The 71,673-nt window shown below is 38.7% G+C and overlaps 4 protein-coding genes and 1 long non-coding RNA gene across 5 annotated transcripts; 2 read left to right on the top strand and 3 right to left on the bottom strand.

The window, feature by feature from the left end:
* Window positions 1-30,215: 30,215 nt before the first annotated feature.
* Window positions 30,216-32,858, bottom strand: LOC128511979 (sialic acid synthase-like). The gene is made up of 6 exons (XM_053485044.1): window positions 32,704-32,858; window positions 31,891-32,106; window positions 31,669-31,768; window positions 31,391-31,545; window positions 30,910-31,176; window positions 30,216-30,623 (listed from the first exon to the last, which is right to left on the bottom strand). Exons 1-6 carry the CDS (start codon window positions 32,833-32,835, stop codon window positions 30,441-30,443), a joined length of 1,053 nt encoding a protein of 350 aa, XP_053341019.1. The 5' UTR covers window positions 32,836-32,858; the 3' UTR covers window positions 30,216-30,440.
* On the top strand, window positions 32,778-47,071 carry LOC128511977 (N-acylneuraminate cytidylyltransferase B-like). Its single transcript, XM_053485041.1, has 9 exons — window positions 32,778-32,858; window positions 33,726-34,039; window positions 39,905-40,047; window positions 42,044-42,199; window positions 44,336-44,469; window positions 44,827-44,921; window positions 45,382-45,553; window positions 45,649-45,814; window positions 45,911-47,071. Exons 2-9 carry the CDS (start codon window positions 33,822-33,824, stop codon window positions 46,123-46,125), a joined length of 1,299 nt encoding a protein of 432 aa, XP_053341016.1. The 5' UTR covers window positions 32,778-32,858; window positions 33,726-33,821; the 3' UTR covers window positions 46,126-47,071.
* Window positions 47,072-52,732: 5,661 nt separating this feature from the next.
* LOC128511984 (diamine acetyltransferase 1-like) lies at window positions 52,733-59,354 on the bottom strand. The gene is made up of 6 exons (XM_053485049.1): window positions 59,087-59,354; window positions 58,687-58,738; window positions 57,235-57,318; window positions 55,746-55,847; window positions 54,931-54,971; window positions 52,733-54,213 (listed from the first exon to the last, which is right to left on the bottom strand). The coding sequence occupies exons 1-6, from the start codon at window positions 59,150-59,152 to the stop codon at window positions 54,043-54,045; spliced, it is 516 nt and encodes a 171-aa protein (XP_053341024.1). The 5' UTR covers window positions 59,153-59,354; the 3' UTR covers window positions 52,733-54,042.
* Window positions 59,355-66,533: 7,179 nt separating this feature from the next.
* LOC128511985 (uncharacterized) lies at window positions 66,534-67,267 on the top strand. The gene is made up of 3 exons (XR_008356228.1): window positions 66,534-66,922; window positions 67,031-67,101; window positions 67,195-67,267. It is a non-coding gene; the product is annotated as an uncharacterized LOC128511985 (long non-coding RNA).
* An 838-nt stretch (window positions 67,268-68,105) lies between these two features.
* On the bottom strand, window positions 68,106-69,634 carry LOC128511980 (putative nuclease HARBI1). Its single transcript, XM_053485045.1, has 4 exons — window positions 69,145-69,634; window positions 68,946-69,061; window positions 68,708-68,819; window positions 68,106-68,620 (listed from the first exon to the last, which is right to left on the bottom strand). Exons 1-4 carry the CDS (start codon window positions 69,575-69,577, stop codon window positions 68,238-68,240), a joined length of 1,044 nt encoding a protein of 347 aa, XP_053341020.1. The 5' UTR covers window positions 69,578-69,634; the 3' UTR covers window positions 68,106-68,237.
* Window positions 69,635-71,673: the final 2,039 nt, after the last annotated feature.

Raw genomic sequence — 71,673 nt, 5'->3', positions numbered from 1 at the left:
TGGGAAACTGAGTCAGCCAACAAAAACTACAAATAAAAAACAGTGACCTCTGGTGGTGGACCCTTACAATAACCTTTTTTTGCTATAGAAATTTCAAATGTAATAAAGCTAATAACTAATAACTACAACCCTTCCCTTTGCAATATTCAGTATAATATTAATTCAGTTGTTAATTTTTTTATTCATTTTTTTTAAAAAAGAAAAGAAAAATGAAATAAAACTGAATAAGTAAAAGGTTGTTGTTATTAAATTCAAATTTTATTTGTCACACACACAGTCATACACAGTACGATATGCAGTGAAATGCTTGTACGACCACCAGTGACCTTAAAAAGAAAATAAAAACTATATATAAGGAATAAATATTAATAAAAAGATATACGAAAGAAAATAAATTGAACTAGTAAAATAAACTGTACAAATAAGGGCATAATAAAAAATATTACAAAATATAGAAATATAGGAATATGGGGGGGGAGGAAAAAAGTATATATATAGAAATTTTAAAGTGGCAGTGGCTGTACAAATATGCATGAAAAGTGACGTAAGAAAGTGTCATGTGCAATGGTCAGATATATAAATATGTATTGCATGAATGTGTCCATGATTGTCCAGTCAATGTCAATGTTTAAAAAGATATTACTCCTGTGTGGTGGTGTGGTAGAGAGACCTTATCGCCTGCGGGAAGAAGCTCCTCCTCAGTCTCTCTGTGTTGGCCTTCAGGGAGCGGAATCACTTCCCAGACTGAAACAAAGAGTTAGCAGTGATAGAGTGGATTATAGTACAACTGGTTTTACATGTGTAATCCACATAACGAAAAAGCTATTGATTTTTTTTTTTGTAATGTTATGCACTAAAATGCCTCCCTGCCACGGATTGCCCCCCTACATAACCTCTATCAAATATTATATCAGAACATAACTTAATAGGTTTATGATTTACAAATTGCATCAAACGCATTTGATTATAAAATAAGCTATATATAAAAGACATGTTGTATAGTAAAAAAATATATAAATTATATATAAATATTCATATACATGTAAATTGCTTATTTATAATAAAAATCGTTTTGTGAATTTTTTATCATAAACTATATTTATTTAGTGTAAACATTTTTGTATTACATGACAAACCCCTGCAAAGTAAATGTGCCACAAAATAAACAATATATAAGAATTTGTATTACGTGTCTTAATTTTCATTTATTAATTTGTCACGTGCCTAGGGTTAATTATAATAGTAATAATATATTTGATAATAATAATGTAAATTTTTGATTGTGATGTCCTAATATATTTGATAGAGATTTTGTGGGGGTGCAATACGTGGCAGAGGGCATTTTAGCGCATAACACCAACTTTAAGACATGGGAAATGCAAATGCTAATGGACTTTTCTTTTTCATTTGAAATTTGGCAGTCAGTGTGCGTTCGCGAAGGCGAAATAGCAAATGGTGATGCAAAGTTTGCAATTGCATTTGAAATATGGCACACTTTGTGCGTCCACATATGGGAATCACAATTGCAAATGTAATCTGCAATTCCTTTTGAATAATGTCCGAGATATCACTTCATACATGTCCTTTGACATGACCTTTGACCTTTGAGCAATCAATCAAACTTTTGACGCTTTCACCCCTCTATTTCTCTCTAATACACAATAATCTCTTTTGAGCAGTTGATATTGAGATGTATATCTGCTTCTTTTGCTCTGTAAAGCTTCATATTGTCTCTAATCTGAGGTGCTGGTTGTTACTTGGTGTTTTCTGAGGCTGGTGAACTTCTCCTCTGCACCAGAGGTAAGATTTTGTCTTGCCTTACCTAGTAAAAAAAAAAAAAGTATACTAAGTATATTAAATCCTAGCATACTTAAATGTACTTGCAGCCAGACTAATGACTAGTATACTTGAAGTTTGCTATTTTGAAACAACTAATTTTGTACTAAGTGTAGTTAAGTTGTAATTAAATTGAACAAAAGCACAATTTGAAGTGTATTAAGTATACTTTTGTGTGCTAAAAGTGGAACAACTTAGTATACTTAGAACACTGAAAGTATATGCTTGTGTGTGTACTAACGTACATACCTGACAGTAATTCATACAATTTAAGTATATATTTAATATATTATAAGTACATTACAGCTATTTTTACTGTGTTACAAATACATGATTAATATACTATGAGTATATATTCTTGTTACAGCAGTAGCTGTTATACTTCTGGTCAATTACAAATACTAAAAAAGTACATTTTGTGGTTAATACAAATATACTTTATTGTATCATACAGTACATAAAACCTTCTATATTACAGTATTACAAATGTATTACCAGTACACTAAAGTTGTTTAGGATAATTTACAAATGCTGAATGTATTTTCTACACTATAACATGTTTTTGAAACACATTACATTAGTACAGTAATTATGAGGGAGATTTTATTCATGAGTTCAACAGATTTAATTTGCACAAGGTTACAAAAAACTGTCCTATAGTTTATTTGTATTTAACAAACACACAAACTAAAATGTAAACTGTAGTCTGAACACAGACAGACATCAGTATTAGAGTATACAGGTACAGTATTAGTTTAAACCTGGTGTGTGGACACAGACAGACATCAGTATTAGAGTATACAAGTACAGTATTAGTTTAAACCTGGTGTGTTGATTCTGTTACACAGAGACTGAAAACTGGCCAAGAGCTACGGAGCCGTTATACCACGAGCAAAGTACATGAGATTTATAAACAACACATTAGACAATACATTCTATAGTATAAAGTATGTACTTAATTACAAATTACCTAACAAAAACCGGTAAATTTACATTATGCCGATGAAAATAAAATAATAACGATACGAACTAACGCACGCGATGTTGCAGCTTCCAGCCGTTAATTCAAACTAGAAGCGGAGGACTGGGGAGCCAATCAGAGAGCGGACAGTCCGAATCTGTTCTAGTCTATGGTTGGCTGGAATAGATACAGAGATATCACACTGCTGCAGTGTGTCACTTTATTCTGTGAGCGCACAGAAGAGTGAGAGAGTGCAAACATAAATTATCTTGAACAGGAAAAAATTATTTTTAGCGCACAAAAATGAGTTTAACAACAAGAAAGAAAGAAATTTAGTGTGCAGAAGCGAGTCTAAAAGCACGAGAAAGTAGTGCACTAAATATACTGTAAGTACATTTAAATTCAACTGATAATATCCTGAGACTTTTGAATATTAAAAACTGTTTTCTAAGATATACTTTCTGTACATTTGTACAATGATTATTTCGAGCATATATATTTTTTAAATATACCAAAAATACATTGAAAAACAAGTTTAAATAAGTATACTTTGGAAATTAGACCAACCTTTCACTTAAATTATATTTTCCAATAATATATTTTTGAAAAGTGTACTATAATACAATTATTTTTAAGTATATTTAAAATTTAATTCCAAAATTTGGTAAAAGCATGATGTTAGTATACTTTTTATATATTAACTGATGGTACAATTTTTTGTTAGTATATTTGCCATGTACTATCGAGGATTTCAATATATTTGTAATACACTAAAGTGTATTTTTTTTACTGGGGTTCCTGGGATGGTCTTCATGAGAGTTTAATTTTTGTTTTTTATTGTAGATATAGTAGTTTTCCTACAAAGTACATTTTTGTATTTTAGTAAATTGTAAGTCAACAAAATGTTTTAATGTTTGAAAAGTTTCAAGTCAAGTAGGCTTTTATTGTCATTTCAACCATATACAGTTCAGTACACAGTGAAGCGAAACAACGTTCCTCCAGAACCAAGGTCAGGGCCGGACTCGGACACAATTTCAGGCCGGGAAATCTCACACCCACCCAGGCCATCCCACTGTATGCACCCAAATAAATTTAAAAACCACATACAGCCCTACTTTTTTCCTCTTATATAAGAAAAGTTCACTGCAGCATAATCAGTTTATTATGTTTTTTTCTTACAGTTGCATGTATTAGTGGGATGAGTTTTGTTACATTTTTGTGCAGTGCTACCAATATTTCTCCTAAATTCAAAATATAATTATTGTTATTTAGAGTGTATATGTATATTTAAGTAAATGCCATCACAACACATCAAAATAACCCGAGATCATGCAGTATTTGCGGAGCTATAATAACTCAAAATGCAAATAAATTGGCCGTAGGGTCTTGTCAGGTGGACAACAAGGAAATTGGTGCTCTTGACAATCTTCATGAGCAATATATTCCATGTGCTCCTTAAGTAAACAACCATATCTTTTGTTTTATTAACATGCAGAGACAGGTTGTTGCATTTCCTCTCTGTTTACTAACTCATCGTTCTTGCTGATGAGATCCACCCTAAGCATACTTGACAATGTGATTAGAGCTGTGTGTCACTACACAGTTGTGAGTCAGCAGTGTAAACAGCAGGGGACTGAGCACACAGCCCTGGGGGCTTCAGTGTCAGTGTGGTAGTGCTGGAGGTGCAATTCCCGATCTGCACTGATTGAGGCCTTCTGTTCAGAAAGTCCAGAATCAAGTTACAGAGGGATGTGTTCAGGCCCAACAAGCTCAGCTTCCCAATCAGATGATGGTATCAAATGCTGAGCTTAAGTCTATGAACGGCATTCAAACATAGGTTTCCTTGTTGTCTAGGTGTGTAAGGGCCTGATGGAGTGTTTTGAAGATGGTGTTGTCCATGACTTAATTAGCAAGGGGTCGATGTTAATGGCCTTGAAGCATGTGGGAAGTATGGCACTGCTCAGAGAGATGTTAAAGATGTTGGTAGACCTGCCAGCTTCAGTACATTCTCTGAGCACTCTGCCAGGGATGTTGTCTGGTCCAGCTGATTTATATGGGTTGACTCTGCATAGAGTTTTCCTCAAATCAGCTGTGATGAGATATAGTACTTGGGCGTTGGCAGGAGGGGTGGTCTTTCTCACTGTCACGTCAATCTGTGCTTCAAACTGTTCTACTGGCAGATCATTTTGTTGGTTTGAGGGATTTGTTTCTTGAAAAAAGAAAGAAAAAGAAAAATTAATCACATGGCTAGGGTACTAGGTTTATAACTTGGGGTGTGTTCACACTTAACATGTTTGGTTGATTAAACAACATCTGATAAAGTTGTTCTGTTAGCATGGTTCACTTTAAGAAGTGTAAACAATGCAATTTGAAATGTGGTGCATCTTCTCACTCTGCAAAATCTTGTTAAACAGACTAGTCAGAAACTCTACTGCCACCTCTCCTAAGCACTTCCATACCTCCAGGTATGTCATCAGGACCAACCTTCTTTCAACTCTTCATCCTCTTTAACATCCTCCTCACCTCTGCTCTTTGTTCCCTTTCATTTTCCTCATTCATCAACTCTTTAAAGTACTCCTTCCCATCACCCTCCTGGCATCTGTCAATAGATTCCCCTGCCTATCTTTAATCACTCTAACATGTTACACATCCTTTCCATCTCTGTTCCTGAAAAAAAAAAAAACCTGTACAGATCCACCTCTCCCTTATTACAACCTAGCATATAAGTCCTCATATGCTCTTTGTTTGGCCTTGCCACCTCTACCTTCACCTTATGGCGCCTGTCTGTACTCCTGTCTTCTCTCTTCAGTCCTCCCTGTATACACTCCTGGACTTCCTCATTACACTACCAAGTCTCTTTATCCACTTTTCCCTTTCCTGATAATACACCAAGTATCTTTCTACCTGTCTCCCTGATCACCTTATATGTATTTGTCCAGTCAACTGGCAGCACCTCCTGACCACCCAGAGTCTGTCTTAACTCTTCCTTGAAAACTAAACAAACAACATTCTTCCTTTATCAACTTCCACCACTTTGTTCTCTGCTCTGCCTTTGTCCTCTTCACCTTCCTCACTACCAGGGTAATTTTGCACACCACTATCCTGTGTTGCGTGTCTACACTCTCCCCTACCAATACTTTAAACAAAAGCACCTGAGTGCTTTTGCTTACGCTCTTATAATTTCACCCTATCCCTGCCTCTTCTGGAACCAAGCATTCACTACATTTCCATCCTCTTTGCAAAGTCCATCACCATCTGTCCTTCTGCCTTCCTCTCCTGAAGACTAAACCTGCCCATCACATTCTCACCACCTCATCACATCTCTTCCAAAATGTCTATTAAATCTGCACCAATCACCACTCTTTTATCTCTAGGCATTCTCTGCATTACTTCATCTAACTCACTCCATGATTTCCCCTTCTCTTCTAACTAACATTCTACCTGTGGGGCATAACTACTAACAATAACTACTCATATAGTCAACATCCGTGCGCACATATACTATTTACTATAACACTGTGACCACGTGTGTGTATGCGCATAAAGCATTTTTTATTGTGTGTTTGTATGTGTGTGTGTGTGTGTGTCTTATGTATTACCTCCTGAGGACTGCATGGAGTCTTCACTCAAACCTTCCACCAGTTCTAAGGCTTGAGAACATAAACATTTTCTCATCAGAACTGAGATTCTCAAAACAACTTCTATGAATATCACATCATCTGCGCACTTGTGCAGATCATAAAAAATTCTTATTCTTCTTATTCTTTTGTATTAATTGCAAATGCTTTCATACTGTACATTCATGCAATTGATTTAAGTTAAGTAGGCTTTATTGTCACTTCAACCATATACAGTTACTACACAGTGAAATGAAACAGTGAAACATTCCTCCAGGAACAAGGTGGTACAACATAAATTAACAGAAAAGCTAACTAACTCACTAAGAAGCCTATTTAGCTGGCTAGCTGAGACAAGACAGATTGACATGACAACATAAATTAACAACATAAATTAACAAAAAACTAACTTTCGTAAATTAACAAAAAACTAAACACATTTTTAGACAAAAGACACAACAGACAACATAAAGTGCACGTGCAAATGTGCAAACAAGAGTGACAAAGTGACATAATACTCTGTGGCAGCAAAATAGTTAATGCAAAAATAATCAGTAATTTAAATGAATGAATAAATAAATAATTCAGTACAACAGTCTGCTGTTTCCTAGATTATAAGTTGTTGTGTAATTTTGATTATATGAAAATGTATTATACTGCTTCTCTGTTGTTTCACTCCCAAACATTAAAGCATCAATTCATTGTGTACATCATTACATCCTGATATTCCTGTTTGTGGCTTGACAAACAGGAATATCAGGAGGTACAAAATAACTGCACTCTAAAATAACTGTAGCCATATTTTATGTTTGTTTGCTGTCTTGTATCTGTTTGGTTCGGTTTACTGGCGATTGATATTGTTGGAATACTCTTGTTCAGTTTTCTTTATATTTTATTATTAAACATCTTTAAATTCTTAACCTTTGCGCTTAAGCCTCGCCTGCAACAACCACATAATCGTGACAATTACATCAATAGGCTAAAATGTTTTTAAAAAGCAATTGCTTTTTTAAATAGATGAGAAGTTGGGCTAAGTCAACCCTGGAGAAATATAATTAATTGAGCCCACAACCAATACTACATGAGCTGACCTAGATTTTGAAATTACAAGAGTCAGCTAAAGATTTTGAACTGGGTACATTTGTCAACTAAACAGCAAAGTTAAATATTTTGTTTGGCAAGCAAATTCGTCAAAAAATCGAGTAAACTTAAAAATGCTGTGTAACTTGTTACTAAACTTTTTACCTTGAGGTGTTTTTTTTTTTTTCGAGTGCAGAGGCTGAGGAGGTGCGAGCCTGCCTTCGCATTCCCGCTGCCGGAAAGGAAAAGGCTGCTAGGAGGACTGCATAAAGGCCACCCAACCGACGGACATCCAGGAAAGACTCCCGCTATATAAGACTCGTCTTCTGCACAAGTTAAAATCTTTGTGACTTTTATCCAGTGTATGAATTATTTGTCTTTTTAGTGTTTTTAGGATTTCCACCACAATACTTGCTGTTGTCGGCAAGATTCCATGTTTGAAAAACTTCTTCTAGATGTCCGTACAGCAGAGACTTTGACGATCTTTAAATGACGACTCAGGCCGTATCTGTTTCTCCAGTACTTGCAGACTAATGCCCCCCTCCCCCCAAAAAAAAAAAATCAGTTAGGAAATAATGTGTTTTGAGAAGTAAAGGCAGTTTCTCAACGTGATTGAGATAGATTTAGACTTGGATCTATCACACGAGTAAGGGACCCGTGATTTACTCAAAAGTGCAAGATACACAAAAAAGGGGATGGACAGAGATTTGTTCTTTGGAACACATTCAAGGTTTTGCTTTTAAAACTCACAATAGTGCTGATGACATATATCTCACCAGTGCACAAGGTCCATAAAGACATGGATGAGCGAGTTTGTAGTGGAAGAGCTGGACTCCTGATTTCAGCCCAATAGAACATCTTTGGGCACGTACAAACACACACACACACACACACACTCTTCTAGGGACGCTGTTGTTGAAGTACAGAAAAGTGCTTGCAGACTAAGTTACTCGCTACACACACACACACACACAGACAGGTGCCTCTCAATACATTAGAATATCATTTGATTTATTTCAATTATTAAATTCAAAAAGTGAAAGTGATATATTATATAAATACTTTATACACAGATTGATATATTTTGAGTGTTTATTTCTTTAAATTTTAATGTTCATGGTTTACAGCAAATGAAACCCTAAAATTCACTATCTAGAATAGAATATTACGTAAGACCAATAAAAAAATTTTTTTTTAACACAGACATTTTGGACTGCTGAAAATTATAAACATGTACAGGGCTCGCTTTGCATAAATTACTGCAGCAATGCAGCGTGGCATGAAGGTTTTTTTTTTTCTGATAACTTGGTGTTATGAAAGTCCAGGTTGCTCTGATAGCGGCCTTCTTTTCTTTGGCGTTGTTAGGTCTGGTGTCTCGCATTCTTCTTTTCACAATTCTCCATAGGTTTTTTATGGTGTTTAGGACAAGTGAATTTGCTGGCCAAACAAGCACGGAGATAACATGGTCCTTTTGGCAGTGTGGGCAGGTGCCAAGTCCTGCTGAAAAATAATATCTTTGAAACTTTCTGATAAACTGCTGAGCTGACTATAGAAATAATAAAACACAATGGAACAACACCAGCAGATGACATAGTTCTCCAAACCGACTGTGCAAACTTCACATCACACTGATTTCCAAATAAAATGCAAAATGTACTTTCATCTGAGAAAATGACTTTGGCACACTAAGCCACAATCCAGTCATTTTTGTCTTTAGCCCAGATTAGACACCTCTAATATTGTGTCTGGTTCAAGTGTGACTTGACACAAGGAATGCGACAGTTGTAGCCCATGTCCTGGATGCATCTTATCTTATATCTAAAATATGTATATACAATGAGGGTGGTGTGTGAGGATACCTGAAGAGTATAGATAAGACATTCCTAAAGAAGGTTTGCATCCGTTTTTTTTCAAAAATTCTTTCAAAATTTGAGAAATTTGTGCGCTTCCACTTCCGGGTTCGTGGAGGATTCCCTGATGACTTCGCCTGGCCACCTCGTCATGTCACAGGTTATTCAATTCAATTCAATTTTTTTATATAGTGCTTTAAACAGTGGTCATTGTCTTAAAGCAGCTTCACAAAAATGAAAGAAATTTTTTTATAAAAGAAAATATTTGGAAGTGTGTATGTGTGACAAAAAATGTGTCTACATAATAATAAGATGAAAGAATGAATAATGAATGAAATGTCTCTGATGAACAAGCCAAGGGTGACGGCGACGGTAGCAAGGAAAAACTCCCTGAAATGGCAATAGGAAGAAACTTTGAGAGGAACCAGAGTCAATCAGAGAGCCCATCCTCGTTTGGGTGATAACAGATAGAGATGATATAACATCATGTGTGTTGTGCAGGTGAAAGTTCAATATAACAGAAGTTATTTAAATTAACATGACGTCCAGTTCAGCACGAGAAGTCAGTAGGTGCAGAGAGCAGACGGGGGCCTGGATCACTGGGAGCAAAGGAGCAGCATGTGTAGCTTCAATCATCATGAAGCAGAATCCAGCTGGAGCTGGTCCTTCTCTGGATGCCTTAGGATCCTCGCAGGGTTGGCCTTTGTCTACTGAAGCTGGCACAATCTCCCGATGCCTTGTGATGGATAGAAAAATACAGAGCAGATGGAGAGAATTAACGTAGTTGTAATCCAGGATAGGTGTACTGGAGTATGAGGTTATGGGATGAGTTACATGTATGCCAGATTAAAGAGATGCGTCTTAAGTCTACTTTTAAACTGGGAAACCGTGTCTGAGACATGGTTAGGTATGTGGGAGCTAAACAATTTAAAGCCTTGTATGTAAGTAATGATATTTTGTAATTCATTAACTGAACAGGTAGCCAGTTCTGGGATGATAATATTGGGGTTATATGATCATATTTTCTTGATCTAGTGAGAACTCTGGCGGCTGCATTTTGGACTAACTGAAGCTTGTTTATAAAGGATGCAGGACAACCAGCTAGTAATGCATTATAATAGTTCAGTCTGGAGGTCATGAATGCATGAACTAGCTTTTCTGCATCAGATACGGATAAGATGTTCCTAAGTTTGGCAATATTTCTAAGATGGAAAAAGGCTGTTTTTGTGATATTGGAAATATGATTTTTAAAAGACAAGTTACTGTCTAATATTACGCCCAGGTCTTTTACTGTTGAGCTGGTAGTAACAGTACATCCTTCTAAACGCAGGCTGAATTGTGAAAGCTGTTGTGTGCTGGTTTTTGGGCCGATAAGTAACATCCCTGTCATATCTGAATTTAGTAAACGAAAGTTATTAGTCATCCAATCTTTTATGTCCTGGACACACTCAGTTAATCTAGACAATTTAGGTATTTCGTCTGGTAATCCCATGTCTTCTAATGATGTTACCCAAGGGAAGCATGTATATTGAGAACAGCAGAGGTCCTAAAACTGACCCCTGTGGGACCCCATATTTCACTGGCATTACACCAGATGGTTCTCCATTCAGATCTACAAAATGGTATCGATCAGACAGGTATGATCTAAACCATTTTAATGCCTGCCCCTGAATACCTATATGATTTTGTAAGCGATCTATGAGAATATTATGATCTACAGTTTCGAATGCAGCACTAAGATCAAATTCAAATTCAAATTTGAATTTTCACATACACAAACATACACAGTACGAAATGTAGTGAAATGCATTATACGACTGCCATTGACCCTAAAAGAGAATTAAAGTTTACAAATAAGAAATAAATATGAATAAAAGAAATACGATAGAAATTAAATAAAAAAATTAAATTAAACTAGGAAAAATAGAACTAAAAATAAAAATAGAAATGTGCTAGGAAAAATAGAACTAAAAAAAAAAATAGAAATATGATGTACAAAAATAAAAATATACTGTACAAATTGAAATATACTGTACTGTGTGTGCAAATATGCATAGAACAAAGTGTCTTTGTGCAGAGGTTATTAAAGTGTCTTTGTGCACTGGTCCAGGATGTAAACGTAAACATGTAGTGTAGTTGTGAAGGTAGGTGTGCAAAGTTATTAAATGTCTTTGTGCAATGGTCCAGGATGTAAACGTACAACATGTAGTGTAGATATGAAGGAAGGTGAGCGTGTAATTGTCCATAGTGTTCATGGATGTAAAAAGATTGATAGATTTGATCAATTATGAAAAGATTGTGTTAGTTCTGCATAGTGGTGTGGTTGTGGTTGAGAGACCTTATCGCCTGCGGGAAGAAGCTCCTCCTCAGTCTCTCTGTGTTGGCCTTCAAGGAGCGGAATCGCTTCCCAGACCGCAACAGAGTAAACAGTCCATTGTTGGGGTGGCTGAGGTCCTTCACGATCTTCCTGGCCTTGGTCAAGCACCGCTTGCTGTAGATCGAGTGCAGGTCAGGGAGCTCGATGCGGATGATGCGCTCAGCTGATCGCACCACCCTCTGTAAAGCTCGTCTGTCCTGCATGGTGCTGTTCCCGAACCAGGTCGTGATATTTTCCATCAGGATGCTCTCTATGGTGCAGGAGTAGAAATTCCTGTGGCCACGCAGTCGTGGGTGTACAGAGAGTACAGCAGGGGGCTCAGAACACAACCCTGGGGGGCTCCAGTGCTGAAAGTGGGGGAGGCTGAGACATGTCCGCCCATCCTTACTGCCTGTGGTCTGCCAGTCAGAAAATTGGAGATCCACTGACACATTGATGAGCTGAGTCCCAGGTGCTTTAGCTTGGTGGTAAGTGTGGAGGGAATTATGGTATTATATGCAGAACTGTAGTCGATGAAGAGCATTTTCACATAATTCCCCCCTCTGAGTGTCCAGGTGAGTGAGAGATGTATGGAGGAGATGAGAGATTGCATCGTCCGTGGAACGGTTTGGACGATAAGCGAACTGTAGTGGGTCGAGTGTGTCTGATAGTGAAGAGATGATGAAGTCTCTGACCAGGCGTTCAAAGCACTTCATCACTACTGAGGTGAGGGCTACAGGGCGATAGTCATTGAGGGAAGCAGGATGAGGTTTCTTTGGGACAGGAACAATGATGGACTCTTTGAAGCATGTGGGGATCACCGACTGAGATAAAGAGATGTTGAATATCTCAGTGAACACAGGTGCTAGCTGGTCTGCGCAGGCTCTGAGAATGCGGCCTGAGATGCCGTCTGGTCCTGCTGCTTTCCTGGTGTTCACTCTCTTGAAGGCTCTCCTCACTTCATGCTCGGTGATGATGAACGCGCTTCCGGTGCTGGCAGTGACTTCCTGTCTGCAGCCTTTAGCGCCGCTAGCATTAGCATCGCTAGCATCTTTAGCTGCAGCCTCGAAGCGAGCATAGAAAGTGTTCAGCTCGTCTGCCAGAGACACGTCTGCGTTTATCATACCGGATGTTGGTGCTTTATAATCCGTTATTGTCCTTAATCCCTGCCACAGGCTCCTAGAGTCATTCTGTTGGAGTTGTGACTCTAGTTTTCTCCCGTAGCGCTGCTTCGCCTCTTTGACCGCTTTCCGGACGCTGTATGACGCAGCCTTGTACGGTTCCATGTCCCCCGACGCGAGTCCCGTGTTGTAGGCAGCGGTGCGAGATCTCAGAGTGTCGCGGATGGTTTTATCCACCCACGGCTTCTGGTTGGGAAACGTTTTAATAGTCTTTTTTTCTATGGTATCGTCCGCTAGTTTCCCGATGAATCCCACAACCGCTTCCGTAAACACGCTGACGTCATCATCGGAGCTGTTTCTGAACATGTCCCAGTCTGCGTCATCGAGTGCGTCCTGTAACGCGGCCACCGATTGGTCCGTCCAGTGCGCGACCTCCGTCTGAACCGGAACTTCCTGTTTCAGCCTTTGTTTGTATTTTGGCATGAGGAAGATGGCGGCATGGTCGGATTTACCAAACGGTGGACAAGATTGTGCCTTGTAGCCGTCCTTGACCGTTGTATAGCAGTGGTCCAGTGTCCTTTCGCCCCTGGTGGGGCAGGTGATGTGCTAATAAAAGTTCGGCGCTGCGCGTTTGAGGTTGGCACTGTTAAAATCCCCCGCCACAATAAGCGCAGAGTCCCGGTGTTGTGTTTGTTGTTGTGTGAGTGCCTCATGCAGCTCGCATAAGGCAGTGTCCGTGTCCGCTTGTGGTGGAATATAAACGGCGCTGATTATGACCGATGAAAACTCCAGAGGAAGGTAAAAAGGACGACACATGATGGACAGTAGTTCCAGACTTGGTGTGCAGGAGCGTGTGAGAGGAACAACGCTCGCGCTGTTGCACCAGCTGCTGTTCACCATTAAACACACGCCGCCTCCCCTTGACTTCCCTGAGTCCCGCGTCCTGTCCATGCGGTGAACCGAGAAGAACTCGGCCGGCTGGATGGCGTGGTCCGGCACCGCTGGGTTCAGCCATGTCTCGGTGAAGCAGAGGAGATTGCAGTCCCGAATGTCTCTCTGGAACTTTATCCTGGCCCTGAGGTCATCGAGCTTGTTTTCCAGTGACTGGACGTTGGCGAGCAGGATGCTAGGCAGAGGTGTGCGGTGTGCACGGGCTCTCAGCCTGTTCCTGACGCCGGCTCGTTTCCCTCGGGGCCGCCGCTTCGCGTCGCGTCCTTTGTTGTCCCTCAGGATCTCACTCGGCCAGCTCGGATCCGGAGTTAAAAACGTCGAATTGTGAGTACATTGTATACCAATAGAAACAAGAGTGTCTCTATCATAACTAATGTACCCCATGGTGGTAATTTTGCCGGTTTTAAAACGCTGTAAACTAACTTAAAGAACAAAAACAAAGAAAAGGTGGTCGGAGCAGTCGTGACGGCAGCTGACCTCACCGGCGCCATCTTGGAATTTACAAGTAAGACTAGTATTGAGATGCAGCCTTGGTCTGAAGCTAAAAACAAGTCGTTTGCAATCTTAAGTAGTGCAGTTTCTGTACTATGATAGGGCCTGAAACCTGATTGAAATTCTTCAAGGATGTTGTTTTCCTGCAAGAATGTGCATATTTGAGCTGATACTACTTTTTCTAATATTTTTTATATGAATGGAAGGTTTGAAATCAGTCTGTATTTTGGTATTTCATTCGCGTCCAAATTAGATTTTTTTTAAGAAGCGGCTTAATAACTGCCAACTTGAAAGGTTTAGGTTCGTGACCTAGATATAATGAAGAATGAATATTGTTTAGAAGTGGCTCTCCAACCGTATGCATCACTTCTTTTAAAAATCTGGTTGGGATTGGGTCTAACAGGCACGTTGTTGATTTAGCTGAGGTCATAAGTTTATACAGCTCTTCCTGTCCTATACCTGTAAAGCACTGAAAATCTAAATGTGAAGCTATAGGCTGAACTGGATCATGAGATACTATTAGAGGTTGAAGCTCCCTTATTTTCTTCCTGATACTATAGATTTTTTCATTAAAGAAGTCCATAATGTCTTCACGTCTAAACTAGAATACTCTCTGCTGGCATCTTAGGTTTTGTTAGGCGAGCCACTGTACTAAATAAGAACCTGGGATTGTTTTGGTTTCTTGCTATCAGTTGGCTAAGATGCTTGGTCCTAGCAGTTTTTAGAGCCTGTCTATAGCTGCACATACTGTCTTTATACGCAATTTTAAAAACTTCTAATTTAAGTTTTCCTCCATTTTCGCTCGAGGTTATGTGTTGCTTTCTTTAGGGCGCGAGTATCACTGTTGTACCACGGTGCAAGTGTTTTGATCTGTGATATCATCACTTTGGGGTAAGATCTCTATATTAGAGACATCTATACCATGGGATATAATTAAATCTAGCGTATGATTAAAGCGGTAAGTTGCTCCATTTATATTTTGTTTAAGCCCAAAGGAATTCACCAAATCCATAAATGCTAGTGCTAAAGTGTCGTTAGGATCATCTACATGAATGTTAAAGTCTCCTACTATCAACACTTTGTGGAAGTTCTTGTTTAACTTTGAGTTAACCAATAGGTCTGATAGCAGATGTCCAAATTCTTTAAGAAAATCGACATATGGCCCTGGGGGTCTGTACACGGTGACCAGGGTAAAATATAGCAAGGGTTTATTACGTATTTCATTGAGTGCAACATTAATGATGAGCACTTCAAATGAGTTAAACCTGGGCCTTATTTTCTGAGTAACAGTAAGTATATCATTGTAGATAGTGGCGACACCACCACTTAGCCAGTTAGATGGGGCTCATGCTTATAGAAATATCCTGAAGGAGTAGACTCATAAAAGACCAATATATTTATTTGGTTTAAGCCAGGTTTAGGTGAGGCAGAATACGTCGAGGCAATAATCTGAGATAATTTCATTAACAATAAGTGCATTAGGCACAAGGGGGTCTAAAGTGGAGAAGTCCAAACTTTAGAGGTAGATTTTGATTATTTATTTGGCCTTTTTCTGGTTTTATTTGGTATTCCCCTAAGCATTCTTTGAGCATACTGACTTTCTGTCTTTTTCACACACATGCGTGCACATCACCGCTGATGCGCGCTGTTTCTCTCAAACACACACATGCCCGCACACGCACTGCTCCTCCAGCCCCTGTTTGCTCAACCCTTTAGTCTCAAATAAAACTCCCTGAAGTAAATTAGTTTCTGCTATTGGGTTCTTTCCTTGCCTGCCTCCTCCCATGACAAATCTTCCACATACAGCAATGTGTGATTTTGTACTGCTCCTGCGTAAATGTAGGTGAGGATAGCTAAGCAGTAGGATAGATAAGCACAATTTTGAAATGCCCTTAAATTGTCTGATTATCTTTGCATCTTACTGAATTTCTACATTTACATTTAGGCATTTGGCAGACGCTCTTATCCAGAGCGACTTACAAAAAGTGCTTTAAAGTTTACATCATAGGATACATACTTACACTTGGTTAACTAGGTTAATAACTAAGTGCCATTAGTCCAACACAACTGGGAAGAGTTTTTTTTTTTTTTTTTTTTTGGGGGGGGGGGGGGGGCGTCTTGAGTCGTCGTTTAAAGATAGTCAAAGTCTCAGCTGTACGGACATCTAGAGGAAGTTCCTTCCACCACCTAGGTGCCAGAACAGAAAAGAGCCTGGATGAATGCTGCCCTCGATCCCAGAGAGATGGTGGAATGAGGCGAGCAGTGCTGGAGGATCGGAGGTAACGTGGTGCAGTGCGTGGTGTGATTAGAGCAGAGAGGTAAGTGGGTGCTGGGCCATTTTTAGCTTTGTAGGCAAGCATCAGCGTTTTGAATTTAATGCGGGCAGCCAGGAAGCCAGTGCAGGGAGCGGAGGAGTGGTGTGGTGTGGGACAACTTGGGAAGGTTAAAAACGAGACGTGCTGCTGCATTCTGGATCAGTTGCAGAGGACGATTCATGGACAGAGGAAGGCCTGCCAGGAGTGAGTTGCAGTAGTCCAGTCTTGAAATAACAAGGGACTGAACAAGCACCTGAGTAGCCTGTGAAGAAAGAAATGGGCGAATTCTTTTGATATTGTAAAGAAGAAATCTACAAGAGCGAGTAAGGTTAGCTCTTATCATGTGTGGGGAAAATGACAGATGATTGTCCACGGTTACCCCAAGATTGTGGGCAGTGGTTGAAGGAGTGATTTGGTTGTTGTCCAGGGATATCACAAGGTCTTGACATGGGGATGAGTCACAAGGGATAAACAACAGTTCTGTTTTACTGAGATTGAGCTTCAGCTGATGAGCAGCCATCCAGGTTGAGATGTCTGCCAGACATGCTGAGATCCGGGTGGAAACCTGAGTGTCAGAGGGAGGAAAGGAGAGAGTAAGTTGGGTGTCATCTGCATAACAATGGTATGAAAATCCATGCGATGATATGACCTTACCAAGAGACCGGGTATAGAGGGAGAACAGAAGAGGACCAAGTACTGAGCCCTGCGGGACACCAGTAGAGAGTCTACGTGGGGCAGATGTAGATCCCCTCCATGTTACAGTACCTCATATGACCTATCTTCTAGGTAAGAAGCAAACCATTGCCACGCTGTTCCACAAATTCCAAGGCTTGAAACAATAGATAATAGAATCTTGTGGTTCACCATGTCAAATGCAGCTGACAGGTCCAGGAGGATGAGGACAGATGATAGTTTAGCAGATCTAGCAGCATGGATCTTTTCAGTGACTGACAGAAGGGCAGTCTCTGTAGAATGTGCCACTTTGAATCCAGATTGGTTGGGATCATTAAGGTTGTTCTGTGAGAGATAAAGAGACATTTGGTTATAAACAGTTATTTCAAGAATTTTGGAAATAAAAGAGAGAAGTGATACTGGGCGAAAATTGTTAACTTCTGATGGGTCCAGGCAGGGTTTCTTGAGGATAGGAATAACCCTTGCCTTCTTAAAAGCAGCAGGAACATGACCAAATGACATGGAATGGTTGATGATGGTTGTGGTGAAGGAAGGAGGTCTTGTGAGATGGTCTGGAGCGTTGTGGAAGGGATTGGGTCTAATGAACAGGTGGTGGGGTTAGATGACGAGATGATCTGCTGAACCTCATCAGATGACAGTTTGGAGAATTCTGCTAAGGGAGGGAAGGGAAGGTCCTGAGGTTCTGCCGTAGAAGTTTGGTTGGAAGCGAAGGACTGGCGGATTGCTGCAATCTTCCCATCGTAGAATGGAGTCGGTGGGTTAAGTAGTGAGAAGAAAATGTTGTGGAGTTTGCCAGGATCATGTGCAGAGGCTTCCAGCTTTTCTGTGAAAAAGGTGGATTTGGCAGAATTCACATCATATGAGAATTTGGAGAGAAGAGTCTGTTAAGAGATGAGATCTGCATCAAGTTGCGATTTCTTCCATCTTCTCTCTGCAGTTCTTAATTCTCTCCTGTTGTTGCGCAGTACATCAGATGGCCAAGGAGCAGGACAAGATGTCTTCCTTGGTTTAGATGACAGCAGGCAAAGGAGATCTATGGATGAGGAGAGAGAGGAGATGAAAGTTTCAGTCGCAGTCTCTAGTGGTAGAGAGGAGAAGGAGTCTGGGTCTGGGAGGGATGATAGGGTGCAGGAAGACACAGAGGAAGGGGAGACAGAGTGAAGGTTTCTGCGGGTAAAAGAGACATTTTGGTTAGGTTTACATAGAATAGGAAGGGTTATGGTGAAGGATACCAGGTAATGATGATCAGATTTATGAAGAGGAATAGTAGTGATATCCGTGACTGGGGAAGGGCGGCAATAGACGAGGTCGAGAGAATTCCCTGCCTTGTGTGTGGGAAGGCAGCTGTTTAGAGTTAAAGAGAAGGAGTTAAGGAGAAGGAAAAGGAAAGAAGATTGTCAGATGGAAGGTTGAAATCTCCTAAAACAGTGAGAGGAGTGTTAGGAGAAGGATAAAGACTAAGAAGCCTGTCCATTTCATCTAGAAAGTTTCCTAGAAAGCCAGGAGGACAGTAAATAACCAAGATGTGGAGGTTAACTGGAGAGGTTACCTTAACTGCATGAAATTCAAATGATGAAAAACTGAGATGAGACAGGGGGATAGGCGAGAAAGACCATCTCTTGGACAACAGGAGACCCGTACCACCACCTCTGCCAGTTTCTCATGGAGAGTGAGAGAATACATAGGCAAAGGATAGGGCAGCCGGTGTAGCTGAGTTCTGAGGAGATATCCAGGTCTCAGTTAGTGCAAGGAAGTCAAAAGAGTAATGGGTAGCTAGGGCTGAGATAAAATCAGCTTTCTTTACAGCAGATTGGCAGTTCCAGAGCCCACCTACCACCAGTGCAGGGTAATGTGATAGTACTGGAGGGTAGATGAGGTTTCTGGGAGATCAGCCTCTGCTGTGTGAGTAAAAGCATCTTGGTCTGTGAGAACTGACAGAGATTGGTTAAAGACACATGCTAGACTGAGGTAATTGTCTATAAAACTTGTAACTTTTTGGTAACCTTTAATATATGTAGCTAAGCCCTGCCCACAATTCACACCTTAAAGGTCCTACACATTATATTTTTCATAAAATTTTAATATGATCTTTAGGGTCCTAATGAAAAGTTTGTATTATACGTTAAATAAAAATTCAAAAGAATTGTGTAAAAAAAACACTACTTTTACCTGGTAAAAACTAGCTCTGTTCTCAGCAACCTGTTTCAGTACATGCTAATTTAAAGTGGGGCGTGACACGTCGGGTATAGCGACGGAAGTGTAGTCCAGTGCTGGCAATGCTTTGGACTGCATTACCCACAAAGCATTGCCACAACGCAGTGCTTTGTGGGTAATGCAGTCCAAACTGGAAAACTATGGATTATAGAGCCCGAGCCTGTTTTCTTCAGTAGTTTTTGGTTTGATTTAAGTACGGAACCTACACGGAAGTTTGTAATATCGCCTGACAACGCAGAAATTAAAAGAATGGACATGATTGACTCGATTTGTCTTTCTTATCACTGCATGTGCATGAATTACCGGGCTGTTGCGCTGCCTCGAGCAACAACAACAAAAGCGGAGAAACTTACTGAGAGAGATACGGACGCGATGTGCTTACTGATGTGTTTACATGACTTCTTAATCTTCGACAGACATCGTTATAAACCACCTAACGTAACAAAGGTAAGCATAATATAGTTTTCCGACTACATACACAGTTTGCAACTAGACAATCACCTCAATGCATTGTTTATTATAAACAGGCGATTAGGGATTATATAGAGACGGATGTACACAGAGAAGAAGCCATAACCATGTTCTATGAGAGTATAAGTTAACTTACACTCCGCATTCATCGTGATTATTAGAAAAGGCGATCTGCAAAGAGTCATAGTAAAATAAATTACACTCACCGAGCCTGGTAAAGATGAAGCAGGAACACGAAGCGTTAGTACAGATCCGATTTTTAGGAGCAGCTTCTTAGTAAAACCTGCTTTATATTGACCCGCGTTTATAAAGCAGTCTGGTGAAAAATGATTATCGCAAACATGAACGCATTTAGGTAAATCGGCGGGGACGTTAGCTTTAAAAACTAAATTCAGCCACTGCATCCTCAGTGGCTCAGATACCTAACCCTAGGTAGGTACCCTAGGTCACTAACCCTAGGTAGTGAATGACGACTGCTGTGTTCGCTATTACACCCAACAACTGTACACAACACTCGCTTAGGCGTCATTTTGCTCCAGCGGCGAAAAAACAATGGCCGACAGCGTTTTCTCACTCGGGGCGGGTCTTTGCTAAAACACCAGTGTCAATCAACTAGTGTAGGAGCGTCCTCTGTTGGTTTGGCGTCACATCGACAGGCTTTTGCGATTGGCCTGATTTCAGAAGGGGGATGTTACTGTAATAAACGAAAAGAAAACCACTGGGCGGCTCTTTATCATCGTAGAGTGGTTGTGTACGCACTCTCCTAACACACAGTTTAGTCCAAACAGCTTAAAATAGTGCATGTAGTGCTGTATGACCCCTTTAAGGAAGCCTGAAACTACTCTTGATTAATTACCTGAAAACAAATTGCTTTAGACCTACTTCAATTACACTGCAATCAACACTACCAAACAGCAAAAACTAGGTACAGTATACAGTAAGAACCAATCGTGTTACAAAAACAGTACAAAAGTTAAAAACCTACCTTACCAGTGGAGAAGAATCCAATTTAGAAAACTAAAGCACACTTAGTGTCCTGTAGGACATTTCTATAGAATGTCCTACAGGAAAAGAGAGGGTAGTCCTCGTCCTTGCAGTTTATTACTTAAAAGGCTGATTTAATTGTTGTTCCCTTTTAAAAGCTACACTCGATGCTGCGTGAAAACGCTATGGGAACATATTTTTGTGTTGCCGATTGTGAAGCATGTGTGTATCAAACACGCCAAATTTTGGCTTATGTAACCTCTGTCAGGTGACGTCATCTGATGAAGTGCACCTGAAGGTCATAAATAGGAGTGAACCAGTAACATGCGCATGAGTCTTCCCTCCTTTCTTTCGTGCTCTCGCTGGATCGGGAAAATTTTCCGTCCACTTCTTAAGTGCGCTCCAGCGCTTTTTGTGAATGGACAGGAGAGTCATCCTCTCTCGCGCCCGCGGAATAAAAAAATTGAAACCGAGGCAAAGCTATACGAACAAACCTTCGGGAAATTTCTTCCCTGCCATGTTCAAAGAAGTTCACGAAGAAGAACTGCTAAGGCTCATTTGCTTAGGAACGGGGAGAGGCACGTAGAAATTTCTTTCGAGATTGAAGTGTTCTCCCTGGCACCCCCTGGAGGTTGCTGTTTATGTTTCGCCACCACTGGTGTTTCGGACAACACCGATCTCCAACGAGATGTTAGGTCTTCGGTCATTTCCTGCCATGTTTCAGGATGCCGAACTTCTAACACCCCAACCCCCCCATCTGGCCTGAAGTGCTAAACTTGTGCCCCTTTCGAAGAAACTGGCAGCAGCGTGAAAGCTACTGCCAGGTATATCTCCTTGGCCATTAAAGACTATAGACTGTAATCGCCCTCCGCATTCCAACGGCGTATTTTCCACTTACGTGAAACTTCGAAAAGGCGCACCTTCTGACTCTGGAATTGCAATGTTCCTGGAAAAAAAGGGCCATAGAATATGTTCCCCTACCAGACAGAGAGTCAGGCTACTATAGCCGGTATTTCTTTGCGGGCTTAACCGCGATCTAAAAAAGTACAGTTTCAAAATGTTGACTGTCAAAATAATTGTTCTCAAATCCAACTAGGGGATTGGTTTGTGACAATCGATCTGAAGGAAGCATATTTTCACATAGAAATTTTGCCACAACACAGGAAGTTCTTGAGGTTTGCTTTCGGGGGCGAAGCTTACTATTATCGGGTCCTTCTATTTGGCCTAGCTCTGTCACCCACGCATATACAAAAGTCGCAGAAGCTAGCGCTCCGACATAGGCATGCCGTCCTAGCTCATCTTGATTCTTTAGGATTGAGACTTAATGCCATAAAAGCGTTTCCTGCTCAGAACACAACAAATTTGGGTGTCATGTAGGATTCGATCGCAATGCGGGCACAGGGGTCTCCTGCACGTGTCGAATCCATTTTCAACACCCTGAAGTAAACCAAGCTAGGCCAGAAAGTGACTGTTCATCACTTTCAGAGAGTCTTATCGCAGCTGCATCCACGGTGATACCTTTGGGCCTTCTGCACATGAGATCGTTTCGGTTGTGGCTAAAAGCAAGGGGATTTTACTCAGAGGCAATCCCCGGAGGCAAATAAGGGTTACGCGCCAAGGGCTTTGTACCCTTTCTATGTGGTTCAGACCCCGGTTTCTGACTTTGGGTCCCACTCTATGTGCATTTTTGTCGTCGCGAGACGCTAACAACAGACGCTTCCCCCACGGGCTGGGGTGCGGTCTTAGATGGCTGTCCAGCCCAAGAGAGCTGGAGAGGCCATCTTCTCGCGTGGCACATCAATTGCCCTGAACTGATGGCTTTATTTTGGCCCTGAAACACCCCCCTTAGCAGCTGAGGCTACTACTGTATGTCCTAGTGCGGGTGGGCAACACCATGGTAGTCTCTTACATAATCGCCAGGGCGGACTGTGCTCGTGTCGCTTAAATAAGCTAGTGCATTAGGTTTTGCTTTGGGCACTGGAAGAGTTCCTGTTCCTCAAGGCGATTTACATTCCAGGGCATATGAAGTTGGAAGCCCTGGAACTTTAACGCACTAGAAGAACTAATGCCCTCAAGGTGGGGGTATTTGAAAGTGGTGCATGGCGAAACATGTAGACCCAGTCCACTGCTGAATTGTTTCAGTGCTGGAGTTCTGAAAGAAAAGTTGCCCTCGGGCTTATGCCCTAGTACCCTCATAATGTACATAGCCGCTATTTCGGCTTGTCATGGTTTGACTGATGGGGTCTGGTTGACACCCCTTCCAAACCACTAGAGTCAGTGCCTGTTTGGCTTCCGACCCTTAAGATGGTTTTTCTTATAGTTACTTCTTTCAAGAGAGATGCTATTGCCCTAGCCTACAAGGCGCGTGGTCACACTTCGCCTCTAGGAATCAAGGCTCATTCGTCCAGGGGGATTGCTTTTTCAGGGAACAGGGTTGGGTTACAACAAAGTAACCTGAGACGTTTATAGCGATAATGACTTACTGAATTTCTGCCATTTATGGGAAAAAAAACAGTCTGCATATGATGCGTGTTATGTATTTGTGAAACGAGAATCAATTCCTCTCTGTGCTCCTTTAAATGATCTTTGGTGCATTGTGGGTTAAAAAGAAAACCCGGATGTGTTGTTATACTGTTAAGGAAAATAAAAAGAAAAATGACTAAAGGTTGGATTGTTCACTACTCACGACTCCTCTTAATTATAATTCTTAATTATATACTACAAATCTTAACGGAATACCTAACAAAATTGGCGATGAGGATTCTTCGTTCTCACGTTAAGGTTTTTTTTTTTGGAAGTCAGTATTAACCTTTAGTTCGCTATGCGAATCCTCCTTTTTTTGCCATGCTGTCTCCGAAAAAGAGAGCTCACGCGGGCGCGCAGTGGCTCTGTAAATGGTCAGGAAACAGCTGTCTTTTTTTTTCTTTACCTGGGAAGAGAGTGACAGGGGTAAAAACGTGCTGACGTCAGGACACGAATTGAGCGCGGGAAAGAAGCGCGTATGAGCAGACGATCAGAAACAAAAGAGGGAGTGAGTAAAAAGAAATGGCTGCTTTGGTAGGCTGCATTGAAGCATATGATGAATCAGTGGAGAAGTGCTTACACTGAACGTTTTGACTATTTTGTACTGGCAAACGAGATTAAAGCTGAAGCCATTGTGCCAACATTCCTAAGTGTAATGGGAGTAAAAACATTTAATTTGTTGCGGACACAACCAGACAAACCAGGCAATAAATCATATAAGGAAATAGTGTGTTTACTTAAAGAACATTATTCCCAAAAACCACTGATAATTGCTGAGAGATTTTGGTTCGATAAAAGAAATCAGCAAGATGGTGAATCAATCTCTCAATTCGTGGCTGTGTTGAAACGGTTGTCCGAACATTGTGAGTTTGGTCAGTTACTGTGCGACACCATACGTGACAGGGAAACCAGTGCGAATGCAGGTGGACACCTACAGTATCACTGGTATCAGAGGCAACATACAAAGAAACACTACCGCATCTTATACTTTAGCCATCCAACATACTACTGAAGACTTATACAGGTAAGACGGTTCTGTTAAGGGTGTAATTGAGGTAGCAGTTGAATTAAATAGACAGAAAAAGAAACTTCCATTGTATATCATTAAAGGAAACCATCCAGCTTTTTTAGGGAGGACGTGGCTAGAAAAGATAAAGCTCAACTGGCAAGAGATCCATCAGGTCAGTGAAAACTTGGAACTCTGAGGCATGAAGTCCGGAGTACTGCGACCAGTACGTGTAAGTGAGTGGGCCACACCAATAGTGTCTGTTTTAAAAAGGACGGTCCCTCAGAATTTGTGGAGATTTTAAGGTCACCATAAATCCAGTCCTGACTACATACAATACACAACAACAATTATCTCTCATTGAGGATCTTTTGTCAGGCATATTTACAGATGCATGTGGACCCGAGGTCTCAGAAACTCTTGACCATGGTGACCCATAAGGGAATGTACCAGTAACAGGGACTGCCCTTTGGGATTACATCAGCCCCAGCATTGTTACAAAGAGCAATGGATCAAATTCTCAGGGGACTAAGTGGGGCACAGTGTTATCTTAATGATTCATTTGAAAGTCATTTGAGAAACCTGGAGGCTGCTTTGCAAAGGCTGAAGAGTTTTGGACTGAAGGTCAGGAGGGAGAAGTGTGAGTTTTTCCGGCCCTCAGTAGAGTACTTGGTTCATGTGATTGATAGTGCTGGACTTCACAAAGCTCCTTCTAAAGTAAGGGTGATAGTTGAAGCGCCGTCTCCACAAAATGTGAGTTAGCTTCGGTCATTTCTGGGATTATTGACTTATTATGCAAAATTTGTGCCGAACCTTGCAAACAGGTTAAAACTATTGCACGAACTACTAAATAAATCCACCCCGTTGAAGTGGACTAGGCAATGTGAGGAGGCATTCAGTGGGGTAAAGATAGCTTTGGCCCAATCAGAAGCTCTCACTCATTTCAGCCCAGCTCTCCCAATACAGCTGGCCTGTGATGCATCACCTTATGGGTGGGGGCAGTGGTGTCACACATCATGCCATCGGGTGAAGAGCAAGGCAGAATGTAATTATGCTCAAATAGAGCGGGAAGCACTGGCTATTGTGTTCGGAGTAAAGAAATTTCACCAATTCTTGTTTGGAAGGCGGTTCACTCTGTTAACTGACCACAGACCTCTCACCTCCATTTTTGGCCCGCACTCCGGTATTCCTTCGCTGGTAGCTGTAAGAATGCAGTGTTGGGCCCTACTTCTGTCTGCACATTAGTATGACATTAAGTACAGAAGGTCAGAGCACCATGCTAATGCTGATGGGCTCTCTCGACTTCCGTTGGCCATCACCTATTCAGAGCCAGCCACAGCGGAATTTTTTTCACTTCAAGGAGGTAGATAATTCTCCTATCACGGCAGCTCAAGTAAAATTGCACATGCGCACAGATCCTGTGATGTCAAAAGTTTTAGACATAGTGCTTAAAGGGAAAATAGGAGAAATGTCACTGTTTCTAAAGCCTTACATGACCAGAAGAAATGAGCTAACAGTAGAATCTGAATGTTAACTATAGGGAACAAGGGTCATCATTCCAGCACAACTGAGACAGCAAGTCTTAGAGGAACTTCATTCTGGACATTGTGGTGTGGTTCGGATGAAGGAAATTGCTCGTAGCTACCTTTGGTGGGCAGGTGTAGATGCGGAAATTGAGGAAAAAGCCAATTCATGTTGCTCAAAAATTTTTTGAGCAACATGATTTGTTGAGAAAAAATTGAGAAACACTCCTCAACCAGCTCGCCTACACCCATGGCAATGGCCTGAGGAATCTTGGGTAAGAGTGCACATTGATTTTGCTGGACCATTGGAAGACCACATGTTTTTAGTTCTTCTCGACGCCCACAGCAAATGGCCTGAAGTTGAGATAATGAAAAGCATTATGTCAGGAAAAACAATAAAAGCTCTTCGTTCAATTTTCGGTCGTTTTGGTCTGTCAGTGACAATGGACTTCAACTGGTCTCTGAGGAGTTTGAGGGTTTTATGAAGGCTAACGGAATACAACACATTCGATCAGCACCATATTATCTGTCCACCAATGGTCTTGCTGAGCGATTTGTACAGACAATGAAGCAAGCTTTAAAGTCAATGCAAGGTAGAGGATCTCTAAACCAACGTCATAACACTTTTTTGCTTACCTACCGAAACACTCTTTATGCCACCACTAAAGTGTCTCCAGTCACAGCTATGTTTAAGAGACAGCTGCGCACCCATCTGGACTTGTTGAAACATTTAAAAAACTGAACAGACTGTTCAGGCTCAACAACATAGGCAAGTGGAGCGGCGAGTAAAAGCAAAACATTGTAGTTTCAGGCCCGGGGAGAGAGTTCTGGCTCATAACTATGGGAAAGGTTACAAGTGGTTACCCGCCACAGTGATTGCCCAGACTGGTCCAGTGTCTTACACAGTTAAGCGTGCTGATGAACATCTCTGTTGGAGAAGACATGTAGATCAGTTGCTAGCTGCAGATGGCTGTGACAACTTAGAGAAACAACCTATGACAGATCTGCACCCAGAGCTTCATTGACACCTTCTTTACTTGAAACTTAATTAACTGAAACTGTGTCAAGTCATAAGAAAGAGGTCGTCTCTAGCACCGATCATCCTGTGCTTTTGCAACATCAGACGCCTATAAAAGTGCCTGTGGGACGGTCATATCCTAAGAGAGAGCAACGACCTTCAAACAGACTAGACTAGTCTAGTGACTAACCCTTAACACAGGGACAGAATAAATCCCAGGGTTATGTCCGGGAACAGAGGTAGTCCACCCTCTATCCCTAGTTAAGTTATGTGTTACAAATTAATGAGAACATGTTAGTGTTAAAGTAATATAAGTAGTTTATTTTGTCAAAAAAAAGAAAAAAATGAGGGTGTGTTATTATACTGTTAAGTAAAATAAAAAGGAAAACAACTAAAGGTCGGATTGTTTACTACTCACGACTCTTCTGTAATTTTTAATTATATACACTGAGTCCAGCTGCGGTCCACTCCTGTTGAATTTCAATTCCCTCAAGGCTGCCATTATTTCTCTTGCTTCTGCACCTTTTTCTACCACTTTCTTTCATTCATTTTCTTGGATACATCACTCTGTGAACAGGCAGCCTTTTTTTTACCAATGACCTTTTGTGTCTTACCCTCCATTTGCAGGGTGTCAATAATTGTCTTCTGGACAACTGTCAAGTCAGCAGTCTTCCCATGATTGTGTAGCCTACTGAACCAGACTGAGAGACCATTTAAAGGCTCAGGAAGCCTTTGCTTGTGTTTTAAGTTAATTAACCGACATTATCAGTCTCCAATTTTGAACTTTTTAAAAATGTTCCAATATTTTGAGATAATGAATCTCAAATCTGGGTTTTCATTACGTAACTGTAAGCCATAATGATCAAAATTACAAGAAATAAAACTTAAAATATATCAGTCTTTTTGTAATGAATCTATACAGTATATGAGTTTCATTTTTTTAAATGAATTACTGAAATACAGTGGAGCAAAAAAGTATATAGTCAGCCACCAATTGTGCAAATTTTCCCACTTAATAGAAAGAGCGAGGCCTGTAATTTTCATCATAGGTATACCTCAACTATGAGAGACAAAATAGGAAACAATACCCAGAAAATCACATTGTAAGATTTTTAAAGAATTAGTAAAGAAAATGTATTTGGTCAATAACAAAATTTCATCTCAACGCTTTATTATATACCCTTTGTTTGCAATGAAAGAGGTCAAATGTTTTTTTCTAAGTCTTCACAAGGTTTTCACACACTGTTGCTGGTATTTTGGCCTATTCCTGTTGATGTTTTGGGTCTGTCGCTGGGCAACATGGACTTTCAACTCCCTCCAAAGATTTTCTAAAAGGTGGAGGCCACTCCAGGACCTTGAAATGCTTCTTCCACTCCTTTGTTGCCTGGGCGGTGTGTTTGGGATTATTGTCATTCTAAAAGACCCAGTCAAGTTTCATCTTCAATGCCCTTTCTCATGGAAGGAGATTTTCACTTAATATCTCATGATACATGGCCCCATTCCTTCTTTCCTTTACACAGATCGTTTATCAGCCCCAAAGCATGATGTTTCCACCCCCATGCTTCACAGTAGGTATGGTGTTCTTTGGATGAAACACAGCATTCTTTCTCCTCCAAACACAAAGTTCTATTTTGATTTTATTTGACCATATGACATTCTCTCAGTCCTCTTCTGGATCATCCAAATGCTCTCTAGCAAATTTCAGACGGGCCTGAACATGTACTGGCTTAAGCAGGGGGACCCGTCTGGCACTGCAGGATTTGAGTCCCTGTCGGCGCAGTGTGTTACTGATCGTAGCCTTTGTTACTTTGGTCCCAGCTCTCTGCAGGTCATTCACAAAACTATCCAGCCCTGGTCTCATTTTAACATACAAACACTGTCTACGACTTTTCAAGTAGGCCTCGCTATTTCATAGCAACATTACAGAAATTCCTATACAGGAGCACACTACTTTGGATAGTTAATGTTAAACATATAAAATGCCTTCAAGCACACATCATGCTAGCACTACAGTTAACAGTTTAGTGTTCATTCATCACTTCACCATCTTCGTACACCCTGCAAACATTCTACAGAGAAAGATAAAAAGCTCAGACATCTTAGCCATTTCTTTCATACACAGGTGGGGTTCTTTGGCTAGCAGCTATTGTTAACTAAATTATCATACTTCAGACCAGCCTGAAAGTTTGAGTGTAACCTTAACACAATAACAGTAATAAATGTTACATATAGTGATAATTATTTTTCAGTCATAAGTGACTTAGGTGAGGGAACATGTGTATACAGACCTTGTATTTAACGTAATTTTCCCTTAAATGCACGAGGAGGATAAACCATCATCAGCGGTGTGGAAGCTGAAGATAAGATACAAAGCTCTGACACAGCCGCTGAATACACCGGTGAACTTTGGGGGAGGGGCCAACCAAACTTCAACCCAGCAGCTGGGTTACACAAAAACTACCCAATTGTCTGTAAATAACAGGGGTGTAGATTTAGGGTGGACAGAGGGGATGTGTCCCCCCACCAATAATTTAATCCACTAATCCAAATCGTGCTGACATTAACCTAGACACGCAGAAAGGGATAAATCACGTTCTCGAGTCCTCCCGCCCCCAAAACACATATAAACATTTTGATTGGCTGTGCCTTTCCCTGCTATCATGTAAGAGGCTATGGCTGTGTTCAGATAGAAGCAGCGCCAAATGCAGTGGATTTTTTTTTCCCGTGCAAGAAGGTGTGTTGGGTGACAGCAAAAAAAAAGAAGCTGGACATGAGGAGCTTTTTAAAAAAAAAAAGGGTAAGTCAATTCAAATTCGCTAGTGAATCCATTAAAGTCTAGCTAGTGGTGTTTTTTTTTTGTTTTTTTTTACCGCTATGATGCACATTCATTATAGCAGGGCAGACTATAGTCTATACTTATTTTCCAATAAATGCAAATAACCTTTTTAAAAATCCTACAATGTTATTTTCTGAATTGTTTTTTCTTATTTTCTCTCTCATTGTTGAGGTATACCTATCATGAAAATTACAGGCCTCTCTCATCTTTTTAAGTAGGAGAACTTGCACAATTGGTGGCTGACTAAATACTTATATTAGATCATATTTTAATTCCTTAAGATGCACTTATAGATTAATAACTTTTTAATTGAAGATAGTTTATTTGATTTGATTCACTAATTATAACACATTATGGACCTGTGTCATGTTAAAGTAATAAAGTAAATGTTCCACTTGTAATTTCAGCCACAGCTTTATATTAACAAAGCATCCCCTTATAATCCTTTATAAAGCTCTTTAAGCATCCCCTTATAAACACTTAATAAAATATTTTCCTGACATTTAACGATTGCAAATGTTTTTTTCTAATCCTACAGTTTGAAAAAAGTTGTTCATAAAACAGACAAATATATTTAAATAAAGTGATCAGGATTAGATCATGTCATTAGTGATGGTGTCGTCTTCTTCCACGTCCATTGTGATTTTCTTTCCCATTAGTTTGAAGATATTTTCTGGTGCGATGCCTGGAGGTTCTGCTACTTTCACGCCCAGCATGTCGAGGGTTAATTCTGTGCCTCTCTTCACTGCTGTCTTTGCAACCACAGACTTCCCCAACTGAAACAAAAGAAAAACGATACTTTTCAATTTATAAACATTTGAATAGATTTTCCATAAACAACTGTGTGAGATGCAAATTTAGCTCTACATTGGCAACTTAGTTAAATTGGTTAAAAAAAATTGCATAAAGACCATGTGAACATGTCTAAATAAAACACTTCTGTTTGTTGTTCTTATTGTCACAATAAAAAAACTGGCTCAAGGGAGAGATGGGCATATAGTAATGTTAGTTTATTACACTGTACTGTGTGGTTTAGTTTAGTTTTGTTTAAAGGTTTCTGACCTTGCTGTGGCACGAGGATTCACATGGCAGCATCTGCTTCAGCGGTGATCCCAGAGCCACCTCCAGCACCCGAATCTCTCGTACCAGCGCCACCAGCTCAGCCGGCTCCAGTGACGCTGCGTGGTCGCTGCCCTTCCAGCTTTTGTCCAAGGTCACGTGCCGTTCCAGAACTTTTGCCCCTAGAGCTACAGCAGCCACAGACACACTAATGCCTGCCTCGTGCCCTGAGTAACCGACTGGGATATCTGGGAATTCCTTCTGGAATTCCTATAAAGAAGAGATAAGAATTTATACAAATCAGAGAGGGAATTTTATCATTTATCCTTATTACACTTTTTTTTAACCCAAAAGAACCCTTGAGGATCTTATTCATGATACAGATTTTTTATTATATTAATGATGATATTATTATTATTATTATTATTATTATTATTTGTGTATAATTGCTGTTCCTGAAGCTCCATGAGTGTAAGAGCCTCACAGTGATGATCCGCAGGTTGACGTGCTCCATGGGGAGCGGATATGCGCTGGTACACTGCAGGAAGGTGAACGCTGTGTTGTGCTTCTTCACCGTCTCATAAACACAGCGCATGGTCTCCATCGACTGCATCCCACTGGAGATCACCATGGGACGACCTGAGGACATAAGCGAGAACGTCTCAGCAATTCAAATAATACAGTTCTTTAATATTTTATACAATCTATACAGGTTTGTATGTTTCATGTCGGTTAATAAAATAAAATAAAAAGAGGAAAGACCTTTCTTGGCAGTTTTCTCCAGATAGGGAATGTTGTTGGTGTCTGCTGAGGCGACTTTGAAGAAAGGGACGTTGATTTCATGCAGAAACTCTACAGCCATCTGTGAGAGAAATCATCAGGGAAAAACACTAACTACTGTTGAATATTTACCCGCTATTTCAGTAAAGACTAAGAAAAGCTAGCTGCTCGTGTCCCACTGGTTCGAGCTCTGCTCTCACTCACCTCATCCATCCCTGAGGCAGTGAAGAAAATCCCCACTTCTTCTGCAAACCGCTGCAGTTCTCTGTACTGCGCATGACTGAACTCCAGGTGGCGCTTGTGTTCCCCGTATGTGCTTCCCCACGCGTGACGAGAGGAGTAGGGGCGCTCGAGCGCGCGCTTGGTGAACCTGTGCTCGAGCTCACTCTTCTGGAATTTCACACAGTCTGCACCAGAGCTCTGCAGGAGGAGGATGGAGAGAGATCATCGTCTAATCTAATGCAGTAATCGGACAGACAGTGGCGCATGCGCAGTGAGAGAGACGGAGCGGATATAAAAGGATGCGTTAATCATCCGCTGTGTGAATGAAGTCGTGCTGTTCGCCTCCTGTACCACAGGGTGAGTGTGTGTGTGTGTGTGTGTGTGAGAGAGAGAGGTCTGATGTTCTGGTGGGAAACGGCCGGACATCTAAGTGTTTTAGAGACAAATAAGGCACGACTTTTGTTCATTTACACGCCTTAAATACTTGAGAATTAATCAAAGTTTTTTTTATTATTAACAGCTTCTTCTAGTTTTTAATTTATCAGATACATTTTATTGTTTTATTTTTTATATACTCAAATGTCATTACCTTCCTCTTCTATAATAATATTATTATTAATATAATAATAATTATCATTATATATTATTATTATCATTGTTGTTTTAAGCATGTTTTAGTAATAAAATGTGCAAAATAATATATTGATGCAATTTATTTTACTAATTATTGTGCGCGTGTGTGGTTTTTTTTTTTCCTAAAAAAAAAAAAAAGAAAAGGTTCTGGACCTGCAGTACCTTAGCCATGCGGATCATTTTCTTGGCAATCTCAATGTCTCCCTGATGATTCTGTCCGATCTCTGCGATGATGAAACAGGGGTTTGACCCCCCGATCTTTCTTCCTGGACAAAGTTCAAACTCGAGAGGCATCTTATGATCTGTTCCAACCCTAAGTAATGTAGAGAATCTGAGAGGGTTTTCTTAAAGGTGTCTCAGGGTGGGGAGCTGCAGTACCTGAAGAGGCTTGCATGAAGGTCAGGTGCCAATTTATACTCCTCACGGTGATCCTCCTCCTCATCATCTTCCTCCTCCACCTCCTCCTCCTCATCACCGTGTTTCAACCGCTAAGGACACGTCACTCATCCCGATACAAGCCTAAAGTCAACTGTGTCTCAAATCATCATTTGTTCATTAAAATATTATTAAATTGCCACCTGAAGAGAAAATAAAACCACACTTTAGTGTCTGTCACCGTATAACAGTCCTAATTTCCTTTATTATCAGTCTCAGTGTTTCCCAGAGTTCAGAATTATTTTACGTGGGATGTGGTAACTGTTTCTGCTTCGATGTTTTTTGGAAAATCAGTTAAAACCTCAGTGATGTGCTGAATGAAGTCTAAGACGTACTATTAATATTGTTCTGATTAAACGTCGGGTCTCTTGTGGATATTTCAGGGCTCTTTTTTACCCGAAACATACAAACAAACAAACAGACGAGAAAACAATTTTAAAAGCAAATTAAAAGCAAATAAATTTAACAGTAATTATTTTAATAGTTTGTGTATGTCGGAATACAAGTTGTTATTTATGCATATTCAAGTTCACAGGGAGCAGCAGCTCAAACCGCCCCTTAACGTCGCAAAAAAAGACGTTACAAAAAAAAGTCCAACGAACTGAAATGATCTCTCATCTAATGGGTGCTGTTCAAATTACGAGCGTTTCCCCATATAATCCTCAGATCAAGTAATAGGTATATAATAATGTGTGTGTGTGTGTATATATATATATATATATATATATATATATATATATGTCCCACAGTTGAATTCTGTTAGGAGTGAAACAGCGCGGGATTAAGGGCGTGTCTGTAACCAGGATTAACCTGCTCTGTAACCTCTGTCCCTGGCTGTGGAGTGGATGAAGCTCAGTATGAGCTGTGTCTGGAGCAACATGGAGGCAGCAGGCAGTCAGAATGAAATCTCTCCCAAAGAGAAAAGAAATCCTCACAAAGCCGCCTTAATTCTGGCCAGAGGAGGGAGCAAAGGGATTCCCCTGAAGAACATTAAGGTCCTGGCTGGAGTTCCTCTCATCGGCTGGGTGATCAGGGCTGCACTCGACTGTGAGCTGCTCGACAGGTAAAAGGAGGGAGAAACACAGAGATGAACAGAACTAACGAATGCTCCGAATAACAGGGTTTTAGCCTTCAGTTAAATGTGAGAGTGTGTTATTAAGTGCAGTAGCGTAAGAGCCCGTCTTATCGAATCAAACATTGTATTTCTCAGTGAATCAGAAACACGCTGGAGAATAGCTGCTGATGGAGCAGGTGCACAGGAGAGGAGCTTTACAGTACCTGCCTGAAGGCTTAATTTAACTATAAAAAAATATCATGTCGTGTCGCAAGGGTCTTTACCGTTTACCACCACTAATAATAATAATAATAATAATAATAATAATAATAATAATAATAATAATTTCTCATCCCATTTTGCCTGCATGGTTGTGGAAGTTAATCAACCTCATAAATGTACACAATCGCATGAAACTTTTTTTTTTTACATCTATATCGGTGGTCCTGGAGAAACCCATCACACACCTTTGTGTTTTTTTCGCGCTCTGCACACCCGATTTAATTATTCAGCTAGCTAACACATCTCTCTAAATTAAGGTAAGCAATTTTCCAGGAGCAGGGTTAGGAACCGCGGGTATTTTGGGGGTGTGTTGGGGGGTGGGGGTGGTTGGGGGTCCATTATCCAAAAGTGTATAAGGAATAGCCGTCGCTTAAATATTACTAGTGAAGAATATTTCCATGCCCGTAAAGAAAGAGACATTATGACCAGTTTTCAGATGGAAGACAAAAAAAAATAATGTCTCCTGGGTTTTGCACGAAAATGGAAAAATAACACATATGGCATATATTTTCTTTCTTTCTTTCTTTCTTTCTTTCTTGCCATATGTGTTATTTCATAGTTTGGAAAATAATCCTGTTTCGTGACTGGTATTATGATCAAATCCAATATAGACCTGCTCACGTATATAAACGTAATAACGTTGCTTGATCATCGTAAGTGGTGCATTTATTGTGTTTGGTTGCATTTTACACAACCTCAGCCAGATAGATATAGATAGTTTTCGCAAGCAGTTACCTCTGAATTTTTTTTTAAGTTTCTCGTAACTCATGCACACTGCTTGCTTTTGAATCTTCATAAGCCTGTTTGCTGAGGTTTGATAAACTCTTGAGTGTATTTGAATCTGTAGCGTTTTATGTAAGCCCACAATTTATTATAATACAGTACATTACAATATAATGTTTTAATCTGAATTTTGCAACTTTCCTCCTGTATTTTTCTTCTCTTCTAAAAATAAATAAATAAATAAATAAATTACATTTTAAAAACATTCCCAAGTTTTATGGCACTAGTTAGTAACCTATAACCAGTATAAGGATCTGTCTTATCTGACTGATACTTTCTTTCTTTCCTTTTTTATAGAATGTGTGCAATTTAATAAGGAATTGAGCTGCTTAGTTTTAATGAACAGTTTACAACCTAGTTTATTTTGTTATTTTTTAATGCTCTTTATAGAATTTTCATTAGTGTAGAATTTTTTTCAAATTCGTCTTTCTTTAAAGACGCATTTAAATGACGGAAACTTCGAAGCACTTTTGTCTCCCTAGATATGATAGTCTGTAAAAAATGTTAAACTTTTTTTAAGTTTGCAAATAGTGAATGATTTTGTTACATAATAATGCAAACATATGTACCAAAATTTGCACTAAATATAATCTAAAGATAATACAAAGATTAAGATTAAGCAAAATATTTTGTATGTGTGTGTGTGTGTGTGTGTTTGTGTGTGAGAGAGAGAGAGAGAGAGAGAGAGAGAGATCATATCAAGTTCACTTCATTACTTAAAACATTAAATCAATATACAGTAACCAGTTCGTGGTAAAACAATATGTAAAATAATATTCAGTTACAACAATGATTTATACATAAATTGGATTTTCCCCCAAGTAAGAAACCACTGATGTGTCTTCGATTTTCGTGACCCTGCACTGTCTATAGTGACGTAGTTGAAATTTACTTTCAATTAACATTCCCCAAAATGATGCAAAAGAACATTTCCCCCAAATAAGTGTTGTAATATTTTTTGTTAATATTTTTTTTTTGTTCAATTATGAAAACAACCAAATGCAATGCTTCAAGAGTTGGGGGGAAATATAAAAAGGGGGAGGGCGGACACACAATGATAGGCGAATCACAGAGTAAAGCACGTAAACATACACGCGCACACAAAACAGTTAGTGTTACACACATGGTTTCAATTTACATAAAACTAATCACGTCGTCGATTCTTTAACAAAGTCTATAGCAGCAGTCCAAGAATAAATTGTTCGAAATGAGGCTATGAAATCTGGCTATGGCATGTTCCAAAATTAAAAATGTCTAAAATATACTGTAGGAATGCCATACAGACGACAAGTGGGTGTCAGCTTCACACCAACTGACGGTCAAAGCTGCCATTAATGTTCTTTTTTGTTGTAAACCAAGTGTGATGTTAGCAAAAGTGAACCTGGGCACAAAGGAACATTCTCCTTAAAAAGTAAGGAAAGAAAATGATAAGTATTGTATGAGGCGCCGTATAGGGCTTAAATCAAACTTTACTCATGCACACACATATGAAACACTTGCATACACACATATGAAACACTCACACATACATATATACTACTAACTGCTCAAACAACTACATATGAAACACTTGCATACACATATATGAAACACTCACACATACATATATACTACTAACTGCTCAAACAACTACATATGAAATGCGCGCGCACATACATACATACTTTCCGCGCACATACATACATACTTTCCGCGCACATACATACATACTTTTCACGCACATACATACATACTTTCCGCGCACATACATACATACTTTCCGCGCATATACATACATACTTTCCGCGCACATACATACATACTTTTCACGCACATACATACATACTTTCCGCGCACACGCACGCACACACACACATACATACTTTCTGTGCACGCGCACAAAGCCAACTGTAGTGGTGTAGGGAACGAGTGAACAACAGATCTTTAGTTTAGCGGAAAAGGGAATGGATAATTTCCTATAAGTCATTACATATCGCTGGAGTGTGAAAAAAATTTACTCGAAAAATAATTTATATTTTTATTATAATTATTATCGAGGCGAGGACATCATATAAATAGGACACAATAATTTACATTTTGATTTAATAAAGAAACCATTCGTATTATATAGGCTAGTAATCTGTAAAAATAAATAAATAAATAATAAGTTTTATATTTTTTTTATGGTATCAGTTTTTGTTTCAATAAATAATCTATATTTAATGTCCGTAGCGTGAAATTTCCACAGCAGCAGGTATCCGAGGTGCTTGTGTTACCATGGTAACGCAAGGAGGAAGTGACGTTGCATGGTGTTCTGAATGGTGGAATTTTGTAGAGTGAAGTTCCCTTTTCAGACATTTCCTGCGCAGGGAGTAGGGTGTAGGGAGTAGGGTGTAGGGTGTAGGGAGTAGTCATTTCAATGTATATGAACTTCATTCTCCCTGATTAGTAGTAGCGTTTCTTAAATAGACCGTTAATGGACAGTTTAGAAGACAACGAGTGATTTATTTATCACCACAAAAGTGGGTAATATGGGGGGTCGGAACAATGTTTGTCCCGTGGGATTCCGATGAGTTATTGTTCATATTAGCGAAGGCGAGGAAACACATTTCACAAAACAGTATTTCTTTCTGTTGTAGGATCCGACATATTAGCCACAGATTCCGTGCTTCAATTTTCTTTTTGCAAATCATCACCTGCGTTTTCTGCCGCTGAAATATTCAGACATTATGTGGATAGTTCTGAATACGCCATGTGATTGAGCAGTGATGATACAAACCAGTACTACCATTCAGGGAGAATGAAGCGACAAGTCCGTCTACACTGAAATGCCTTCCGGTTACACTGAGAATCTCATCGGTGAATGTGCGAGAAGAGTTTGTATGTATGTGCGCGGAAAGTATGTATGTATGTGCGCGCGCATTTCATATGTAGTTGTTTGAGCAGTTAGTAGTATATATGTATGTGTGAGTGTTTCATATATGTGTATGCAAGTGTTTCATATGTGTGTGCATGAGTAAAGTTTGATTTAAGCCCTATACGGCGCCTCATAGTATTGTAATATTGTGATGCACATACATGCTAAGTGTAAGCACTTTTGATGAGCGACTATTATAAGACGATTGATGTGTGGTGTAATATTTTTCCGAATTAAGCTAAATAAAATATTCCTAAATCTTCCTGAATGTAGTGTTGTAATAAAAGCATCTAAATGTTTAAATGTGTGATGTGATTTGTACACGATGCAGTTATTAAAGGGTTTCCGCTCCAGCGTTAGAAACCTTAAAAAACAGCTTACAATTTTAATTATGCGTTCGACCGCATTTGTGTGAGCGTGTGTGTGTGTGTGTGCTTGCGGGTGTAAGTGAGTGCGTGTGCGCGTGTTTTAAACGGCACTGTACAGTGTATATACAGTGCATCACCATTTCCCCCCGTGAATTCTGAAACTGTCATATATTTTAGATTCGTTGGGATTACAGCTTGCAGCTGTAAAATAGTTCATTCATGAAAAAAATAGTATCTGAAAAATATTTGAATATTTCCTAAGGTCAATAAAGATTAATGGAATCATCAAAATTAAAACAAAGAAAGAGTAATAATAAACTTCTAAAAAAAATCTAAGAGTTTCGCCTTTTAAATAAAATGTGTGAGAAATGCACTGTAAAAAAATGAATCAATGGCCTTGTAATTTTTATTTAAAAAATGTATGTAATCATTAAAAATAATATGCATATTTTATTTAAAAAATTGGTTTTCTTTTTTTCCTATAATATATTGAGAACATTTCACTAATAAAATTAAGAAATACATTTTACCTATTTTTTTTAAAGGAAAATAGTCTAATTTTTAGGCCTAATTTGAGGAATCATTTTCGCTAAAAATTTTGAGGGAAAAAGGCTTCATATTTATTTTAAGAAAATTGGCCCAATTATCCGGGTTTGATTGAGTCACCTTCATTTGAATCTCAACAACAGCAGTGAAGGAACAGACGAAAAGTGTACAATGTTAAGAATTAAGTTAAGCCCCTTGCTAATTTTTATATTTTAATTTAATTTCTTAAATAAGATCCTTTCTTGCACTAGTGTCAGCAATATAAATGAAATAAATTAAAGATTGCGAACATTTCTGAAAACATCCTGTCTGCCATTAGCACACTTGAGTTTGTTGTTGTGTCTCCACAGTTCACTAAAACACGTTTTGGGGAGTTAGTGTTTTACAATCTTACAAAGATATGAACCTAGAAATGGTTTACTGTACAAGGTTTTAGTACAGAATGTGACTAGAAAAGATGTTCGCATATAATGCAAAACAGTTGATTTCAATGACATAGAAATTGTCAGTTACAAACTGTTTTACGAATTGTTTTACGGATCTTAAAACTGCTGTAAATGTTATATACACTATTTTACACAGTGTTTAATATTTTGATATCAGTGAAACATGAAATAAAAGCATGTTTAACACCAAAATACATTATGTATTAATTTCATTACAAAATGTTTTTTATATTTAGTAATTTTCCTTGATACATACGAGTACCTTTTGTCTGGCTAAAAGTTAAGGATGTTTTACATGATTTATTTAAGTAGTTTCTGCTGGGGGAAAAAATCCAGCTGTAAATACTACTTAACAATAATATGCGTAATAATTTAGGATTTTTTACTTGATTTATTTAAGTAAATTCTTCTAAAAAGTCAAACCTTAAAAACTGCTTAAAAAGAATATGTGCAAAAGTGTTACCATATTTTTTTAAAGTAGATAATAAGATTTTTTTTACAGTGTGTGATGTGTGATGCGTGTGTGATGTTTGGTGTCTTCTCTCGTTCTCAGCGTCTGGGTCTCCACAGATCATGATGAGATCGAGCGAATCGCTAAACTCTGGGGCGCTCAGGTGATTCGCCGGAGTCCTGAGGTGTCCAAAGACTCCTCCAGTTCCCTCGACACCATCCGCGAGTTCATCAGCCTGAGGCCAGGTACACAAATTTATGTGTGATCTCTCTGTGAGTAATAAAGACACACAGGTGCAGCCCTGAGTGGCATTTACAGTATAATACAAATGATCCTGTACTGATTATAACTCATGTGAATTTAAATTTTCAATTTCAATTTTATTTATATAGCGCTTTTAACAATGGTCATTGTCTCAAAGCAGCTTCACAAAAAATTAAAGATTTTTTTTTTCTAGGAAAGAAAAGAAAAGAAAATATTTGAAAGTGTGTATGTGTGAGAAAAAATGTGTCTAGATAATAATGAAATGAATGAATGATGAATGAAATGTCTCTGATGAGCAAGCCAAGGGTGACGGCGACAGTGGCAAGGAAAAACTCCCTGAGATGGCAATAGGAAGAAACCTTGAGAGGAACCAGACTCAACAGGGAACCCATCCTCATCTGGGTGATAACAGATAGAAATAACATCATGTGTGTTGTGCAGGTGAAAGTTCAATATAACAGAAGTTGTGTAGATTCAGTTCAGCAGTAGGTGCAGAGGGCAGATGGGGTCAGGATCACTGGAAGCACAGGAGCAGGGTGTGTAGCTCCAGCCATCATAAAGCAAAATCTAGCTGGAGCAGGTCCTTCTCAAGATGCCTTAGAAACCTCGCAGGGTTGGCCTTTGTCTACTAAAGCTGGCACATTCTCCAGATGCCTCGATGAATGATTTATAGCTCTCTTTTGCGCAGTCACAATACAGTATGAGTTACACCCTTCATTAAAAATGTCATGTTGTGTATTTATGGTATTTAATTTTTATATGATATATATGAGCATCAATAATTAACTCACAGCTCTAGATAAAGACCAGGAATGTGTTGAGCACCTCATCAGTTACGACTGTTTATTAAACTGCAGAATTCACGCCAAAGAATATGTTTCAGCTCAGAAAAATGGTTAATTCTTATTCTCACTCATGTTAAAGGAGCTATAAATAATACTTTTCTTAACATCTTCTCTTTGTTTCTCTCTTTTTAAAGACTACAGTATTCTGTATTGGTTATGAATCCGAAACTCGTTAGTGGATGTTATTGCTATCATATACTGTGCACTCCATATAAATTTATAATGAGCTGTGTGATATTATTTCCTCTATAAAGCACTACATTTTGAACCATGAACCCATGCTGCTACTAGTGGGGTCTTGCGGTTAGTGTACAATTTTGCGGTGAGCATAGAATTCTTTTTTTATGTTTGTGTGATTATATGTTAACTTTAATTGTAAAATTTAATGTTACTTTAACAGTCTATGAATATATAAATATATTTCAGTACAGAATTAATCGCCAACACAGTTTCATACTGCGGTGTCTTCTCTATCTGCCAAAACCAACAAACACTTCAGCATATACTGTGTGTGTGTGTGTGTGTGTGTGTAGAGTTATTAAATAAATAAAAAAATCAGACATTGCAATTGAAACAGCTACTCAGTACTTGAGTATCTTTTCACCGAATATTTTTTTACTCATACTTGAAAATAAATTTTTACTTCTACTTGAGTAATATTATTTTGAATTACAGCTACTCTTACTTGAGTCATTTTTTGGCTACTCTACCCACCTCTGATCCTACCTTGCACTTCCTCTCAGCAGGCTGTCTGTACAGTAAGTGCCGCTGGAACCAGACCTCTCCCTCTTGGTGCTTCCAAAGGAAAATCAAAACCAAACTCAGAGTTTCAAATCCTCCTAACTGGAGTTTGGTTTATTATATTTAATAATAACTGGATAAAATAAGTAAGGAGTTAATGACAACAAAGGAAGTGACAGATTTTTCTATTAAAACCTTTTCTACCACAAGGAGGGGAGATGTAGTAAACAGTTTACACTAGGTGCTAGACAAAGCAGATGTAAAAGTGTGATGTCTTTTTTTTTTTGCAGCAAAGGGACCCAGTCATACACAATCCCACCAACCAATAAACAGTTATTTTCTTAGATATTGCACACTTCCTGAACACACTTTTCCCTTATCTGTGTTTTAGAGGTGGACATTATTTGTCACATCCAGGCGACCTCTCCATGTCTGCACCCTCACCACATTAAAGAGGCATTAGAGCTGATCACAGAGGAGGGATATGACTTTGTGTTTGCTGCAGTGCGCAGGCATCAGTTCCGCTGGACCGAGGTGAAGAGAGAAGGTACGGTATGATGTATTAATAAACTCAGCAATAATGAGTGTGTTGTGGCTGGATGCCAAAGACAACAAAATAAAACCATACTGACAATATAAAATAAATAGCCTACCACTGTGGCAGTTTTTTATTTAATTATTTAATACAATAATAATACCACACTGTACAATATAAAACCTGTTCTCAATTATGTTCAAGGTTAACTTGTCTAACCCACAGTATGAGGTAAGGTTCTGCTGAAAAAACTGATGATTCTACTTTGTGCAATGCACCAGTTCTAACAGGAAGCAGAACAATCCCAGAATGCTAAGGTCCTTTTGGTGAAAGTCTCACCTTTACTCCTCCAAACACACCTCTGATTATTCAACCTAAGATATATAAAAAGTGAAAGGTGGTCAGACAGTCCAAGATGGGGGTCTGGCTGCACTTGTAGTCCTCAGCAACATTGGTTGGACTGTAGCTTTGCATAGTTTAGTAATCGAGTATTCAACCAAAAATTTAATCGATTAATTAAATTAAACAAGAATGTAAAATATATAAGGGAACCAAAGATTAATTAGTTTTCTTTGTAGAAAAATCTACATTTATTTTTTAAATGCATACTGCATTGTATCAAAAATAAACATTGTCATTATTCACAATACAAGGAATAGCTTATACACCTGTCTCACCTACGCGGTTTGACTCGTGGTGAGATGTGGTGTTAGGCACCGTGAGCCGTCGCAAGTGCTCGCCGACATTCCGTAAAGTTCTGCAACATTTTTTAGGCGGCTTAAACATGTTTAATTTTTTACGCAAAAAGATGGAAACGTTATCGCAGCGGTGAATCATGATGAACTGTACTTCGCCCACCGCGCAGGTGAGATTAGGGGTAGTAAAGTTGACTGAGATTAATTAAGTGCATTACAGTGCCATATACAGTATTCTGATTTTAAAGCTTTTTCTCAAATACAAAAACTAAAAAAGGTATTTTAAATGACTTTAAGGATCAAAATAACTATGGCACACATTAAAATAAATAATTATATAAAAACACTAAGGTGTGCAACTAAACTTTCAGAACTAAAAGTTTCAAAATCTACAGCTCAGGCATCACATAATCCTTTGCTGACAATTTCTGTGGTTTTCTCTTGCTGGTTTACATTTAGGCATTTGGCAGACGCTCTTATCCAGAGCGACTTACATTTTTATCTCATTACACATCTGAGCAGTTGAAGGTTAAGGGCCCAACAGTGGCAACTTGGTGGTTGTGGGGTTTGAACCTGGGATCTTCCGAACCGTAGTCCCTGGTTTCTTCTTCTCTTGACTTGTTGATATTTTTATCGCTCCTTTCCATTTTGCAGCCTCAACAGAACGCTCCATCAAATCAATACACAGCTAATTGTTTGCATCTCCTTCCGCTTTGTGGGTGACGTAAGCGCTTCTTCTTCGTTAGTGTTTACTAGCGGCTTGCATCCGGTAGCGCACTTTGTCAAAAGCGCGCTGTCAACAAATAATTGCGCAAAAACATAACGCAAGTTTTTAAAATTAATTAAACGAAGCCTTGTGGCAGAAGATTTTGACCAAGCAAGCATGCAGCATGAAAGCAGCATGAATTCCAGGTCATGTCAGCAGTGTTTCTCCATAATGGTAGTGTTAATGCACAAGCTCTCGCAGGTCTTCTCACCTGGGTCGACACATTAGGCAGTGCGGTCTGCTAGCTGAATAGCTGCTGTTAAAGTGATGCAGTTTAGCCAAATCTCTGTAAAAATCAGGCTGCAGCAACTGGAAGATTGTAGTAAGCAGAGGCGTCAATTGATTATCTTTTAGCATAGCTCTTATGGCAGCTTGCTTGCCCTGCTTCCATTTATGCTCACGGCGTCTCGTCCACCACTGGGCTGATCGGTGATTTTAAAAGGGATGAATACATCTGCTAAAATTTGATGCTACAATCCCCAGAACATGCTCAGAAGTTCATCAAGGCTGCACTGTTGTCCCTTTGTCAGATAGCTAGTTACAGCAGCTAAGATAATAATAGACTATGTTGGCTGGAAGAGCTCAAAGCCGCTGTGTTCATGCGCACCGCCATCACCAGTACAATGTTGTTAACTTTTTGTGTTGCATTAAGGGCACGATCCCTCCCTGATTTTAGTCCTTTTCTAGAGGTTAAGAACACTGTTCCTCTGAACCTGGACCCCTCCAAGAGGCCACGGCGTCAGGACTGGCCAGGCGAGATCTGTGAGAACGGTTCCTTTTACTTCAGCAAGAGAGAACCATTTGAGAACGGCTTAAAGCAGGTACAGAAACGCAACTGATAGACACACACATGCATGTGTCATTAATGTTCAAGAGGTACACTGATATGGTTTCTTACATTATACATTAAACAAAGCAAACAGAACAGCTTGGTATAGATTAAACCACTTGAGCTTGAGCTGCACTAAAATCATTAAGGTTAACCTTTATTAAAGGTAATCTGGATAAGAGATATCCCATGTCTTGAATATATTACTGATTATTTTAAAAGGTTCAAGTTTGGTGCAAATTGAATGATAATATAAAAGCTTTAACTAAATCCAGATTAAAGATTAATACTAGTCAGTGCAGTCTGACTCTTAGTTATGGCAGATTTTACTTCCTCATATGCCATGAAGGTTGGAAGAGTTGCCTACTATGAGATGCTTCCTGAGCACAGTGTGGATATTGATGTGGACATCGATTGGCCCATAGCAGAGGAGCGAGTCCTCAGGTAGGGATGAAAAGAGATACTTCTCTCTCTATTTAAAGAAAACAAATAATACATTACAAAAACCCACTTTCTTAAAACTGACAGAATAGATTTATCTGGTTTTGAAGTTAAACTCCTTAAACAAGTGGCCTATGGGTTACACCCTTTTTAACATTTTATTCACTAGTGAAACATTAATAAACTTTGAATAACCATTTTTTACTAAGTGCATGTATTATCTGAGTAAGTGTACTGTACATTAAAATCTTTAAATTATTTCCCAGTATTACTTTTATACCCAAAACCTTACAGACAGTTAATATTTAGTGTCATTGGAATTGATGCACTCAGAAAAATAGTGTTTGTTTATAATTTTTTTATAAAGAATGACAATTTATGTATAATTATGGATTACATTTTTATATTTGTGATCCTTTATCAGTACAATATATACAGATGTAAATGTCCAGCTGTTTGGCAGGTTTGGTTATTTCGGCCGTGATAAACCCGCAGCGTTCAGGTTGCTGCTCTGCTCCGTGTCCGGCTGTTTGACTGATGGACAGATTTACATGTCAGTCTCTGGAGAGGAGCTGGTGTCCACCAACGCACAAGACCTCAGTGCCATTCGGCTGCTGCAAAGCGAAAACATTGAGGTAGGAGTAACCTGCTCTAGTGTAGTGTCACAACACTGTATTTTTTTAAAAGCTCATGGTTTTACTCTCCCGGTTGGTTTGGTTCCGCATGTCAGGTGATCCTGATCTCCTCCAGCAGCGACCCGGTGTCTGAGGCTCTGTCTGAAAAGCTTGCTCAGCGTGCAGGATGTGTTCTTCACTACAGAGTCGAGAACAAACAGTCTGAAGTTGAGAGTCTGATGAAGGAGCGAGATCTGAATTGGACAGATGTGGCCTATTTTGGTGAAACTCCAAACAATGTGAAACAATTCTGAGTTTGTCTTTATTTGTCTTATTCTGAAGCAGATTTTTTTTGCTATGTGTTTACTTTATCCTCAGGCACAGATATGCAGGACGTGGAGTGTTTATCCAAGGCAGGGTTAAGTGGGGTTCCTCCCGGAGCTCCTGCTACTTCGATCATCGCTTGTAAATACACCTGCAAGAACGCAGCAGGCCGTGGAGCGCTGCATGAGTTCGCTAATTACCTTCTACAGCTGAAGAAAAAAGCCAAAACAAACACAAATCAGGACAAAATTGATAGGCAACACTTTTAAAAGAAATAAAATGTGTTTTTTTTTTTTGCCAGGCTTTTCGTTTGTTACATATTCTCTGTTCTTGGTTAATTGATTGGTGTTATATTGTGCTTTAGGTTTAAGCATTGGATATATTGTTATTATTTTATTCTAATTTACAGTTAAATGTGTGAATGTTCAATTAATGTTTAAATGATAAAGTTTTTGTGGAATGTTGGACCTGCAAAGTCAGGTTTAAAATGTCATTTAAAAAACAGTGATCGAGTGAAATTTAGATTTAGACTTTGATTAAGTTTAAAGAATGATTTACAAACACTAATCTTTAATTCATTTTTCTTTTAACTTTTGTGTGTATTTGTTTATTTCTTTTTATTTTACACATTTGGTTTTAGCCTAGGACACCTGGAGATTGCAAAAGAAGTCAAGGCTTTTACTGTAAACCTATAATCTAAGCTTTGGTAGAAAAGAAAAATGTTTTCTATTAGTAATTTCTTCTTTTAGAAATAAAAAGCACAAAAATAAGGAAGGCCAGAGAATATATCCAGAGAATAAATTTAGCTACTGTTGTAAATCTCCTCAAAATTCTGATTTAATAACAATAATAATATGTTAGTGGTGTAACAGTTCGGATCGGTTCGGTGCTTGTGATATATTTTAACTAGTGTTGCGTGATCCTCTGGATTAATGTGCTATCTATGAAGAGTTTGTGTCTTTTTATTTCTCATTCTTCCTTGGCTGTCAGGTGTATCAGGAACACACATCTCATGTAATAATTCCATATGCTCTTCACAAGTACCATGTTTTACCTTATAATAGAAAGAAGGCTATAATATCACACTCATTATGCACATCCTATGCTTATGTGTGTGGATAGATAGACCATATAATAGAAAGAAAGAAATGGTAAAGAAAATGTAAGACATCTAACGGTAAATAAATATACTCAATGACAGCTAGCTGTTATAGAATAAATATTGTTATACAATAAATTGTGTGTTATATAATAAATCACTGTGTGATTAAATGTCTGTATAGGGAAGTGTGACCTTATCTAATGCTGGTTTACATTTGATACACTTGGCATTGAATCATTTATGATGATTTATGAAACGAATTCTGTTAGTAACTTGATTAAATCATTTAAATGAGATATTTAAATTTAGATATATCTTCTTCTTTGTCTTTGGGCTGTTCCCTTTCAGGGGTCGCCACAGCGAATCATTTGCCTCCATCTAACCCTATCCTCTGCATCCTCTTCTCTCACACCAACTAACTTCATGTCCTCTCTCACTGCATCCATAAATCTCCTCTTTGGTCTTCCTCTAGACCTCCTGCCTGGCAGTTCCAACCTCAGCATCCTTTTACCGATATATTCACAATCTCTCCTCTGAACATGTCTAAACCACCTCAATCTGGCCTCTCTGACTTTATCTCCAAAACATCTAACGTGGGTTGTCCCTCTGATAAACTCATTCTTGATCCTATCCATCCTTGTCACTCCCATGGAAAACCTCAACATCTTCAGCTCTGCTACCTTCAACTCTGCCTCCTGTCTTTTCTTCAGTGCCACTGTCTCTAAGCCGTAGAGCATCGCTGGTCTCACCACTGTCCTGTACACCTTTCCTTTCATTCTCGCTGATACTCTTTTATCGCACAACACACCTGACACTTTTCTCCACCCATTCCAACCTGCCTGTACCCGCCTCTTCACCTCCTTTGAACACTCTCCGTTGCTCTGGACCGTTGACCCTAAGTACTTAAAATCCTGCACCTTCTTTACCTCTGCTCCCTGTATCCTCACCGATCCTCCTGGGTCACTCTCATTCACACACATGTATTCCATCTTGCTGCGGCTAACCTTCATTCCTCTGCTTTCCAGAGCATACCTCCACCTCTCCAAATTTTCCTCCACCTGTTCCCTGCTCTCGCTACAGAGCACAATGTCATCTGCAAACATCATAGTCCATGGGGACTCCTGTCTTACCTTATCTGTCATCCTGTCCATCACCAGAGCAAACAAAAAGGGGCTTAGAGCCGATCCCTGATGCAGACCCACCTCCACCTTGAACTCTTCTGTCACACCTACAGCACATCTCACCACTGTCTTACACCTCTCATACATGTCCTGCACCACTCTAACATACTTCTCTGCCACTCCAGACCTTCTCATACAACACCACAGCTCCTCTCTTGGCACTCTGTCATATGCTTTCTCTAAATCTAAAAAGACACAATGCAACTCCCTGTTTCCTTCTCTGTACTTCTCCGCCAGCATCCTCAAAGCAAATACTGCATCTGATGTACTCTTTCTAGGCATAAAACCATATTGCTGCTCACAAATGCTCACCTCTGCCCTTAACCTAGCTTCCACTACTCTTTCCCACAGCTTCATTGTCTGGCTCATTAGCTTTATACCTCTATAATTGCCACAGCTTTGCACATCTCCCTTGTTCTTAAAAATTGGCACCAATACACTTCTCCTCCATTCCTCTGGAATCCTCTCACTCTCCAAGATCTTGTTAAACAAACTTGTCAGAAACTCTACTGCCACCTCTCCTAAGCACTTCCATACCTCCACAGGTATGTCATCAGGACCAACAGCCTTTCCACTCTTCATCCTCTTCAACGCCCTTCTCACCTCACTTCTACTAATATTTGCTACTTCTCGTTCCACAACAGTCACCTCTTCTACTCTTTGTTCTCTTTCGTTTTCCTCATTCATCAACTCCTTAAAGTACTCCTTCCATCTTCCCATCAGCCTCCTGGCATCTGTCAGTACATTTCCATCTCTATCTTTAATCACTCTAACCTGCTGCACATCCTTCCCATCTCTATCTCTCTGCCTTGCCAACCTGTACAGATCCACCTCTCCCTCCTTACTGTCTAGCCTAGCATACAAGTCCTCATATGCTCTTTGTTTGGCCTTTGCCACCTCTACCTTCACCTTACTCTGCATCTCCCTGTACTCCTGTCTACTCTCTTCAGTCCTCTCAGTGTCCCACTTCTTCTTAGCTAGCCTCTTTCCCTGTATACACTCCTGGACTTCCTCATTCCACCACCAAGTCTCCTTGTCCACTTTCCCCTTACATGATGATACACCAAGTACCCTCCTACCTGTCTCCCTGATCACATTGGCTGTAGTTGTCCAGTCAACTGAAAGCCCCTCCTGACCACCCATAGCCTGTCTCAACTCCTCCCTAAAGACTTCACAACATTCTATCTTTCTCAGCTTCCACCACTTTGTCCTCTGCTCTGCCTTTGTCCTCTTCGCCTTCCTCACCACCAGGGTTATTTTACACACCACCATTCTGTGTTGTCTGGCTACACTCTCCCCTACGAACACTTTGCAGTCACTGATCTCTTTAAGGTTACAACGTCGACACAAGATGTAGTCGACCTGAGTGCTTCTGTCTCCACTCTTATATGTCGCCCTATGTTTCTTCTGGAAGAAAGTATTTACTACTGCCATTTCCATCCTCTTTGCAAAGTCCACCACCATCTGTACTTCTACATTCCTACAGGACCGATCCTAAAGACCAAACCTGCCCATCACATTTTCATCACCTCTGTTCCCTTCCCCAACATGTCCATTGAAGTCTGCACCAATCACCACTCTTTCACCTCTGGGGATGCTCTGCATCACTTCATCTAACTCACTCCAGAATTTCTCCTTCTCTTTTAACTCACATCCTACCTGTGGGGCATAACCACTAACAACATTGAACATTATCCCTTCAATTTCCAGCTTCAGACTCATCACCCTATCTGATACTCTCTTCACTTCTAGAACATTCCTTACAAACTCCTCTTTTAGAATAACTCCTACTCCATTTCTTTTCCTATCCACACCATGGTAAAACAATTTGAACCCTGATCCTAAGCTTCTAGCCTTGCTACCTTTCCACCTGGTCTCCTGAACACACAGGTGGATAACCTTCCTTCTCTGCATCATATCAACCAACTCTCTTCCCTTCCCTGTCATAGTCCCAACATTCAAAGTCCCTACTATCACTCCTAAACTCTTGCCTTTCCTCTTTTCTCTCTGCTTTCAAACACACCTTCCTCCTCTCCTTCTTCGACCAACAGTAGCCCAATTTCCACCAGCACCTTGTAGGTCAACAACACCAGTGGCGGTCGTTGTTAACCCGGGCCACGACCGATCCGGTATGGGAATTATATTCGTGATTCGCATCATTAATTTGGCAAATGTTTTACGTCGGATGCCCTTCCTGACACAACCCTCTGCATTTATCCAGACTTGGGACTGGCACAAAACGACACTGGAGTGCGCCCCCTACCCCCCCCCCCCCCGGGGTTGCATTATTTAAATTTAGATATTTAAATTATTTAAATGTAGGTACTTTAAATACAAAATTTATTTTAAAAAATTTATCTGTGTCAGAACATACCCACAGGAGGGTTTAAGTTTTACCCCTCGGGCACAAGAGGTGTCCAAATTTGCCCCATTGACATATAATGGTAACTTACATAGGAACTTTAAAACTGTGGATTCCATCTGTCATAGAGACCCAGGGACAGGCTCGTTTAACTTACAGTAGACAACCATCAGCTTTTGCGTTTATCATGATGCTCATAAGCCATGCACCCTAGCAACTCAAACTCATGGAGAATTTTCTTCACAACAGTATATCATAGAGACATAGGGCTTGGTTTATATCATTCATAGTTGACAGAAGCCTTTGATTTCTTTATTGGCCGGAGCCAAGCCACTCCCTAGCAGTAAAACAGAGTACCCTAGCAATTATTTTGCAAGACATTTATCTCTGCATCAGAACATTAAATAGACATGTCAGTTTCGTCTTTGAACTCATGCCAGCAAAGAGGGCTTCTAACATGCTACACAAGCTTGCAGTAAATAGCTAAATGTTAATATCCAGTAGCTAGCAACAATAATCAGATGAATCCGTTTGACCAATCAGCCGCAATAACAATACCCACATGTACTCCGATGACCACACAGAAACTTGCTGCATAGCGTGAAAAGTTCTTCATTCGTGTTAGACAGTGAAAGAAACATGCCAAAGGTATTTTAGCTGTTTTATTTAATGTTTCAATGTTAACATAAATAATTAGCAAATATGCTATAAGCTAAAAAATAAAAGATTTTTACATTTAATTTGCTGGACACCGTTTAGGGTAAAATGAGACTCTTGTACATGTTCTAATGTTATTTTCTATCTGCCGAGCCAGTTAGAGGGAAACTGAATATACAGTATATCTTACACTGGTTCAAACATACATATGTTACTTACAGTAGGTATTCATTTCAAAAGCTTTGTATGTTATAAAAAAAAGTGAGATTAGGAAATTTGTGTTTCTTGTTTCTTAGTTTGCAATTTTGTAAAGATATTTAGTTTTATTTTTTTATTTTATTAAATGTATTTTATTATTTGGAAATGTCAGAATTTGTACATTATTTTATCATTTTGTCTGGCTGCTTACATAATAAAAATTACGATAAAACAGTTGCTCAGTACTTGATTAGTCTTTTCATCATATTATTGTTTGCTCTCACTTGAGTACTATTTTGGATGACTACTTTTTACTTCTACTTGAGTAATATTATTTTGAAGTACAGCTGCTCTTACTTAAGTAAAAATGTTGGCTACTCTATCCACCTCAGGTAGCTATGAGCTAAAAAATGTTAAAATATGCTATTCACATTGGAGTCATGCTATCAACATACTAATCATGTTAGCATCATGTCAGCAACATGCTAATCATGTAAGCTTCCTGCTAGCAACATGCTAATCATGTTAGCATCTTTAAAGCAACATCCTAATCACATGCTGCTCTTGTGCTCCCAGTGATCCAGACCCCATCTGCTCTCTGCACCTGCTGACTCTGAACTTCATGTTAATTTAAAGAACTTCTGTTATATTAAACTTTCAGCTGATTAATAAAATTTATTTGAATTGGAGTCATGCTCCATCATGCTAACATGATTAGCATGTTGCTAGCTACATGCTAATATAGTTAGCATAATGCTCGCGACATGCTAATCATATCAGCCACATGTTAGAAACATGCTAATCCTGTTAGCATATCCATAAATGCTGTGTGTGTTAACAGCCTCTTACAGCTTGCAGCCCTTATACAGTGCTGTGTGCTTAAATTAAAAAGAGAAAAGGAAAAACCCTTAGCCTTCTGCTCTTGTACAAATATGAACAAGGCACATGCTTTAAAAGTCAGATAAAAAAAAGTTTTAAAAATATATTAACGTGTTACATTATAAGTTGTAATTTGCCGGTCTAAGTGACCAGAAGTTGGGTTGTTATTTATTAACTGTTGACTAAGTCTCAAATCCTGTGTTATGTTGCAAGATAAAGCAACAAATCTTGGGTCCCAGACTGTGTTTTGAGTGGTAAACTTTCCTGCCCGTACTGTTGCACTGAAACACTGCCATAGGAAAGAACTTCAGTTTTTTTTATTCATTCTAAAATCATTCTGCAGCTACATCTTACATTGCATAGTAAAATGTATTTTAGATTGAGTAAATTCTATGTTCTAGGGGTGTAGGAAATAATGGGCGTCAAGGGTGGGGGTGACGGGGTGGAGGGTTTGGAAGTCAGTACAGAGTGGTAGAAAAAGCAAGCTACAAAGTACATCAGGGAAATTTTATTTTATTTTGTTGTGAACAATCTTGAAAAAAAGACGCGACATCTGGACAATCCTCAAAGGTATCTGGATTTTTTTTTTACAAATGAAAAATATCATATAAAGCAGGTTTAACACTCAGCGTTCACCCTCACTTAAACACACAGCATATAGAAGCTCTACTGGTGAAAGGTCTGCATCTGAATCTAAGCTAATCTAATCTAAATCTTACCCTATCGTATTACAATCCTAGTGATTATTTCTCAGGTAAGCAAAGAAACCCTTATTCCCATCATTCCCTAAAAAATAACTATATACTGTATGTTGATGTGCTACATGCATTACATCATCACAGTAAGTGTATCTCGAGTAATTCAATCAAAAAATGATCGAAGCAAAATCTTCTGCTAAAAGCTTGCATTATGTTTTTGTGCAAATATTTGTTTGCCGTGACACAGCACGCTTCCAGGTGCAAGCCGCCACTAAACCCTGACGAAGAAGAAAAAGCGCATACGTCACCCACAAAGCGGAAGGGGACACAAACAGTTAGCTTTGTATTGATCTGATGAATCGTTCTGTTGTGGGCTGTAAAATGGAAGGAAGCGATAAAAATACCAGCGAAGAAGAAACCAGTAAAATGAAAATGACAATTTTCAGTAAAGGCTTATATGTTATGCCTGAGCTGTAGATTTTGAAACTTTTAGTTTTGAAGTTAAGTTGCACAAATGAGTTTTTTTGTATATTTATTTTATTGTGTGTGCTATGCGCAAAATGCCCCCCTGCCATGGATTGCCCCCCCCCTACATAATCTAAAACATAAATTTATATATACAACATATCTTTTTTTTATATTGCTTATTTTATAATTCAATTTGTTTGGCGCAATTTGTAATTTATAAACCTATTAATTTATGTTCTAATATAATATTTGATAGAGATTATGTGTGGGTAAGGGGGGTCAATCCGTGGTACGGCGGCATTTTAGCGCATAACAGTGTGCCTTAGTTTTTTTTATACTTAAAGTCATTTAAAATACCTTTTTTTAGTTTTTGCATCTGAGAAAAGGCTTTAAAATAAGAATCCATGACACTGTAATGCACTTAACTCATCTCAGTCATTGTGAATAATGACAATGTTTATTTTTGATAAAATGCTGTAAGCATAAAAAAAAAAAAAGTAGATTTTTCTAAAAAGAAAACCAATTAATCTTTGTTTCTCTTATATATTTTACATTGGTGTTTCAAAATTATATTTTATCCGATTACACAATTACATTTTTGGTAGAATACTCGATGACTTAAATATTTGATAGCTACAGCCCTACTCCTCAGACATCATTTTGATCAGATTCTCCTTGTTGATCGCGAACAGCTTCCAGCCCTGCTCCAGAGAGAGGTCATTGGCACCGCGTCGCTTATAAAACTCGATGGACGACTTGTTCCACTCTGCAACGATGAAGTTCAAACTGCTGCAGCGAAATTTCACCGCCATCTGAGGGAGAAATAACAACCACAAGAGATGATGGTGAGCACTGACTTCACAATAGTAAATCATTTTGACCCACTTTTTCGCAGGAAAATGTTGGAAAATGTTAAAAACTCACATGGAAAAGAGTGTAAAAATGAAAAACATAACAGAAATTTTCCCTAAATCCTCGTAAAGGCGAAGAAATGTATTTACAAGTATACAATAACTGAAATATAGCCCAACTTAAGCAGTATTTCTCTTTGTTATATTTTTATTTAAGTTTTTTTTTTCAGCTTGTTGAAATAAAAAATCGTCTCACTCCTTTGGCAGCTCATTGTTATTATTTATGAAATAAGTTCTTGAATGATCCTATTTAAGTATGTTTCATGCTCCTATATTTTTTTAATTATAAACCCTAATGAGAAATATTTTATATATTTAGCTTTACTCAGCATTTCTTCACTCACTCAGAGACTGAGTTTAGTTGAGATCAGGTTATGACCCGACTCCGAGCAGAGCACCAAAATCACACAGCAGGTAACAGGAAGAGTCAGGCCTTGACCCTCCACAGGTTTATGAGATACACAAATAATTCCGATTAAAGATTAACACGAATATAGAGTTTTATCTTATCAGTCAACCTTTGGGCAGACATGTCTGTGGACTGGTGCGCTGTACACAAGTGAAATATTAACATACACATAACTGGAAACAGAGCATCGTTGAGGGACAGATACTCACACGACTTAGGTACTTCAGGATTTCTGACCCAATTCCAAAACCTTGTGGAAAAAACAAAACAAAGAGATTTTTCTTAATACAAAAACAAGAAAACTGGATGAACAAAATTTAAAAATACAAACTCTCGACAGTAAATGTTGTATCTCACAAACACCTCATTTTAAGCACATTCAGTTGCACAAAGGACAAAACAGGAGTTGAAGCACAAAAAGGGACCTTGTTTTTTTTTCTGGGAGCATGATCCCGAACCACTCTTTCACACTCTGAGTCCTGGAATATGTTCATGCCATCAGGAAGAAAGAAACCCTCCATAGATGTGATCCTCTGGTGATTCAGTACATTCAGGTGGTCAGCTGACTTCATTTTATTGCCCCATAACGTTACTGAGTCTCGACCTGAGTAACTGATCAACCCGAGATCATAACACTGTCTCCAGAGGCTTGTACAGTGGACACTATGCATGATGGGAGCATCGCTTCATGTCCTTCCCTTCTCACCCTGACACGCCCATCACTCTGGGATAGGCTCGGTCTGGACTCATCAGTTCACATGACCTTTTTCCAGTCCAGTCTTTATGATCCCCAACAAACTGAAGCCTGAACTGAAGAGTCCCACAAACAATGGTTTTCTTATGGACACACAGCTGTTTAGTCCTAATTTTGTGAGTCTCATCGGCTAAGTACCTTTTTTTATAAGAGTGTGCAAAATAAAAATTATTATACTGTTTTTCCATTGCTGTTTGGGCAAAGGAGCAAGTTAATGATGAGGTAATGTGACTATGGATTGCTTTATATAATAACTTCTGATATTTATACCTCTAAAATCCTTCATGACATAAAAGTCCTCCAGGTAGAGCAACTTCCCGATCCAGGGGTCATAGGTGAAGTAGTACATGGCGAAGCCGACCACCGTGTGGCCTGGCAAGAAAAAACATTACACTTGTAACACAATAAACACACAACATGACATGCTGTGTTAGAAGTTTTATTGGTGTGTCTGTTTATGAATCAAAGGTTTAACTTGGACCACCCATCCTGCACACCAACGATTTATCACTCAGCTCAATCAGAGAGAGAAGGTTAGGACATTCTGGGGTTAGCTGGGGGCAGATGTTGAAGTTGTGCAAGTTGGGTTGGTGAAGTTGCATTATATTCTTGAATCCTTACCTGTGTGTTAATGTGTATGTTACACTACTGTAACCGATCTTTCAGTTTACCTCCCCGCCCACGCATGTACACCAATCACATGGTGTACAAGGCGCAGCAAGAGACCGTAGCCTGAAGACATAAATTACAGAGTGGCGTTTTTATATTTGGGTTTTACACATGAAGTATAAACAATGACCATGTTTACTATGTTTCAGGATTACCAACGTTTGTTAGACACAGGCTACATTTCTGTTGTTAGACAAAGTGAGGTCTGGTACACTAGAAACTTTAAAAAACAATTAAAATAATGGAAAATAGATATGGAAGATAAGACAGTGCTTCGTGTGGTTTTATAGCGCCAGCTATTGGAGATTTCTTAAAGCTGCAGCTGGGTCGAGAACTGTTGTCCCAGTCTGACCACAACTAACCAACTAAACATGTAACCAGTGCAAAACTGATGCTCTTGTTTGCACATTTGCACGTGCACTTTATGTTGTCTATAAAAATGTTAGACTTAGCTAGTTAGTTTTTGTTAATTTATGTTGTAATTTATGTTAGGTCTCTCTGTCCTGTCTCTGCTAGCCAGTTAACTAGGCCTCTTGGTTAGCTAGTTTAGTGTCTCTGTTAATTTATGTTGTAAATTTATGTTGCATGTAGCACCTTGGTCCTGGAGGAACGTTGTTTCATTTCACTGTGTACTAACTGTATATGGTTGTAATGACAATAAAGCCTACTTGAACTTGAACTTGAACACAACAGAAAGCATTGGCCACTGCCATCTGTGAACGCCAGCTTATTTGTCAGCAAGGAGAATATCGGCTGATATACAGTTATATTTAATTTAAAAATATGATGTAAATATTAGTATAATATGTTATGAATAATTCTAATTAGTGCTTAATATTTTAAATGTTCATCACGGTTTCACAGAAACAGTGCTTTTGATGTTCTGTCAGTGAGAGTGTTTATGATCACGTCACGGCTTAGTGGATCTCTCTCTCTCTCTCTCTCTCCATTGCACACAGACTTTCATTTACATTTACATTTCCGGTATGCTATAATCCAGTCTGGACGTGAGACAGTTTATTAGCAGGTTTCAGCCGGTTTATTAGAGCGTGGCAGTGTGAAAGTGAAAGCCAGAGGTCACGTGTCTCACCCTCAGCGCTCTGCTGCTCTCTCGGCACTTCAGCCACGACACAGTGATAGAAGGGATGATCGCCGAAACCATCCTCCAGCAAGTCTACAAATCACACACAGGAACAAGACATGATGAATAATTCAATTCAACTTTTATTTGGATAGCGCTTTTAACAGTTGTCATTGTCGCAAAGCAGCTTTACACCAGAAAAAAAGGTTTATATTTAAAATAAAATATAAACCCCCGGGGGGGGGGGGGTGAGAGGGGGGCTGAGTGGAGGGGTTCCCTTCTGAAGATTGAAATGATAGTTTTGACAACTGCATGTTTAAGTGCATGCGTTTGTTTAAATTGCTCCAAGTTTATTTAATTAAGCTTATATTTTGTAAAAAAAAAAAAAAAAAAAAATATATATATACTTAAAATTTGACATATTTCGCAATCATTTGTATGGTTAGTTATAGGTAGTAATAACAAAAAAAATAAATATACCTGACCACACCATCGTCCTTTTTTTCCTTTTATTTTACAATTCGACCACTGTATATAGAGCCGGGCCAAGGCATAAGCGAACTAAGCGGCTGCTTAGGGCCCCCGTGGCCACCAGGCGGCGCCAAGAATAACACAGATTATTATTTTATTTTTGGGGGACGGGGGTGGTATTATGTCAATGGATATTGGTAATTTTAGAAAAACCCAGTATTAAGTAAAAAATAAAAAACACTAGCAATGCACTATTTAACAAACAAACCAAAGAACCTGCAATACTTAAGGGGGTGAAAGATGTGATTATTAGAGCTGATTGAAGAGGCAGCAGCACTGCAGCAAAACCATAATAAATTTCACAAAAAATTACACATCCTTCAGTGCAAAGAAAAGAAAAAAACAAAGGAAAAAGAAAAAGGATAATGGTATGTTAATAAGAAAATTCATGTAAACTAAGCTACATTGCAGGCTAACGTTAGCTGGCCAGGTAATTAACAGCCTCGGTAACCTATGTTTAAATGAACATCCCTAAATAGACTTGACATCTTAATATATTGTAATATAACAAATTACTAATTACTTGTATTAAAGTTAGTGTCTTCTGTGTAAAAATTTCTGGGTACATACAGTTTCATAAACTTGATACTAATAACAGCTTAATATAATTTATATTAGCCTACCTTTGGGATCTTTGCTATTATATTCTAATATCATTATGCCTCAATTAGCTAGTTACAGATTAAGAGTTGTTGCTTTATATGTACAGTCATCTCGGTGTATATATATAGGGTCACACAATCACACTCTCCCCGCTTTTGATTTATTTATTTATATGGAACATCAGTATGGATGTTGTTCTTTGTTGCAGTCATAGGGAATGGACAGGTGCTTCAGGGATTTGATCCAAATTTTAAAGATCCAAAACACACATACTGTTTACAGTTTGGTCTCTTTATTCTGAGACTCTGCCTGTTGTTCTTGCCCTACCTTTCTCAGTCAGAATGACCTGTTCCTCCATCTTCTCATACTTGGCAAGTTCCTGGGACATGCAAACAGACAGACAAACACTTAATAAAAAATAACAAAGGAAGTTAAGTGTGTTTACTAATGCTTGAGTTTAAACATGATCAGTGTGTAATTCTTTACCTAAATAAAGTCTACCCTTATAGTCAGTGTGTGTTACAGCACAGAGCACATACTGTACGGATACTGTACTGTGGGTTCTCCTGGTGTACGTGATTGTGTCCTGTTGTTATTCTTGTTTGCACATTTGTTATCGTTTTGTGTTTTTGTACAGTTCTGAGATAGTTCTGTTGATTGATGGTGTTAATTTGATGTATTAGCTAGTCAGCTAATTAGGTTTTGTGTTAGCTGAGAGCTGCTGTACCTTTATGAGTCGCAGGAGATCCGCCACGTCCTCGCGCTCAGCCTTCCGTAACGCGAACCTGGACATTTTCTCTTTTTATTTTTCTTCCCTTTGCTGAGGAGTCCTCGGTATGTGAAAACGAGCAAAATGTGCTTCTTCATCCGCTCCCCCGGTGGGCCGATTAACCCTCACCGCCGAGTCCGGACCGGTTCGGTTCCACCGGTACTGCTGCTAAACAACAAAAACAACAACAACGCGTTAATGCGCGCGGAGAGACCCGGCACGGACACGCGAGCGCTCTATTTATACAGTGTGTTTGTGTGTGTGTGTGTGTGAGATATTAAATGTTACGTAATCTGTTAAGGTGTAAACAGTTTGATTATCATTAGTAACAGATATTTAAGAAGTTCAAGCTAAACTCAGAAAACACTGTAGTTTAAGTCAAATCGGCTTTTATTTTCATTTCTATTATATTTTGTAGTTAAAATGTCATAAAATGTCACTTTAAATAGTGATATATTTACATTATTGTTGGTCGATTAGGATAAAAATTATAACCATGACTTTTGTTCAATATTAACATTCTGATTATTAAACATGCTTTTTAAATTGGGCATAAAAGTGTACAACTCGTCTCTGTAACGTGGACACTATAGAGAGAGTCGCCGTTAGAAACAATGATACAATATTATTACGTCCCTGGACACCATGCTATAGGACATACCACTAAGCAATTATGTTTAGAGTGATTTACTTTTTTTTCTAATGTATTGCTCTTTTCCTTTCCTCCTGGAAAACGACTGTAAACAACTTTAACCAGGTATAAGCAATTTCCCTCTGGGATTAATACAATTATTTGGATCTTGACTCTTGAAATAACGGTGAAACAACAATGGAAATTTAACTGTTTAGGAAAAAATATAATTAAAAAAAAAAGTTAAAAAGGATAAATTCCCCGAACTGACTGGAGGTGAGGGGTGAAAGCGCACCACTGTAAAGCAAACAGATGTGCAGAAAATAAAAACAAAAATGCAGCGCGATAATCATTTAATCTCGTCTCTCCTGTTTTCATAATGGTTTACAGCCACAATCCTAAAAAATAACATTTAATTAATTGCCCCGCTTTGATATATATTTTGTCTATGAAACTACTGAACTATTTAAGTTAATCCTTTAAACTAAAATTCTCTAAAAAAAAAAAATACAGGAATTAAAAAATCACAGAAACAAAAAAGAGGTTTCACGCTAAATACCAACAGAACAAATACACTCAAAAAAATGAACATGGCTACCTGTTACATGTACTAAAATGTAATATGTGTTTTGTACATATTAATTTCATGTTTCCAAGATAAACATGAATAAATTATGTTGTATTTACATGAAATTCAACAACTTAACATGTATTAGATTTAATCATGTTGAGATAAACCAAAGAGATCTTGTCGCTATGAAAACCGGAAATATCGCGAGACGAGAAGACAGCGTGTTGAGAAGACAAACGTTTGGCGGGCGTGTGGAAAAGGTCAGCAGGAATTAATTCCCATCTTTCTAAATAGAAACGAAATACTGAACATAAATGTCACCTGCTGTTTAGCGATGTTTAGTCACGTTATTTTGGTTTAAGCTATTTCTTGTATTTTTAATCACACTTAAAATACCGACGGTTATATGCGCGTGCTTAATCTGCGGTTCGGTTCTGGTTTCGGTCTGTTCTCATGAGTTGTGAAGCGAGAGGAACAAAGTATAAATATTGTTTATTTGATAAATTAAGTATCATGAATTTTAATTGAATCTATCTCTGTATTTTTCCACAGGAGTTTGTGAGTGAAAGTGTCCTGTCTGCATCTGACTTCAGGAGTTTCCTCAGTGACCAACCGTCTCTAACGGTCATATTTAAGTCATAACGGACAGTTATAAAGTACAAAACGTTTCTATTGGTGTTTAATTGTTTTTCTATGATTAATACTTATTTGTGGTGTTTTATGTTTTGTACATCTTTTCAAATTGAGACTTTATTTGTAAGTTGCTGCTGGTGTAAAATAAAAATCTCCGTTTTATCCCGTTTGTCTTATGCTTCCTTCCTTCACAGAATTCTGTTGACCAGGGCTTGAAATTTAAATTTACTTGAGTTGGATCAACTTAATTTACAACTGAAATATTTTTTTACAACTAAAAAATGTGTCGTACCAACGCTATTCATTTATGTTAACGGTATTAAATTATGTTGGACGCAGCTGTAGTAAATAAGTTAAATGAACCTAATAAAATTAATTTGACTGAACCTAAGAACATTAAGTTGGGCCAACAAAATTGCTTAATGCTGAAAGAAAGCCATTAAATCAGGTGGAAATTCTTTCCATAATTTAATTACGTTCATTTAACAAGTTATTTTTTTGAGTGTACAATCTAAATATATAATATAATACATATAAAGTAGAAATATAAAAAAAAAAACTCAAACGTTTTTTTTTTATATAAGAGGATTAATTTTATTATTCACTAATTCCAATTTTGTTGTTGTTGCTGCTGGTATTGGCCCAGTACTGATTCTGATTAGTCTACTGGATGAGCTCCATCTCTGATTAAACTAGCTTAACCTGTGCACTTGTAAATAATAAAAGTTATTATTTTTTTATGGTTTAGAATAGTTTTGGTTTTGTAGTTGTATTTAGAGGACATTAGATCAGGGGAAACTATAATATTAAATTTAAAGCACCAATACGATATAAATATATTAATATTTTATATAAAAGCATTTGATGTCATCATTTGATTTAAAACTGTATTTTATATATACATTTGTGTGTGTGTGTGTGTGTGTGTGTGTGTGTGATTCCTGTTTCTTTAGTGAAATTACATTAGAACCTCACAGGAGCATTTTTCCACATTGTCGCATATTTTCCAGAATGTTCCATGTTTTCATGTCCTGTTTTGGAAAATATACATGGTGTTGCTCAGTGCTCACGGTGTTTACACAGCTGTAAAACATTCACGTGACCAGTGACCTTTAGCATGAGCAACATTACACAAGCACAACACAGCTATACAGTGCAGCATTATAATGTCCATGTTCATCTCTTTAGGTAGCAAAAGCAAATAATAAACCTCAATTGTAATAAAATAAATAAATAAACCTGTACTTGCTCTTTGTTTCGTCTGTTATAATAACTGTGCCAAGATGTTAAACATGATTGCCTACTAAGTTCTAGAAGTCCCCTGTTTTGCCTTGTCGCTGTGTCACTGTCACCCACTGGAGCCTGACCTTCCTGTGGTTTGTGGTCAGTAAGTAGTCTGGGTGATGGAGAAGGAAAACTGGTGGAGTAGAAAGACAAAGATTTGACAGGAAAGCTCTGCATCGTGCTGCAAATGCAGATGCAAAATTTGTTTTACAAAAGTAGTAAAGTAGGTCCCGCTTTGTCCACCAAAACAGTGATCCACTGTGTGTTCTGTCTTCTTTTTACCAGCACCAGCATCTATAATTTTTAGCAGTTTAAGCTCTTCTATTAGATCAGACTACACAGGCCAGCCTTTACTCCCCGTATCATGTATAAGTGAGTCTTGGCCACCCATCACCCTGTCGCCAGTTCACTGTTTTTCCTTTCTTGGACCACTTTTGGTATGACATGACCAATGCAGCCTGGAAACATCCCATAAGAGCTGAAGTTTTTGAAATGCTGTAAGTCCTCTCACCATAACAATCCGGCCCTTGTCAAAGTGGCTGCATTTACAATATCTCATTACAACAGCACTCGTCTCTGACGTTAGCGTGTAGGAAGCAGAAAAGTAGTCAAACATAAGGATTTGAGTGCCAGTAAAAAGGGACAAATTGTGATGTTTAGATGACTAGGTCAGAGTGATTTCATGCTGCAGCTCTTTTGAGATATTTCCGGTCTGCATCCAATAGAAGAGCTACTGTAGGTCAAAGTACTGCTAAGTTTAATGCTGGAAATTCACGCACAAATATAGAAAACTTGAAACAGCTGTGAACCTTCCCTTGTGTTGGCGGCCTACCAAAATTTCTCAAAGAGCACAACAATAACTCATAAAGGAACTCGGAAAGAACAAAACAACAAATAAAGAACTGCAGGGCTCATTTGCCTAAGTTACAGTAAGGTCAGTCAGTGTTCATGATTCAACAATAAGAAGGAGACTGGGGGGTAAAAATGGCATCCATGAGAGAGTTTCAAGGCAAAAGCCACTGCTGTCCAAAAAAAACATAAAGGCTCGTCTCACATTTTAATACTTTTAAAAAAAACCTTTGGGCAAATATTCTGTGGACCAATAAGAAAATGTTGAACATTTTGTATGTCCAGCCATCAGTTCATGACCTCAAGCTCAAGCGCACATGGGTTATGCAACAGGACAATGATCCAAAACACACCAGCAAGTCCACCCCTGAATGGCGCAATAATGCAAAATTAAGGTTTTGGAGTGGCCTAGTCCGAAAGTCTGGACTTTAATCTGATTGAGATTCTTAAACAGGCTGTTCATAGCTTTTTCCCTAAATAAATGAAATCATTAATTAAAAATCAATTTTTCTATGCATTATTGTTTTCTTTGTGTAATATATATATTTTTTTGTTGATCTCAATAATTGAAGTGTGATAAATATGGCAAAAAAATCAGAAAGGAGGCAAATACTTTTACACAGCACTATATACAGTATATACAGTATGTATACACTTGTAGATTTTTTTGGCATATTAATCACACCAAGGATTTAAAAAGTTCAAGAGAGGAAATATTCAAAGATGAACTTTAACTAAAAGTTAATCCATGTGTGTATTTATTATATGACAGGCACACACTGATAATTTCAGGAATGCAGTATGTGTGTGCATCGCATTGGTTTGTCTAATTTATGTTTAAACTCATTCAGCGAGTTATTGCTCATACTGTAAATTTAAGGATTTTTTAAAATAGTTTCAGTTACAGCAGATCTACTGTATTATCAGGGCAATCCAGTCGCCTGTTTTAATGTATTCTATCTGTAACAGATTTTGGTTTCATTTCACTGCATATAGTTGGACTATTTTATTTCACAGCTGTTTTATTAACCAAATGTGTAATATATCAAATATGATCTTTCCTGTAATATAGATTAATCAGTGTTTTTCAGCTGGTAACGGGGAACTGAAACTCATCCTGCTGCTGTCGGCTGTCACACTCCTCATCATGATGGTTATAAGTTTTGTTGTGTGTGAGTATTTCTCTTATTATTTTTCCATTAATTTATAAATGTCATGGTATTTTATTCCTTAAACTGGGCTTGAGTTTTTGATTTTGGTTTTTATTTGTCTGTCTGTGAATGTTCTAGTTTATTAGCAGAAAAAATTTGCAGATTGGCATATTCCATAGGGAGTCAGAACTGTTCTATAAGCGTGGGTGAGTCTCACACCTTTGTTCCAATTTATTGTATTTATAGTGTGTATGGTGATGGGTGGTTTGAAGAATAGATAACCCTGTCTATCATTTATACAGAAGTCCTAATTTTACAAACCAAAACACACATTAACATGAGTACTGGTAAACAATGATTAGTGTTGAACTTCAGGTTCTGTTGATTTGTTGCAGGTCGTGAACTGAAGAACTTAGCAGAACTGAAGAACTTGGTGTTGGGCTTAAAAGTAACTTTGAGAACTTCTATAACAAACAGTCAACTCAACAATGGTGTGAATTACTATTATTGTTTTATTTCAATTTTTTTTTTGTAATGAACAGTCATATCAAACATACTATGTAGCCATATAATTGATGGCTAAAGTTCTTTAGAAGAATGTTTAAATGTTTATGTGAACTGGGTTTTATATTAAATCACATTAATATTTGTTTTATCTTTATCTATGTTTATTTTATATATTTTATTTTTTTACATTTCAAATTCAAATTTCAAATTCAAATTTTATTTGTCACATACACAGTCATACACAGTACGAAATGTAGTGAAATGCTTATACGACTGCCAGTGACCCTAAAAGAGAATTAAAGTTTACAATAAGAATTAAATATGAATAAAAGAAATAAGATAAAAAAATTAAATAGAAAAATTAAATTAAACTAGGAAAAATAGAACTAAAAATAAAAATAGAAATATGCTAGGAAAAATAGAACTAAAAATAAAAATAGAAATATGATGTACATAAAAATAGAAATATACTGTACTGGGTGTGCAAATATGCATAGAACAAAGTGTCTTTGTGCAAAGGTCCAGGATGTAAACGTAAACATGTAGTGTAGTTGTGAAGGTAGGTGTGCAAAGTTATTAAAGTGTCTTTGTGCAATGGTCCAGGATGTAAACGTGCAACATGTAGTGTAGATATGAAGGAAGGTGTGCGTGTAATTGTCCATAGTGTCCATGGATGTAAAAAGATTGACTGATTGATCAATTATGAAAAGATTGTGTGAGTCTGTATAGTGGTGTGGTTGAGAGACCTTATCGCCTGCGGGAAGAAGCTCCTCCTCAGTCTCTCTGTGTTGTCCTTCAGGGAGCGGAATCACTTCCCAGACCACAACCGAGTAAACAGTCAGTTGTTGATTTAGAAGATCAGATATATAAATTATCTCATATTGAGACTTTGATCAATATTTTCAGCTCTCAGTCAGTTCAGTTTTAACCAAACTGCAGGACTTGGGTGAGACCTCACACCTTCATATACACACCCACACATATTCAAATTTAATAAATGATACTTACATTATTAACATCATCTTAATATACTGTACAGTTGTTACGTCCCAGTTGGGCCGTACAGCAAATGATTGGTTCGGGGTTCTATTTTAAACTGTATGAAGGAGGTGGAATATAATGGTGTAGTATAACAGAAAGAATTAGACAAATACTTCAGCTTACAAAAAGACAAGATTTCTATAACTTGCATTACACAAAGCAAATGCAAATAAAGATACAAACACCACACCAACTGGTCCAGAACGCCGCTGCTAAATGTCTCTTGAAAAAAAAAAAAAAAGGGATCATGTGACTCCGCTTTTGAAAGCCCTTCATTGGCTGCCTGTTCAATTCCGAATTCATTTTAAAATTTTACTATTTGTTTTTAAATCGTTACACCAGCAAGCACCCATTTACTTATCTGAATTGCTGCACCACCACACCCCCCTGAGAAGTTTGAGATCCTGTGACCAGAACCTCCTCTTAATCCCACATTTCAGACGTAAGCGTAGAGGTGACCGTGCTTTTTCGGTTATTGGGCGTCGTCTTTGGAATGACTTGCCATTTGATATCCGAATGGCTCCTAGTTTACCTATTTTAAAATCCCTTTTAAAAACCTATTTGTTTTCCATGGCCTACTAGGCGCTACTGTGCCCACTAGTTTTATTAGTTGTGTGTATCGTGTACTTTTAGCCTTTTTATGATGTGGATGTACAGCACTTTGGTCAGTCTCGCGGCTGTTTTAAATGTGCTATATAAATAAACTAAACCTAAACCACACCAGGGGGCTGTTTCATAAAAGCCGCTTAGAAAAGCGGGGATTAAAGTCCCAAACCTGACTTGAATGAGCCGAGCTAAACATCCGCGCTTAAATTGGTTCCATAACAGTAAATTGAGGATCATGTGATCTTACTAATTTGAGTCAGGTTTAAATAGTCTAGATAATTGCGCGTGCACGCCATTGTTTAAAAGTCCTGAAAAGTCGAGCATGGGTCAATCGATTTACTGTGGGCTACCATGGCAACAAAAGGAAAAGATAGAGCAGCGATGTTCACGGCAACGGAACAGCGTTTGCTATTGGAAACATATGAAGAATTTAAAGATGTCATTACCAAAAAAGGCAATACAGCGGCAATAAATAAAGCAAGAGAGAAAGGTTGGCAGGAAATTGCTGATCGTCTCAATGCGTAAGTAGCGGTGTAAACTATTTAAAATACTTTATCAACATTGAATGTGTCACAATACATTGCAAAGTTTGTGTGTGAATAACAGTAACGTTAATTGCTTTCACGCAGCAGCAACTTAAGTGAAGGAAAAAGAACCTGGCAGCAGGTGAAAATAAAATATAAAAATATAGTTCAGAATGGTAAGTAAATCTAATGGTATGTACATATGTAATCAATGCCAGCTTAAAGTTACAACTATTCAGGTTTTTTTTTTTTTTTTTTTTTAATTGCAGCGACCAAAAAGAAGACTGAGGTTGCTGGCACTGGGGGAGGGCCACCACCAGCCAGCTTCACTCCTGCAGAGGAAATTAATAAAGGGAGGCCCGTCCTTGAGGGAATAGAGGGGGGGACATCATCTAAAATGATATCACCTAGTATAAGGAGTGAGTATATAAAAGGTGTGTGTGTGTTTTTATTATCATTATTCCTTTCTGACTAACTGATTTCCTCCTTCCTTAGGCATTGTAAGCCTAAGTACATCATAGCAGTAATGTCACGTAGAGGTACTTGTGCTACTGTAATGGTGCATTTTGGTAAAAAAAAAAAATTTCTATCATGTTTGGTTTCATAGTGACAAAAGATTCTGTATGCTTTATGGATCCACCAGACATCATGTTGCCTGTGAGTATGAGACCTTTTAAATCAGTCATGTAAGCTAATGAGTTTAATCAGTGGTCACAGGGAGAAGGCCCATCAGTTGAGGAAGATGAGGAGACTGTGTCTGTATGTTCAAGGAGGCCTGAGGTAGTCACAGGTTCCATGTGATACTGTATTGAATATTAAAAAGTGTACTTGTGTGATAAAATGATCATAATGTGTTTTCAGGATGCTGACACTGTTCTAGAGCCCTCTCAGTCTGGGACCACATGTGAAAAAGTGAGTATTAAGAAATGAAAACAATGTGCCAAGAGTATTCAATAAAATAACTTTAAATCTATGTTGCTACAGAACCCAGAAAACATAAAAGGAGTGTATAAACGCTACCTCCTTAAACAAATGGAAGCGACTGATATCGACATCCAGTATAAAAAAACTGAAGATGAGGAAGTTGGAGCTGGAAATTCAACAGCTACAGAAAAATGCAAGTAGAACTACCATTTTTTAAAAAGGAAAAGAAAAAAAAAACATTACCTTTTTGATCACTTTCCACAACATTTATTTGTGTTTTCACCCCTAACAGGCAGATTCACTCTGAATAAAGACAAATCACATTAAATACTTTGACTTCTGTGTGTTTGTTCAACTAAGGAGAAAGTTGAGGGGCCAGTGGAAAATTTTAAAGCCTTAAAGCAAAATAATTATTTGCATATGTGTCTCGTATAAGTCTGCCTGTTTCGTTTTCTTCCAATACGGCTTCATTGCCCCAGTCTTCCTCTTCAACAATCCTTGGTTGCCTCTCTCTCCTCAGACAAGCAATGTTATGGAGCACTACACAAGCAACTACAATGTCACATGCCCTAGGTGGAGTCACTCTGAGGTGCTTCAGGCACTGGAACCTTGACTTTATCAGCCCAAATGCCATCTCTATACGACCTCTTGTGCGTGCATGGGCAATGTTGTAGCGGTGCTGTGCCTCTGTCTGGGGCTCCTGATAGGGAGTCAAGAGGTAAGGCAGGCATGAGTATCCCTTGTCTCCCAGCAAAACTCCTGAGAATTCTCCTGCATAGACAGAATGAATATATATAGATATATAATGTGTTTGTTTTTTTTTAAGACTTTTTGTGATTTAAGTGATTATTAGCATACCTCTTGCTAGTTGTTGGTAGAGAGATGAGGCTCTAAAGATTCTGGAGTCATGCACAGAGCCTGGCCATTTGGCCTCTACATTTGTGATGATGCAATCTGCATCACTAATCATCTAAAATAAATTAAACCTGTAGGTCACTACATTTTAATTGCAATGAACTAAACACTGGTGCCCAGCTTAGTACAGAACACTCAGTGCTAGAGCATAGCCTTCAATATCATCTCAGTGGGACCGTACCTGTACATTGATGCTGTGTACTGATTTCCTATTCACAAAGTCCGCTTCATGTGGACCAGACGGACACTTAATACGCACATGGGTGCAGTCCAATGCACCGATAACATTTGGGAAACCTAGGAAAGTTATTTGTTTGTTTTAAATATGTCCCATGTAGTCAAAAAATATTTCCATGTTTTCTAGAGTTATTTGAACTTACCAGCTATTCCATAAAAGGCATGTTTAATGGTACGAATAGCTTTGTGGCCAGGGAATGTGATGAACACATTGAGTAGTCTTTTTAAAGAAAGGTACACAGTTCGTACAGAGCGGCAAACTGATGCTTTGCTGATATACTCTGCATCTCCAACTGTGTACAAAAATGTTCCACTGGCAAAAAAGCGAAGTGCAATGCACACCGTCTGTGGGACTGTGAGCGCTCTGTTGCGGCGTGTTTTATTTGCAACGTGTGGGCTTAGTAATCTACAAATATATGCAATCCCATCTCTTGAGAACCTATATCGCTCATACAGGTAGCTGTCATTAAAAGCCAATGGGTCTGACCTGTCTCTGAAAGTTCTCTCTCTTTGAAATGCCCTCCGCAAGACTATAGCTCCCTCATCCACCACCTCATCTATGAAAGGACACGCCATGGTTAAGTTTGGAAACGAGTTCAGCTCCCTATTTATATACTTTTAATTAATTAATTACCAAACTCACCAATTAAACACAGAGGTTTTGAACATTTCTTAGTGTATTTATACCTTATAATTTCTTACATTTATTAGTAAAGTACATTTCCTTATTTATTTAAAAAAAATTAAGTTAAATAAAATGACATCGAATTACCAGCCAGGTGAGTATAAATGGTATGTTCGTTAAGCCTGAACTCAGACTTAGCCTGACAGTTAGCCTGCCCCGGACCAGGTTAATTTGCCAGCATAAGTTGCCGGGGTAACTGAGTTTGAACTTTTTTAAGTTTGATTTATGAAACCGAATCTAGCAAAAATAAGCCTGGCTAACCGAAATAAGCCTGGCTTATACTCTAATCTTGGTTTATGGAACAGCCCCCTGGATTAACTTCAGGGTGGACCCAGGACAAAATAATAAACCTGTACCTGTATCCGGTATCTGTACTTTATAAGCTAATTTACCTAACAAACAAAACACAAACTAAAAAATTCAGATACCTTACCTGACTCCCTAAACCAAAAACAGTGAACAAATTCCCTTTTCCTCAAAACAAATGGCAGCCACACCCCTACTACTGGTGTGTGCACAAACAGACAGTGAAATTATTTACAAAATATATACAAAAAAACAAGTAACCAAACCAAAAGGGACAAAGCAATAATCAAAGTTAAAGGGAGGCAAAAAGTCAAAACCAGAATACACAAGCCGATATCAAAAACGCCAAAATCCCAGTATCTCTCTCCAAACCATCAACACCCCGCCTACCTCCCCGTTCCCGCCCCTCTCTCCGGTTTATAAATGGTCCGCTGGTTGATGACGTCACTGAGGGCGGAGGCGCACGTGTGGAGAGACAGGGGTAGCTGCAGATCGGAGTAATAGGCGTGTCGAAAGGAAGGGGCGTGTCGAAAGGTAGGGGCGTGTCGAAAGGTCTTCGATTAAACGAACAATAGCGTTTAATATTAAACGCTATTGTTCTTTCTAATGTGTTTAAGTAATGCAGCCAACATAATCCTCTATATTAAAATCCCATTCTTTTCCTGTAAATATCAATATTACAAATATTCCTTTCTAAACATTCTACTGCGTAACTGACGTCATCCTCGCGCGTTGGAGTCATGGGCGTGGCTAGAAGGGATATAAAGCTCCGACCGGAAACTAACGATGAAATGAATTGTTAAACCTATTGTCTAATTTTTCACGTCTAAACCTAATCCTTCTGTAATACAAAAAGTTTTATTGTTGTACAGTGAGAGAAAAAAAAACGTTAGATTGATGTGCGCATGCCCAGTAGAGCTCGAGCTGTACTCCTTCGAGCCTTAACTGTATTAAACACATAATTAAAATCAAATTACAATTATTTAAAAGAATATAGTACCACAAGCTGTTCATAACATTTTTTATATTTTTGCAATACTATTAACATTGTATTGGTTAAACAAACCAAAAAAAGTTACAGAATTAGTCATTTGGAATGTTTTGAACTGACAGTTTTTCTGTAGTTTTACTAAAAGTGCATGAAAACTAAAAACACATGGACTGATAAGGACAAATATGGTTCATAAAACACCACAATAAGGAGGAGGAGTAGAGTTAATAACCTTTGAAGTGGTACTAATTTAGTAAACAGACACAATTTTAGCCAATAAAACATTTATTTAGTTCGAAATGTGGAGGCAGAGCTGCTCCGTTTAAGACCTTGTCTCCAAGTAAAAAAAAATTAATTAATTAAACAAACAATTAAATGACGAAAATAAAAGTCAAAAGTTATTGACTAACCACACCAGGCCTTACCAGCGCCATGTTCTTCCACGCTAAACTAAAGGTACTGTGGCGTAGGCGGGGTTTCGGCTGACTACATATAAATAGGATTACCGCTGATTGGCCAATGCAGAAGCTCCTTTCACTAATGAGAAACCTTTCGACACGCCCCTACCTCTAGGAAAACCTAGAGTGAAATATGGAGCAGCGCGTGACCTGGACACAATATACTGTACACACACACGCTACAAAGCACAGCAATACAGACGCATAAAACACAAACAGCGACCAACATGTT

The sequence above is a fragment of the Clarias gariepinus genome, chromosome 24 (assembly GCF_024256425.1).
Source record: "Clarias gariepinus isolate MV-2021 ecotype Netherlands chromosome 24, CGAR_prim_01v2, whole genome shotgun sequence".
Classification (NCBI taxonomy): domain Eukaryota; kingdom Metazoa; phylum Chordata; class Actinopteri; order Siluriformes; family Clariidae; genus Clarias; species Clarias gariepinus.
The sequence above is the reverse complement of the archived record's forward strand: the minus strand, read 5'-3'. Positions and strand labels throughout refer to the sequence as shown.

Excerpts from the sequence above, each read along its gene's own strand:
- LOC128511984 (XM_053485049.1), bottom strand. The coding sequence starts at position 59,152 with ATGTCCAGGTTCGCGTTACGGAAGGCTGAGCGCGAGGACGTGGCGGAT. Across the intron at positions 58,739-59,086 it reads ATCTCCTGCGACTCATAAAG|GAACTTGCCAAGTATGAGAA; the intron begins GTACAGCAGCTC and ends TGCATGTCCCAG. Across the intron at positions 54,972-55,745 it reads TGTCATGAAGGATTTTAGAG|GTTTTGGAATTGGGTCAGAA; the intron begins GTATAAATATCA and ends TTTTTCCACAAG.
- LOC128511980 (XM_053485045.1), bottom strand. The coding sequence starts at position 69,577 with ATGGCGTGTCCTTTCATAGATGAGGTGGTGGATGAGGGAGCTATAGTC. Across the intron at positions 69,062-69,144 it reads TGCCTTTTATGGAATAGCTG|GTTTCCCAAATGTTATCGGT; the intron begins GTAAGTTCAAAT and ends TAACTTTCCTAG. Across the intron at positions 68,621-68,707 it reads CTACCAACAACTAGCAAGAG|GAGAATTCTCAGGAGTTTTG; the intron begins GTATGCTAATAA and ends CTGTCTATGCAG.
- LOC128511979 (XM_053485044.1), bottom strand. The coding sequence starts at position 32,835 with ATGCCTCTCGAGTTTGAACTTTGTCCAGGAAGAAAGATCGGGGGGTCA. Across the intron at positions 31,769-31,890 it reads CTGCCTCAGGGATGGATGAG|ATGGCTGTAGAGTTTCTGCA; the intron begins GTGAGTGAGAGC and ends TTTCTCTCACAG. Across the intron at positions 31,546-31,668 it reads GGAGAAAACTGCCAAGAAAG|GTCGTCCCATGGTGATCTCC; the intron begins GTCTTTCCTCTT and ends TTATGTCCTCAG.
- LOC128511977 (XM_053485041.1), top strand. The coding sequence starts at position 33,822 with ATGAAGCTCAGTATGAGCTGTGTCTGGAGCAACATGGAGGCAGCAGGC. Across the intron at positions 40,048-42,043 it reads GTTCATCAGCCTGAGGCCAG|AGGTGGACATTATTTGTCAC; the intron begins GTACACAAATTT and ends TCTGTGTTTTAG. Across the intron at positions 44,922-45,381 it reads GCAGAGGAGCGAGTCCTCAG|GTTTGGTTATTTCGGCCGTG; the intron begins GTAGGGATGAAA and ends GCTGTTTGGCAG.